Below are 71,758 nucleotides of genomic sequence, written 5' to 3' on the forward strand. Positions count from 1 at the left end.
ACTTATAGGAATTCATGATTTTGGAGACCAGGGTTCAAATCCTGCCTCAGCCATGGAAACCCACTGGGGCGGCACTGGACAAGTCACACTCTCTCAGTCACGTATTGTGTGTCTCCAAGTCATTTTTGACTTACAGGAACCCTAAGATGAACCTATCGTCGAGTTCTCTTGGCAAGATTGGTTCAGAGGAGGTTTGCCGTGGCCTGAGGCTGAGAGTGTGTGACTTGCCAAAGGTCACCCAGTAGGCTTTGTGGCCAAGCTGGGAATCGAACCCTGTTCCCCAGAATCCTAGTCCAACACTTAAATCATGACACAACACTGGCTCTCAAACTTTTGTTGTGTGCCTTCGAGTCGTTTCCGACTTATGGTGACTCTAAGGGTTTTCTTGGCAAGGTCAGTTCGGCAAGAGGAGGTTTGTCATTTCCTTTCCCTTGAGGCTGAGAGAGTGTGACTTGCCCAAGGTCACCCAGCAGGTTTCCTCTGAACAAACCTTGCCAAGAAAAACCCATGAGAGGTTTGCCTTACAATGGCCATAAGTGAGAAAGGACTTGAGGCCACACAGTGACTACAAGATGATGATGATGATGATGATGATGATGATGATATAATTTATATCCCATCTTCCTCCCAATACAGGGACTCAAGGCGGCTTACAAATCTAAAACAACCCAAGTTAAAACACTATAAAACATGCAACATACGAGTTTAACAAATAATTCAACAATTCAAATAATTAAAAACATTACATTATTAAAAGTTTACATTCTATAAAACAAAACAAAACAGATATATACACACAAACACTGAGTCCCAAAGGTCCATAGTTCTGGAAATGGCCTGTGGTTGAAATGCCTAATTTAAGGCACTAGATGGCACTTCAGCACAAAGAGAAGTCTTGCTTGGCTAGGCTTATTGAATCAATGGGGTTTGCCTATGGCAGTGGTTCCCAACCTGTGGGTCGGGACCCTTTTGGGGGCGAATGACCCTTTCACAGGGTCGTCTAAGACCATCGGAAAACACATATTTGCATGTACCAATGAAAATAATTGTATGGTTGGGGGTCGCCGCAGCATGAGGAACTGTATTAAAGGGTCGCGGCATTAAAAAGGTTGGGAACCACTGGCCTATGGGTTTATGCACCATTCTGCAAATGATTCCAGGGTTTATACCCGAATTGGACTCAAAGAACAGGATTCAACCCACTGGCTAACATCACAAAATAGTTGTTTTGCTCTTTTTTTATTTCATGATCACTGAAATGAGATATTTTTCCTTTTTCCTCCTCTGTCAAAATGTAAAAAAGTAATTTATTCATCAGCTAGTTTTGTTCTTATTAAGTAACACATTTCCACTAACAATCATAGTTATTATATCTCTATTCCCCTTGTTGCTATTTCTCCCCCATTTTTCTTTCATATACACCAAAACAATTCCCCAGTAATCCAGTGATTCTTGATTCGAACCTGTTTTCAATTTCATGGTTAACATACGGTAACTAGTTCCAACAAAATTAGCTCCAGCCTGTGTATAAGGTGCATATTGAAACATAAATGAATTTCACATTTAGAGTTGGGTGATGCTGGTGCTGGTGGTGCGCCTTCAAGTCATTTCCAACTTATTGTGACCCTAAGGTGAACCTATCACTGGTTTTTCTTGGCATGTTGTTACGAAGGGTGTTTGCCATTGCCATCCTCTGAGGCTGAGAGAGTGTGACTTTCCCATGGTCATTCCAGTGCTTTTCCATGGATTTCCAGTGTTTCCAGTGCCTGGATGAGAGATAGCACTGAACCTCATGGAGGAAACACAGAGAAATGTGGCTCTCCAAACTGTTGGACTTGCTCATCCAATAGCTCCTCAAGTACAGCCAGGGATTCAGCAGTTGAATTCCTTAATTGAGTTAATTACGCAGTGACTAAAATATGAAAATTAGCAATTTTGTTGGCTTTTCAGGGTGACACGTCCAAGGAGTGGCCATGATGGCATAAAACAAAGTGTATGTTACCCCTAGGGACTGCTAAAGAGTATAATTTAGTGAGATGATCTAATTTTGCAAAGGATGTTGACGAACTGAAGCGTGTCCAAAGGATGGTGACCAAAATGGTGAAGCACCTGGAAACCATGACTTATGAGGATAGACTTAAGGAGCTGGGGATGTTTAGCCTGGAAAAGAGATGGTTAAGAGGTGATATAATAGCCTGGTTTAAGTAGCTGAAGGGGTGTCACACTGAGGATGGAGCAAGCTTGTTTTCTGCTGCTACAGAGAATAGGACTAGGAGCAATGGATTCAAACTGGAGGACAAGAGATTCCATCTCAACATTAGGAAGAAAATCATGACAGTAAGGGCTGTTCAACAGTGGAACACACTCCTTCCTCAGAGTGTGGTAGAGTCTCCTTCTTTGGAGGTCTTTAAACAGAGACTGGATGGCCATCTGTCGGGAGTGTTTTGTGAGTTTCTGCATGGCAGGGGTTGGGCTGGATGGCCCTTGGGGTCTCTTCCAAATCTATGATTCTATGATTCACATTCTCTCATATAATGCAATGAATATACCTGGCACTCTACAAAGCAACCTAAGGAAAATGGACGTCCATCCTCCTTTATCCCGTCCAGAAAGCTTGATTGAACATGATTGCGCAAAAGGCTTTCTCACTACATCACGCTGATCCCATGAACGTCCCATCAATGAAGTGGAACTGTATTACCGGGATCTTCTGATAATACAAAACTAAGGGTAATGAGGGGACAATTCCACTTCATTCATGGGACATTCACAGGATCAACATGATTTAGCGAGAAAGCCTTGCACACGATCAAGTTCAATTGTGCTTTCTGGACGGGACAATGTCCCAATAAGCACAATGTTGTGTGAAAGTCCTTCCTGCGATCGCGTAACAAGCATGGGATAAGGACAGGGACAGGACAATGACATTCCGTGCCGTCCCCCGTGTGATAATGTTCCTGTGTGATAATGTGATAATATGATTTCATTGCAATCCTCCTCCATTGACAGATGCAAGGGGAAAGGAAATTTAACTCACGGGGGTCCTCTTAACTCTGACTGTGGCTTGCTAGCAACTCTCTGGAGGAGAGCAATTACAACTAATTGAATTTTCTCTCCTGCCATAATTTGAGCTCCATAATTTATGAATGAGGCAGAGAACCAGTGTGGTGTAGTAGTTTGAGTGTTGGACTACCACCCCCAGAGACCATGGTTTGAATCCCCTCTCAGCCATGGAAACCCACTAGGTGACCTTGCTCAAGTCACATTCCCTCGGGCTTTATCTGCACTGCATGAATAATCCAGTTTGACACCACTTTAACTGCCACTGCTTTAACTGTGAGGGGGGAATATTCTCAGGCCATGGATAGCTGAATCGGTGGATGCAAAATCCACGGATACAGAGGGCCAACTGTGCTAGCAGCTTGTTGCTTGCAAACTGAGTAAGGAAGATTTTCCTCTTGCCGCCTGACCTGGATTCATGCCATTGCTCCACAGCTTCACTCGGGGAACCAGACCTAAACAGACAACTATTCTTGCATAAGCAGGAAGAAAGAGAAAAAAATCATGGCCTGACTTCAGGAGACAAAAGAGGCCTCTGTCTGCCCTTTTCCTACATGCCTCACCGGTCTGATAGAAATTTGCCTTCCCTTGCCTCCTGTTTTGTGTTGTTAATACAATCTTGACTCATGGCAACATCTCCAAGACTATGTGGCCATGTTCTAGAAGAGAATATTCCTGACATTTCGCCAGCATCTGTGGCTGGCATCTTCAGAGAATGCTGACATGGAAGATAGTGGGATGGGGAGAGATACACACACACACACACACACAGTGTGACCCTAGGTAGAGAGGGTCTGTATACACAGTGTGTATATATATATACATATATATCCCACTTTCTTCCATGCCAGCATTCTTTGAAGATGCCAGCCACAGATGCAGGCAAAACATCAGGAATAAACACTTCTAGAACATGGCCACATGGCCCTAAAAACCCACAAAACAACTATGGATGCCGGTCATGAAAGCCTTTAACTTCACATCTCCAAGACTCCCTGTCTTCCACTACTTTTCTTAGCTCTTGCAGATGCAAACCTGTGACCTCCTTCCTTAATGGAGTCCATTTATCTGGTGTATGCTCTTTCTCCTTCCATCCATCTTTCCTAGCATTATTGTCTTTTATGAATTGTGCCTTCTCATGATGTGGCCAAAGTACAACAGCCTCAGTTTGGTCATCTTGGTTTACTGGGAGATTTCTGCCTTGATCTCTTCTAGGACCCATTTATTTGTTCATTCGGCTGTCCATGGGATCCTCAGCACTCTTCTCCAGCACCACATCTCCAATGAATTGATTTTCTTTTTATCCATTTTCCCAATTGTCCAGCTCTTGCATCCAGACATGGTGATGGGGAATACAATGGCTTACGTGCTTCTAACTTTAGTGCTCAGTTGCATATCTTTATTCTTTAGGATCTTGTCCAGTTCTTTCATAGCTGGCCTTCCCAGTTCTAATCTTCTTCTGATTTCTTAACCACAGTCTCTATCCTGAACAATGTTTGTTCCAAGGTACAGGGGCTCTTTTACTATTTCTGTTTCCTCATTGCCTAGGTTGAACTGATGAATATCTTCCGTGGTCATAATTTTTGTTTTCTCTATGCTCAGCAGTAAACCTGCCTAGTTTCGTTTTGGCAAGTCTTAGCCCTGCTAAGCTCTATGGTGTGGCAAAAAGTCCCAAAGCAGTTTCTTCCACAAACAGAAGGAGAAGGAACAGGGCCTGCCATTGCAGGGGTGTTAAGGGAACACATACCCAAATGAGCTTCTTTCACACCAGCTAAATACAGGGCATTGTCTCCATCTCTGTGTTCAGGTTTCATTCGGCTCCAGGCCCAGTTTTTGCATTGGAAGTGAGGTTAGGTCACAGGGCTCCAGAGCATGCATAGAGTGCATTTCCCTCATTGCTGAGTGACTACAATGATAGAGAAAATGTAGCCCCATAAGACCATACCCTTCAACTGTCCCAATTTGGCAAGGAGAGTCCCGACTAATCCTCTTATCTCATTTTTCAATTCCTTTAAAAATTTCCCAGTTTCTCTCTCTGGCAAACAAATAAATAGGTCTAAGAGCAAACCAAAACTGAACTCTCCTTAGAAGCCAAAATGATTAAACTGAACCTAACATTAAATAGAAAAGACAATAGTGTTTCATAGTTGTGTGCCTTCAACTCGTCTCCGACTTATGGCAACCCTATGGTTGCCATCATGGGGTTTTCTTGGCACGTTTCTACAGAGGTTTGCCCTTGCCATCTTCTGAGGATGAGAGAGTGCGACTTGCCCAAGGTTATCCAGTGGGTTTCCATGGATGAGTGGGGATTCGAACCCTGGTCTCCAGAGTCATTATCCAATGCTCAAGCCACTACACCACACTGCCTCTTCCACAATTTTACTACACCATTGTATGCAATAAGACTTGAGCATCCACAGATTTTTGTATCCGCAGGGGGTCCTGGAACCAAACTTCAGCAGATGCCATAGTCCAAAAATTACTTCTAAACTCTGGGTTTTGGGTTTCATATATTCCGCTTTATCCTTGGCAGAATGTTTCCCGTTAAAAATATTGCTTGCTTGCTTGCTTCATTGCTACTTGCTTGTGAAATCACTTTTGGAAAAGCTGTTGCATGCGACCTTTCCGACAGAGGCAATAAATCAAAGCAAACAACATCACATATGTTACTGGGGCTGAAGTAAAGGCAGTGCAGTGAACTCCCCACTTGGCCTCTTGTCTTCCTCACCAAAACGTAGTAACTGTGGCCTCACATGACAGCATCCAAAGTCCACAGACAGAACCGTTGGCCAAATCTTGCAACCATCGTGACTGAGAAATATACACTGGCACCTGTGCATTTTGGAAGACCACAGGAAATATTGATAGGGGGTCAACTTGAGAGTCGCTATAAGCTGGAAACGACTCGAAGGCACACACAACAAAGAAGACCGTACTTGTAGAGAGATCCTTTAGCACTGTGAAGTCGAAGACTTTCATGGCCGGCATCCATCGTTTCTTGTGGGTTTTTCGGACTATGTGGCCATGTTCTAGAAGAGTTTATTCCTGACGTTTCATTGGCATCTGTGGCTGGCATCTTCAGAGAATGCTAGCATGGAAGTGAGTGGGGTATATATACTGTGTGACCCTTGGTGCTGGCGAAACGTCAGGAACAAACTCTTCTAGAACGTGGCCACATAGTCCAAAAACCCACCAAAAACTATTAAGTCTACTTCCTCAGATGCATTTGGACAAAGCAGACCCTGACCGGAGAACGGTTCTTTGCGGCTTGAGCTGGACTGAAGAGCGTTAAGATGCCTTGTGCAAACTGAAAAGGGAGACCGCTGACTTAGGGGCCACGGCGGCTTTGATCTTCCGAACAAATCGCTGTGCTTGCTTCTCTTTTAAAGCGTTAAAGCAGCTTAACCACCCGATCCTCTTTAAGAGCGAGGGTAAAAATACCCACGCTGGAAAGAAAGCACAGGGTCTGGATGTCCTCTTTTTGGAAAGCGCTCCCAACGCTTGGAGAGGTCTCCAAGACCATGTCCTGGGGGAGAGGATTCTGTAAGGAGGAGAAAAGAAGAGGATTTAGCTAAAATAGCCACATTATCCCACCGGTTGGTTATCTGGACCCCGAGTGACCCATCAGGAATCGCTCTGGATCTAGTCCCATTCAAACAACCAGCAAACATATCCAGAGATGGATGCTTTTTCAGCAACGTCTGAACCAAGACCACAAACATCTTCAAAGTGTAGGGTTGTGACTAACATCATCATCATCATTGCAACAGGCCTGTTGACTAATAAAGGCTTTGTGTCGTATGTAATTTGTAAGCCACTTTGCATCTCAATTTCGGGGGTGAAGCGGGATATGAATATAAGTATAATATCAACAACAGCAGCAGCCATCTGATTAAAGCCTGACCATAATAGACATCAACCCCAATAAATGCAGGTATTAAAACCACACACAAAAATGGGCGTTTCCAGATGAGCAAAGATCATGTTTTCTGTCTCTCTTTGTAGCTTCTGAACAAACAGGTTTTGCCGTCCTGTTTTTTCAAAAGGTGAAAGTAGGAAGGGCAGAGAGGCCTGGTTTCTTCCAAACTTCCCTTCGACTTTGTCGAGCTCAAACAAGGGATTCTTGTGGCGGCAACCTTCAAAGCCAGCAGCTCCTTTTGGCGCAAGAGCCATAAAAAGCTTAATCTTTCAAGGGATCACACAGGGTTGCAAGGATGGAAAAAAACAACTGGCTTTCCAAATGTGGGACTGTCACTCCCATCATCCTTTGTTGTCCAGGGATAATGGGACTTACCATCCAATAAAATCTGCAGGGTCACAGGTTCGCCAAGACGCATTTATTGCAAGAGATGCCCATTTCAGCAAGGGATCCTTGGCTTTAAAGGCGGGGTGCATTCCTTATTAATACATTATCCTTATTAATATTTAATATATAATCATGGCTGGGTGGCATTTATATGGTATGCATGTACTGTATTAGATATCTCAGAAGGCCTATTTCACTCATATATATATATATATATATATATATCACTTTTTGTATATGTTAATGTAATTTTATACATAAGTGGGCCCTTAGTATCCACTGGGTTTTGGTTGCAGGATCCTCCATGGATAACAAAATCCATGGATGCTCAAGTCCCATTATATATATATATACAGTATATATATATATATATATATGTAGGTTCCATTATTATTTTACAGACCCTGAAATCTTCCTCCATTGTGGAAGGGCTTCTGTTACCTTAATAACTCCAGCTCCAAAGACTTTACAGAGAGCATGGAGAGGTCTAAGGTATCTGAAGGACTCTGGGAGATATAGTCCAAAGCTAGACAGGGGATTCTGGGAACTGCAGTGAAAAAGTCTGAAGTAGGGTGGGAAGGAAGGAAAAGAGGAAGAAAAGATGAAGGAGGGCAGGAAGGGGGAAAAGAAAGGGATGAAGGAGGGATGGAGGGAAAGATGAGCAAAGGAGAAAGGGGGGAAAGTCTGAAGGAGGGAGGGAAGGAAAGAAGGAAGGAAGGAAAAGCTGAAGGGAGGGAGGGAAGGAGAAAAGGGGAAAAGTCAGAAGGAGTGTGGGAAGGAAAGGAGGAAAGCAGAGAGGGAAACAGTCGGAAGGAAGGAAGGAAGGAAGGAAGGAAGGAAGGAAGGAAGGAAGGAAGGAAGGTGAAGGAGAACTACAAGAAAGGAAGGATGGAGGGCTGAGTAGGCAAAAGTCTGAAGGAGTGTGGGAAGGAACTGGAAGGAAGGTCGGTCTGAAAGAAGGTGTGGATTGTGGATAGAAGGCCCGAGGCAAGGCCGGGGAGGCGGAGGGGGAGGCGGGCGGGGCGTGTCTGCTGCTGGGCCTCCTCCTTCTGGGCTTAAGGGCCGGGGCAAAGAAGAAGAGGAGGAGGAGGAGCAGCCTGTTGCTGGCTTCCTGGCCGCCTTGCTGTCTGCCTTCTCCCTGCTGGCTCTCCGGATGGAGGCTCCTGCGGGGGTCTCCTCTTGGGGCCCAGCCCTGGCGGCGGCGCTGGTGGGGGGGGGCCTGGCCTGGGTCTGGTGGCTGAGCCCCCTGCTGCGCTTCCGGCTGAAGGTGGGCTTCTACTGCCTGCTCTGCCTGCTCTGCTCCGCCCTCACCGCCCCCGTCTGCCTCCTCTGGAACCACGGACGCACCGTCCGGAACATGACGTGAGTCTGGGAGAGGAGAAGGAAGGAAGGAGAGAGGAAGAAGGAAGGAGGGAAGGGGAAGAGGAAAGGAGGGAGAAGAGGGAGGAAGGAAAAGTTAAGGGGAGAGAAAGAAGGAAGGAGGGAAGGGGAAAAGGAAAGGAGGGAGAAGGAAAAGTTAAGGGGAGAGAAAGAAGGAAGGAGGGAAGAGGAAAGAGGAAGAGAAGAGAAAGAAGAGAAGGAAGGAGGGAAGGGGAAGAGAAAGAAGAGAGAAAGAAGGAAGGAGGGAAGGGGAAGAGGAAAGGAGGGAGAAGAGGGAGGAAGGAAAAGTTAAGGGGAGAGAAAGAAGGAAGGAGGGAAGGGGAAAAGGAAAGGAGGGAGAAGAGGGAGGAAGGAAAAGTTAAGGGGAGAGAAAGAAGGAGAGGAGGAAAGAAAAGGAAAGAAGGAAGGAGAGGAGGGAGGGAGGAGAGAAAGCAGGAAAGAGGAGAAAAAAGGAAACAAGAAGGGAGGAGAGAAAGAAGAGAAGGAGGGAGGAAGAGAGACAGGAAGTTAAGTAGGGAGGAGAGAAGGAAGGGGAGGGAGGATGGGAGGAAGGAAAGAAGGGAAAGAAGGAAATAAGTTATGGAGGAAGGGAGGGGAGAAGGGAGGAAGAGAAGGAAAGAGGAGGGAGGGAGGAAAGAAAGAAAGAAAGGAGGAAGAAAGGGAGGAAGGAGAGAAGGGAGGGAGAGAGGGAGAGAGGGGTGCCATCCTGGCCAGGTTTTCCACAAAGCAAGAAGGGAGAAGGCCAAGGCAGGAGGGAAGGTCAGGAGGCAGCCCTGGCAAAGTTTGCCCTCTAAAGAGCAACAAAGGCATATCTCCAAGGAACATGTTGTGTATTGTGGCTTTCCCTGGCTGTGTTGCTCAGCCTCTGGAAAAACAACTGACTGGTCCTTGGCAAAGCGCATGGTGCGCATGTTTCTGGCTCAGACCATGCCATCACATGGACTGTACAGCAAGGAAGGCATCTGTCTTATCTTCCTAGGAAGTGAGTTGTTGTGTGCCTTCAAGCCATTTCCAACTTATGGCGACCCTAAGGCAGTGAACCTATCATGGGGTTTCTTGCCAAGATACATTCAGGGGAGGTTTGTTATTGCCTTCTCCAGAGGCTGAGAGCATGTGACTTTGTGGATTTTGTGGCAAAGCTGAAAATCAAACCTTGGTCTCCGGAGTCGTAGTCCCACACCCAAAACCTGCGCTGGCTGGGTTTTGTAGTTGCAAAAATCATTGCTAACAGGGTTTTGTAATGTTACGAAACGTGGACTTAGATGTAATTTTCTTGGCCAGTAACAACTGCAAAGCTCAGCCAGCGTTGCAACCGTGGTGTTTGAAGTGAAACCATAATGTTGTGATTGTGTGAAAACACCTCCAAGTCTTAATGGCGGGGAGAAGCGAGATGGGGATGGATGGATGCTGAAACATATAAGACCTTGGAGCAGCTCCGAAGGGCTATTTAGTGCTGTCTCTCTGACCTTTGCCTGGCTGTGAAGTGGGATGCTCCCATTGTGCAACTTTGCCACAAAACCCCCACATGTCTGGCCTTGTCTCAGTAAAGTGTGGTTGTGTACTTGAACACTATTGTGGGTTCTTTCTCCTTGTGTGAGGCTGAGTTTAATTATGATTGTTTCATAATTAATTTTGCACTTTATTTGCATGATTATATGACGATCCAGCTGGGCTGCGCATGGTTTGCAGACTTAAACGAATGCTGATCAAAGAGGAACTAAACCGTCAGCATTCATCTCTTGCTTGTTTTTTAATTGCTTCCAATTGAATTATGTTTTAATATTTGTTTAATGATGTTTTAAATGATGCAGCTTGAATGAGGGATGGGGATCACACAGACCTCAGGATGTTATTGGACTGCAACTCCGGTCGGACCCAGTAAGAAGTAATGTTGGGATTTGGAGTTCAACATCTGGACAACCAGATGAGGCTTACCCTTGTTACATTAGAGTAGACTTATGGAACCAGTGGAACTTACTTAAGTGTTACCATTGATTCCATGGGTCTCCTCTAGTTGGTCCTAACAATAATTTGGAACAGTGGTATGACTGGAGATCAGACTTCGAGCATGAAAACCCACTGTGTCGCTTTGGACAAGTCACATTCTCAGCCTCAGAGGACAGCGACGGCAAACCGTCTCTGGAGAAACCTGCCAAGAAAACCCCATGATAGGGTTAAGGTTGCCATAAACCTATGCCATGATAAGCCTTAGGACTGCAATACCAGTAAGTCAAAAATGAATGGGATGCGCATAACAACAACAAAAGTCTGCCAAAAAATGTTGAACTGCTTTTGTGTCTGAGTTGTAAGAACCAAGCCCTGCTATTTCCATATTATTTCTGCCTCTGACACCAAGTTTTCTATTAAAGAATTAATGCCTAGGGACACCTCTGACGTATACCTTTAATGCGTGCAACATTTTCCTTATGTATAGGACTGCACTGTCAGCTAGGAAGTAAGCCTGATCAGACACAGGATTTACGTCTTGAGTAAAGCTTCATAAGATTGAGCTCTTAATGTCTTCTTAGTTTGGTGGGGCTTATGCAGAAGGAGGGCTTCCAATGTCTTCTAGGAGCATGGCCGGCTTTGTGGTGGTGCCACATTTGCAACATGCAATTTTTGCATCCTCCGTTGCAGAGTAGGTTTGGACTGGATGACCCTTGGGATCTCTTATAGTTCTATGATTCCATAGATACTTTCCGTCCCCAAAATAAAATGTGTGTATGTTTATTTAAAATAAGGTATTGGGCTGAATTGATTCAGCTCCTTGCAGCTTTTGTCTGGTCTCTTGCAGTGCTGTTTCTCTTCTGCCCTTTCATTTGTTTGTTCTCCGGTGGAGATTTGCCCTTCCTTTGTATGCATTCTCTTCCTATTTTAATTTTTCTTCTTTACACAGTCTCTAAATAGCATAAAAAGAGGGAAAGGGAGAGTCGTACGTACCAAGAAATGTAAGTGAAATGTGAACAATTGGTCCTTGTTTGAAGATGTTGCTGTGAAACAGTGGGCCCTTCATATACTGCAACTCCCAGCAGCCCCACCCACCGTAGTAGGGGAATGTGGGGGTTGTAATCCACAACATCTGGAGGCCCAGATGTTCCCCACCCCTGCTGTAAGATTTAATGTATATAATGATAGGATTCCAGTTATCTAAAACGCTGATCCGTCCATGTCAGGACTCTTGTGCTTTTCCTCTTCTCTCTCTCTGTCTCGTTCATTTCATTTATTTTTCTCTTCGTCATTTCTCTTCTCTTTGCTTTTTTGCAATCCCTTTTTCTCCTCTATCATATTTTCATTTTCTCCAGTCTTCAGTGAAGCTATGGAATGCACTCCTCCTATAATGGAGAGAGGAATAGCTTGGGTTCTACCCGTGTTATATAGTTCACATAATTCTGTAAAAGGACAACAAAACGAACAAATGTTTAATTGAGAATATGTTTTTGCCATTTTTCAAAACCCTGGTCTCAGTTTAACAAATGAGAATCACTCCCCATATTTCTAGCATCACAGGGAGTAAGGCATTGAACATTGTTCACACATTGACATCTTTTTGCTGTGCTGACATTCATTTGGTCTGTTCTTCCACACTGCAGAAATAATGCAGTGTGACACCAGTTTAACTTCCATGGCTCAGTGCTATCGAATCCTGGGATTTGTAGTTTGGTGGGATGCCAGAGCTCTTTGACCAGGAAGGCTGAATGGCTCACAAAGCGGCAAATCTCAAAACCCCGTAGCACTGAGCCATGGCAGTTAATGCAATGCCAAACTGCTTTATTTCTGCATTGTGGCAGCAGCCTTAAACAGTATTTTGGAAATGATCAACAGAAGTTCTAAGTTACTGCAATACTAGAAATTTGGAAGCTAGGAAGATTTCATTTTGGGGGCAGCAGAATTATTATATGGGGGCAATAATTCCTTAGAAAGCAGGGAAAGATTAGTTTTCAACCAAATACAAAACACCTTTTGCCTTTCCAATGAATGTAGTGTCCCTGTTTCTCTCCAGGAACCCTGGCATTTTATTGTTGTGTGCCTTCAAGTTGTTTCTGATGTATGGCAACTCTAAGACCTAGTCATGGGTTTTTCTGAGGCTGAGAGTGTGTGACTTACCCAAGGTCACTTAGCGGGTTTCCATGGCTGAACCCTGACATTGCCTTTGTGTTAATCCATGCCCCTTTTCTATGGTGTCTGAAATCTATGGAGTGCAAGCTTTCATTCTGGGTGTGTGGTTTTCCTGGAATGTAGTTTTCACTCCCTTGCATTATTTAAAGAAACAAGTAAGGGCAGGAATGTGGTTTCACTTTGATGATCCCAAGTAGCTTCAGAAGTCTGTTTGCATTGCACTGGCTGGTGTGTGTGTGTGTGTGTGTGAGTCAGTTTGTGCAAGAGGGACACACACACTTTCTTGTGATCATGAGGTCTAGGCACTTCCAAAGTGAGATAGATAAATAAATTTGTTTCGGTGGAAGAGACATTATCCTTGACCATTCCAAATATACATAGCCTTCAACTGTTTCAGTTCGGCAGGGACTGTCCCGATCAATGTTCTCTCCTTCCACTTTCTCAAATGCCCCAGATTCTTTTCCCTCTTCGCCTTCAGCTTCATCCTCAGTTGTTGCAGATTGAGTTTAAAGTGGAAAAGTACAGTTTGAGTCTCCCTTATCCAGAAATGCCAGGGATTTTGGATTGCTGTTGTTGTTACTTTGGATTTTAGAACACCTGTATTTGTATATAGATACACAGCGCGCTATCTTGGAGCTGTCTGGGGCCCAAATCAAAAACACAAAACTCATTGATATTTCATGTACATTTTATGCACACAGCCTAATGGTAATTTTAATGTTGTTGTTGTTGTGTCATTCAGAATTCCAGGTAACATAAGCCACCCATGTGGTTGATGTTGGATGTTGGAATATTTTGGATTTTGGAATACCAGATAAAGGAGACTCAGAGAAGCAGTCTTGCCCTTCCCAGTAGGCTTAGGCAAAAGCAAATTGCTGCAGCATCTCCGAGCTTGTCTTTCCTTTCTCATTAAGGAACATTGCCATTTTTGCCGCGCTCTGATGTTGCTTGGCCGCATGTGTCATATATATATGAAATGTAGGGTGTGTGTATTATATGGACTTGAGCGCTTATAGGACATGAGGCCTCTTTATGGGTTTAAAAATAGGTCCTGAGATATCTTGAAGGTGGCTTCCAGGGTATCTATTTTTAGGGTCCAAGGAGATAATGAGTCCCTGAGATCGCCACCTACTTTGCACCAGGGATGGCCTACCTGTGTTATCCCACGTAAGTGGTTTCTGAAGCTAATCCTCTCCAGCGCACTGACACTTTACTTGCACAGTTGTAAGGGCTTCGGTGACTTGCCCTAGCTCCCTTAAAAAACGTGTTGGAAGAAACTGGCAGGAGAACTTAGGGAGCTCTGGATAGCAAGCAAAGGATTGCACAATTTTGAGTCACAGCAACCTGATTGTTCTGTATGTCAAAAGAACTGGGGGGGGGGGGGGGCTCCCACTTTTCATAAAGTAGGAAAACTTGCTGTGCTCTCACAACAGGTTCTCTAGGAGAGATTATATATGATGATTTTGAGCCTTGTACAAATTGTTGCAGGGAATTATTGTTGCTTTGACTTAGAAGCTTCCAAAAGAGGGAAACAACAGCCATGGAATTGCTGGTGTCAAACTTCCGATCAGAGTAAAATATGTATTCATGTGAATAAAACTCAGCTCTGACACTAAACACATGGATCCCATTGAGCTATTCTGGTTAGCAGCTGAACAGCTGACACCTTCATTAATAATTATTGAAACTTGTTAGTTTCCTCAGTGAAAGCAGATCCAACCTGGGAGAGGGAGAAAGAGAGGGAGGACAAAACACTGTCTGTACTACACCTCCGAAGTCCGAGGTCAGTAGATATAAAGCTTTTCTAGAAATGAATTGGTGCAATAGGAGTAAAAACAATTCTTATCTTCTAGCAATGGGGAAGATAATTTCATCAGTACTAAATGTTTTAACACCAAAAGGCTGAGAGTACTGCAAAGCTTAACAAAAAGCCATCCATCTGCAAGTTGTCATCTTGCCTTCCCTCGACTCACAACTTTAACTTATGGGGGCCCTGTGAATGAGAGACCGAGTCACTCTGTTAGCAAAAACCTTGCTCAGATCTTGCAACCTCAGTGCAGCTATGGTTTCCTTGATCGAGAATCTTACTGCATTAGAAAAGAAAGATGAAAGAGAGCAGGAGAGTAATGGCTTTCTCTGTGCCTCTCCATGTGCTCTACATTGGCCATGCAAATCACATTTTAACCGCCAGGTCTTGGTGTCTCTTCCTGAATAGCACACATGTACATCATTCTCCAGAAGAATTGTCATATTAGGCTGTTGCATCAAATGGGTTGAATATTCAGACTGGAGGACATGTTCCTTAATGCAAGCAACTCTGGTACTACTACTCATAAAATCATAAGCCCATGATGTTAGCTTGATGTAGTGGCTTGAGCATTGGACTACAACTCTTGAGACCAGGGTTCAAATGCCTGCTCAGCCATGGATACGCCCTTGGGCATCACATTCTCTCAGCCTCAGAGGATGGCAGTGGCAGAACCCTCTCTGAACAAATCTTGCCAAGGATACCCCATGATAAGTCCATCATAGTGCCACCATAAGTAGTGCAACCCTCAAACCAGTATACCATGCCAGGGCAGTGAAAGTGAAATAATAGTGCTATGTTGGTTGAAGGCACACAATGACAACAACACACCTGTGTAATGTAAAACTGTTGCAAGACATACTGAAATGTGTCATGAGTATTGAAAAACATGTATGCAAGGCATTTGGCAATGTCCAAGCTACCTGGAGGCATATTTTCAGTCCTCCTAAAATTAAACCCCATTGCACATGGTGACTGTTTTGTTCTAATGTGTCTTGTGAGAAAGCACATTAGCTTGGCTCTCACACTGGGAGAAAGCTGGAATAGATATTATTAGTAACCCCATGGCATTAGGAAAAGGAACGAAATCAGTGATAGCAGAGCTTTGTAAAGCTCTGGATAGAAGCGAACTATAAAAACTTCGGTGCAGAAGCAACATTTAGTTTGGAGGAGTTTCTTGTTCCTACCAGAGCCTCTTTACCACTTCCTCTTGTCCTCCTAGTTCTTTGTACTGGTTTGTCCTGATAATGTGTGTTGTTCAGATAATATGTGTGTATGTTTATTTAAAAACAATTGAACTATGTATAGAGTTAAAACAATTCGAGTCATCCCAGCCTCCCAAGTCTGGGAGCAGCCGCAAAGAAGGCCAAACAAAGAAACCTGGGTAGACAGTGTGACAGAGAGGCTTTGCTCAAAGAGCTTGTACAGTCAACCCTTGGTATGTGCTGGGGTTTGGTTCTTGGTACCAAAACCCATGGATGCTAAATCGAATTAATACAGTGGCATAATAAAATGGTGTCTCTTATATAAAATAGAAAAATCAAAGTTTGCTTTTGGGAATTATTTTTTTAATATTTTCAAACTGTGGCTACTTGAATCCGTGGATAAAGAATCCGTGGATACAGAGGGCTGGCTGCATATATAGGGAGATATGGTTCTTCAGATAATCTATACCTGAGCTATATACAGTGGGAACTTGGTATCCACCGAGATTTGGTCCAAGGACCCTCCATGGATGCTCAGGTTCCATTAAATACAGTGGCACAGTGAAATGGTATCTATTAAATAAAATGCAAAAGTACATGGTTTGCTTTTGGAATTTATGTCATTTTTTAATATTTTCAGGCCATAGATGGCCCCTACGCAGGAATGTGACCATTTGGCTTGGAGGGCATGAGCCTCAGGCACACAGCTGTTTATCTTTTTAAATGGAGTTTTGGTGTCCCACAAGTTTGTTGTCTCTTGGATGAATTTGACCTGGGAAAGTAACCTTGGCTAGATAATGCAGTACTGCTAGGATCCTCTGTGTTCTTCAGAATTTGGAAAAACCTGACACTCCCTTTTTGGACTGCGGCTCCCAGAATCCCCCCAAAGTGGATTCTGCAAATTGTAGGGTTTGTTTGTTTGTTTTTTGCCTTGAAAAAACTTTTTGGAAAGTTGGTGTTTTTTTCCTAGCTTCTGTGCCGATGACATGTGTGGCCCTTTTGAACCTGACACTTGGCACGAAAGCAACTTTGGTGTCATTGCCTTCCATGCTTGAAATATACCCGCCCTAGGATTTTGATAAACCCTGGCAGGAGGTGGGGTTAATCCAGCTGTGCTTTTTAATCCCCGAATTAGCTAATTTTGGATGCCGAGAGCAAGGCTGACGGAGGCGGTGGTTCAGAAGGAGAAAATGTTTTGTGTGTTGGTTTGGCAGTGGCTAGATTATAATGATATTTTTTTTAATTGAATGTTGCACTTATTTATTTGAACTGCAGTAAACCAGCATGAAAGGAAGGCTTCTTCTGTTAAAACAGGAAAGTACTCTGCGTATGTTTGATTGTACTCTGTCCTTTGACATTCGAATTTTATAGCTGGCCATGATTTCTCGTGGCCCAGCGGAGTGCCAGCTTTGGAGCTGACGAAATAATGGTGACCTTTATTTGGGCATGGGGTGATTCTTACCAAGGTGGTCAGACTTCCTTCAGTACTCGGTGAAGGTTCAGTGTGCCATAATTAGAAAATGACTACACAAAAGAACAGTGACTAAACGGGGTCAGAGGGAGTGAGTTGCACAGACGTTCCCCCGCATGTGTGTGCCGCTTGAGGAAGCCAATGTACCAGAATGAGTCACTCAAAGAATTCAGTCTTCTTTTACTTATGACACAGTGTGCCTAATGGTGCATCCGCACTACAGAATTAATGTAGTTTAGCACCGCTTTAACTGCCATGACTCCATCCTACAGAATCCTGGGATTTGGAGTTTAGTGTTTGAATTGATAGTCTGGTGAGGTATACCATATTGTGTTATAAGGTACGTTTTAATTTTGAAACCCCAGTCAGTACATTTTTACCAACTCCATCTCCACTTCCAAATTTAAACTCCACGACTGCTGCCACACTGCAGAATTAATGCAGTTTGAAACTGCTTTAACTGTCATGGCTCCATCCTATGGAATCCTGAGATTTGTAGTTTGTGGTGGCACCAGAGCTCTCTGGTAAGAGAAGTCTAAATAAATCCCAAATCTACAAGTCCTAGAACAAAATAGCATTGAGCCATGGGAGTTAAAGCGGCGTCAAACTGCATTAATTCTGCAGTGCAGATGCAGCCCATGACTCCGATTCCACAGCTCTGGTCTTGCAGATTCAACAGGCTGATAAACAGCTCTGGCTTCCATGATTGGATATACCCACCTGTATGTACTCCCAGCTGTTGTTGTTTGCCTTCAAGTCATTTCCTACTTTGGGCAACCCTAAGGCAAGTCTATCACAGGGTTTTCTCTGGCAAGATTTTTTCAGAGGAGGTTTGAGGCTAAGAGAGTGTGACTTACCAAGTCACCCAATTGGTTTCCATGGCTAAGCAGGGATTCGAACCCTGGTCTCCGGTCCTAGTCTTACATTGTACCACAAAGAACTATACCACATTGGCTATTTATGTACTCCAGTACTCCCATACAATTTAATACATATATTCTTCCTTATCAGCTAACCTTCTCTATTACTTTTTTGTAGTTTTAATATCTGCCAATCATAGCAAGGGAATTTTATTTCAACTGATTTAATATACTACTGTTTATTACATTTACAGATGTAACTATTCAACATCTTTATCAATGACTTGGAGGACAAAATTGGGAGCATACTTTTCAAATTTGCAGATGACACCAAACTAGGGGGAGTAGCTAATACCCCCAGAGGACAGGATCACAATTCAAGATGACCTGAATAGACTAGAAAGCTGGGCCAAAGCTAACAAAATGAAATTCAACACGGAAAAATGTAAGGTACTGCACTTAGGTTGGAAAATGAAATGCACAGATATAGATGGGTGACACCTGGCTGAATGAAACTACATGAGAAAGGGATCTTGGAGTCCAAGTAGACCACAAGCTGAACATGAGTGCGATGCAGCAGCTAAAAAGGCCAATGCAATTTTAGGATGCATCAATAAAAGTATAGTGTCTAGATCAAGGGAAGTAATAGTGCCACTGTATTCTGCTCTGGTCAGGCCCCACCTGGAATATTGTGTCCAGTTCTGGGCGCCACAATTAAAAATGGACATTGAGAAACTGGAGCCATGTGTCCAAAGAAGGGCAACTAAAATGGTGAAGGGTCTGGAAGCCATGCCCTATGAGGAACGACTCAGGGAGCTGGGGATGTTTAGCCTGGAGAAGGTTAAGAGGTGATATGATAGCCCTGTTTAGATATTTGAAGGGATGTCATATTGAGGAGGGAGCAAGCTTGCTTTCTGCTGCTCCAGAGACTAGGACTCGTAGCAATGGATGCAAGCTACAGGAAAAGAGATTCCACATCAACATTAGGAGGACCTTCCTGACAGTAAGGGCTGTCTGACAGTGGAACACACTCCCTTGGAGTGTAGTGGAGTCTCCTTCCTTGGAGGTCTTTAAACAGAGGCTGGATGGCCATCTGTCGGGGATGCTTTGATTGAGAGTTTCTGCATGGCAAGGGATTGGACTGGATGGCCCTTGCGGTCTCTTCCAACTCTATGATTTGATGATTGTGATTGTCATGATGTGTGTGTGGGGTGGTTTTTGGCAGCGCTTTGGCTTGGCTGTCTTGTGCCCGGTTCCCCTTCTCACACCCACTCCTTTTTCATATGAAAATGTTGCGTCAAATACAATGTGCGTTGGTTGGCTTGCTTTTTTTTTTTAAAGGTACCCAACGGCGTTTCGTAAGTCATGGGTTCTCTGCTTACTCCGCTCATGTCAGGAAGCCTTAACCGGTTTTCCCTAATATTTATCTTATTTTATTGGTTCCACTCCTTTCCTCCTTTGTTGCTCTTTTCTGCTTTGATTTAATCTGTACAATCACATCCCTGTGAAATAGTCTAGGCAAAAAAAAAGAGATTGGGAAGGGCCCAAGATCACACAGAGGTCTTTCACGTTACGCAGCCATAGGACTATCTCCTGCAGAATACCTGGGTTTGTAGCTTGGTAAGACTAGTCTATGACTCCCCATCTTAGCCTTTCATGTGTGAACAGAGTAGCAGCTCAGTCCTGCTCTTCTTGCCTTCGACAATCTTGCAGCAAAAGGAATGCTGGGTTTAGTTGCTTGAGTTATTTGCTAGGATATCTTGGACCTCCTCTGCATTCGGAAGTGGACCCTAACCTCTCTCAGGTGAGAACAGAGCGGTTGTTGAGCAGCCAGGTGGTGCATCTGCTGTTCAGGTAATGTGTAACTCGCCTCTCCCTCTGGCATTAGCTTTTCATCTTTCATGCCAACATACAGCGAGGGCACTTGAGGGCATGCCCAACATTACCGGGGGACTTTGCCCTGGCTGATCTCAGCCAACTGGGTCAGAACGTACCTGCACTACAAAGTTATAGCAGTTTGATATCACTTGACTAGGGAGCCAGCATGGCTAAACCTTTTATTAAGGTATAAACCTAACAGCCAGTGAGATGTAATGGTTTGGGTGTTGGACTATGACTCTGGAGACCAGGATTTGATTGTTCAGCCATGAAACCCAGTGGATGACCTTAGGCAGGTCACACTCTCTCAGCCTCAGGGGAAGGCAGTGGCAAACCTTCTTGCCAAGAAAATCTTGCCAAGAAAACCCCATGATAGGTTGTTCTTAGGATTGCCATAAGTCAGAAACGAATTGAAGGCACACAACAATGACTTTAACTGCTGTGGTTCCATCTGAGAGCATCCTAGGTTTTGGAATTGGATCCAAGCTTTTGAATTCCCTGAAAGAGAGCTCTAGTATGAACATCTGAACTACATTCTCCCCTAAAAGTGCCCTGAGAAGAGAGGGACTGAGGTTTCAATGAGGTTTTAAGAAAGGGACTGAAGATTAAAGTGAGGAAGGCTGTGTTCTCATAAATTGAACTTTCTGTTTTCTGACATGTCAGACTTCTGATAGTATTGAATCAGATATGTATGTATGCATGTATGTTTTTTATTTTATTTATTATTTATATCCTATTTATGTCCTACTCTGTATTTTATTTTATTTTATATCCTTCTTTGTATCTTTGGATACAAAGATCCCAGAAGGGCTTTATGATAAAATCATTTTCAAACAGGAACTGCTAGCTGCGATTTCAAAAGACTGGAAATACAGGTTGAGTCTCCCTTATCTGAAATGCTTGGGAACAGAAGTATTGGAGATTTTGGAATTTCCCCCCTGAATTTTGGAGTGTTTGCATATACATAATGACACATCTTGGAAATGAGACCCAAGTCTAAACCTACATTAAATTTATGTTTCATACACATCTAATATCCATAGCCCCAAGTCACACACTCTCAGCCAGCCTCAGGTGGAAATACAGCCTTCAACACCTGATAAGTATTAAACAGGGGTGATCCTGCTTAGGTTAAGATCAGATGGTGCCTTTAGGATGTTTAGGGCCTTCCGTCGGAGGCTATGGAACCTAAAAATCCCAACTAGATTTCCCATATCTATCCACTACCCACCTTGGCTCTCATCATCCTCATTCACATTCTCTCACATCTTGCAGGGAACATCCCTGACACTCTGCAGAGCAACCTAAGGAAAATGGTCTGTGCTTCTAGGATTTTACAATCTTACACTGTTTCGTTGCAATCCTCCTTCTCTGTTGCTGCTCCAAATGTTAACAGATGTAAGGGAAAAAGAAATTGAATCTGATCTCACAGGAGTCCTCTTAACTTCCAACTGACCATGGCTTGCCAGCAACTCTCTGGAGGAGAGCAATTACAACTAATTGAATTTTCTCTTCCGCCACTGTTTGAGCTCTATCATTAATGCATGAAGTAGAGATCCAGCGTGATATAGTAGTTAGAGTAATATAGCATTAGTATTAGTGTTAGTATAGTTAGATTTGAGCTTTGGACAGACTCTGGAGACCAGGGCTCTAACCCCTGCTCAGCCATGGAAATCCAGTGGGTGACCTTGTGCAAGTCACACTCTCTCAGCCTCAGAGGAAAACAAAAAAGAAACCACCTCTAAACAAATTTTGCCAAGAAAACCCCATGATAGGTTTTCCTTACAGTTGGCTTCCTTTGGAACCCTAAAAGAGAGAATATTTCCTAACTGGGGAACCATTGCAGATAAGGAGGGACAGCTGTAAAATAGAAGCCTGTGTGTTCTTTCTCTTTAATAACTTTGACCTTTGCTTGGCCACACGTGTCCCAGTTCTCAAATACCCTTTCAGGGAAATGGCATGGACGAATTGTTGTGCAATTGTGAGATCTATATGCAACATTCAACCCTCTTCAGAAGACCACTTTGCTGACCTCTTTCTCCCTCTCTTCTATCCCTTAGGATCATCAAGAATGTTGTCCGAAGCTTCAAGTATTTCTACGGTGTACGGTTTGAGACCAAAGGCTTGGAGCACTTTGAGATTGAGGGGCCTTGCGTAATTGTCTCGAATCATCAGAGCATCCTGGATATGATGGGTAAGAAGGGGAGGAAAGTAGCCCCAAAGATCTCCAGCCAGTTGGGTCCCAATATTTTATTTTGGGTTCCCCCCACTTGTGTGATACAAGGTGGCTTACAACAATTAAAATGGATAGAGTACAAATTCTGCCAAGAAAACCACATCATACGTTCACCTTAGTGTCGCCATAAGTTGGAAATGACCTGAAGCCACACAACACAACACACAAAAAGACGAAGAGAGAATTATTCCCTATTGCTAGATTAGCAACTCACAAAGCATAGTCACACCTTATCAACCTGCCTGTCTCTCTCCCTCTCCATCCATAGGACTGATGGAGATCCTTCCCGAGCGCTGTGTTCAGATTGGAAAACGGGAACTCTTGTACTTTGGGTCGGTAGGCCTCATCATGTGGCTTGGCGGTGTGATCTTCATCAACCGGAAAAGCACAAGCAATGCTAAGTCCGTGATGGCCGAGGTTGGGCAGGCCATGGTCACGGATAATGTGAGTACAGCGTGTTGGGAGGGCACAATTGTCTGGTTGAGCTTGTGGATACCTTACCCTGAAATTCAAATTATGTATTCATTTATGTCCCTCTCCCCAACCTACAGCCCAGCAAAACTGGGATTCCAGGTGGCTTACAAAATTCAGATATAAACACATACAAAAACACTGGTTGAAAACATTTTAAATATTATTACTGGTTGAGCACCCCTAATCTGAAAATCGAATAACCTCAAAAACCTGAAATTTTTTGCTTCCAGTCGTCCACTTCCACCTTTTGAGACAGCAGCTGCATCACTTTCAGATCTGCAGTCTTTCGCTGGCCTCCCATCTCACACACATCACAAGAAAGATGTAGTATTTTGAAGGGGAGAGAGAATTGCCATGGGACGGTCCCTTATAATTCTGCTCCAGACTGGACAAGGAGTGCTTCTAGTTGAAGAGTGAATCTCCTCTTTCCACAGGTCAAAGTTTGGATCTATCCAGAAGGTACCAGAAATGGCAACGGAGACCTTCTGCCATTCAAGAAAGGAGCTTTCCACCTTGCCATCCAGACACAGGTAAACCTGTGCCATATTACCCAATTGTGTGCTAGGTGGGTGGAAACCATTTTTGCAAAAATAGTCATTCCTATAAGCTCAAAGGAGTTGCAGTTTTGTTGCAAAGCAAGGTTTAGGGGCCTCCTGTCCCTGATTTTGCTCCCCACAAATACTTCCCCCAAGTGAGAAGTGGACGTTTGGTCACTAGTGGTTTGGGAGATTTGTTATTTAGGGGAATGGTATTATTGGTGGCTGATGGCCAAAAAATGTCCTCATCCTGAAACTTGTGGAAAGTGTTGCAAGAGTGAAAACTCCTCTACTTTTCATGGTTGTGTAGAAGAGGGAATTTTAGCAAGTGTTGCTTGTTGCACAGCCAGTGAAAAAGTATAACTGTTAAAGGTAGAGGAGTCCTCTCCATTTTTCACTCCGGGATCCCTACTATTGGAGTTTATCCTCCCTGACGCTGCCTTGAAATAAGCCAACATTGTAGCAGCAATAGCTTCAAGACTTCCTGAGCTGTTTTTCATAGAATCAGATTTGTTCATCTTCCTTGTCTTCTTGTTCCCTAAGGTTCCCGTCATCCCTGTGGTCTACTCTTCCTTTTCTTCATTTTACAACCCAGCAAAGAACCTGTTTACCTCAGGTATTGTAACTGTAAAAATTTCAAAAACTTTTTGCTTCTTTGCCCCATCTGTTGAAAAGACCTGCTAGTCTACAGTAAAAATGGAGTCTGCCTTGGCCTGTCCACCAGCAACCACATCACTGAGCAAAACAGGCTCTTTCTCCTCCTCCGTGCGGCAACCTCCCCCTTCACTTTGTTGGTTCAATAGCAGAATGATGCACCCCTTATGGTGCATGGAATAGCAAAATAAGCTGGAGGGGGACTAAAAGGCAGAGGTTTTAAAAGGAAAGGGAGATGGGGGCTCTCAGGATCAGATACTTCTCCAACTCCCTCCTTCTACCAGCCACAGAAAATCCAAGGCTTGGTGTAGCGACGCTACGATTAAGTCCAAGGAAGGGGACTTTGGTTGGTATGGAGAGGAGTACTAACCTCTGCATCATCAACAACAAAAAAGATATACGCAGGCCTAAGACTGACCCACACCTGTGTATGCTAGCCATCATCTGGTGGAGAGTGTGGTGGTGATGGTGAAGAAGCATCTGGCTAAGACCCCATAGATGCAGAACGATTCCATCATCTACTGAGGTCTCTGGAGGACTTCAGTGGAAGATGTAATCATTTTGTGTCTGGTTATGGAGACATAGCCAGACGATTCTTTGATTCTGCCCCCGCCAACTCTCCACTGTGGGAGGACCACAGCAGCTCAGTGCTAAGTCAGTGGGTGTTAAGTGGCCAGCTGTAATGTCCTTTTACATGCAGAATTGGTATGCTACATAAAGCAATACAAGATAACAGCAATGGTTGGCTGGTCTACAGAGCTTGGTGAAGAGTGTTGACCAGCCAGCCCCAAAGACTAATATGATGTCCTTCAATTTGCTAGGCAAAATCCGGGTTGAAGTCCTGCCACCCATCCCAACCGAAGGCCTGACAAGCTCCGATGTCGACAAACTCACCGACAGATGCTACACCACCATGAGGGAAACATTGTTCCGGCTGTCAGGAAGACCTGGCGAAGTCAACGGAGGGGCACCCCATGTTTCTCAGTGATGCGTATTGGCAAACAAAAAAGTGGCAACCTTTCCACTGCTGAAAGGACCTTTTTTCCCCATCTCCTCTCTCTGTTGCCAAAAACTCTACAATGGCTCTCTTGCTTGAGGTCACGGAGGGGAAGGGGGCAAAATTGCAAATCGTTCCTAAAGTATTGGCACAGGAGTGCACTACTCCATTTCTGTTTGCAAGTATGCACCCGGTGGGTGGGCTGCGGTCTCCCCCATGAAATAATCCTTGTTCTTGCCCTGTTTTCCCCTGCACCAAATGGCCACTACCAAAGATGGGAGCCTCTGTTATTTGCTGCTGTGAGTCTCCAGAGCTCCACCACTTTGGAAAAAGAGGACCACCAGAATCTCTACCGGTTGGCAAGCCAAAACCTAGATGAATGTTCCCTCTCCTTCTTCCCCTCTAAACTTGAAGAGGATTGAATCCCTAATCTCACCTTGTGTTCAGCAGGTGTCACTCCTAGTAGCAAGGTGGGCTGAAATGCACAGTTGTCACTGGTTACGGTCTCCAGTGGTGGAGACGCCATAAACTATGTGCTGTTTCTGGACTGGATGGAAAACTATGCAATAGCATCCATGAAAATCTGGAGGTTGTTTGGTACTGGGTCTTGTTAATTTTTCTTAGAAAAACCATTTTCCTTTTCCTTTAATCGGGGTATATTCCTAACAGGTTTGGGCAGCTACCATGTTGGTTGGATGTGGGGAAGTTCCAAAAAAGTGGGATTCTTCATCAAACCAAGAAAGGACTTTTGTTTGTGTTGGGAGATTCTGGCTTGTTCTTTTCATGTACATTCTTTGTAATGTGGGACACATGCGCACACATGCCCCTGGATGCCACAAGCTATGGTACAAATGGGGAACATCTTTAAGGGACCATCATTCAAGATTCTATATGAGAATCGAAGCAAAAGCAAAAAGATCTATTTTTTTACAGTTCAGAGTTGTATGCTTTAATGGGGAAACTGGCATTCCCTGGGTACATGAAACTAGATGAGAGATATAAGGGTGGCTTTAGCCTTTATGCTGATATTAGAACTACTGACTGGGAATTCTCTGGGTATGCAAATGGTTGGAAAAGCACATCTTGTTAACCTTGGGGAGGATGTTAAGTTGAAAAAGGACTCCTAAAACAGAGTGGCTTTCTTTTATATCTTTCAGGCATGGAATTATGCAGCTCTCCAAATGTTGTTAGGATGGTAGTTCCCCACCTCCCTCCCTCACCAGAGTGGCCCATGCTGAGGATGTTGGGAATTAGAGTTGAGCTGTTGAATGGTTACATGAGTCCCACCCCTTCTGTATTTGGGTAGTCTTCCTGCCCTCTGCTTTTTCAGAAATCAGTGTGACTATCTTGCAGTAGTAGATCGCTATTTCAGAAATCGGGTTGTCTCTTGCTTTGGGGTGCGGGCTAGTTTATTAAGGAGAACCAGTAAAGTGTTAGTAATTTCGATGTTTTTTGTACACAATGAATTAAAATTTGGATGCCCAGAATTAAGCACAATGGATGGTATCGGCCCAAATGCTTTGGGTTTTTTGAAGCATTTAGAAGATTGACCAAGTTACAAATGAACCTTGGGACTGCACAGATCAGAGAACATTGGCTTGCAAGCCACCTTCCTGCTTTGTCCACCAGTTTTACACATGTCCATCAGAGAGCTTGGAAAAGTTACTCTTCTCTTTTTTAAATGATGCACCTCCCAGCAGTCATGCATTTCGGAAGTTGCAATCCAACAAAAGTGTAACTTTTCTTAACCTTTTGGTATTTACCAGCTCATGCCATGTTGAATGTTGACCCTCGGGAGAATTAACTTCCTAAAAGCACTTGCTTTAGGTTGTTCAAACGCCAAAGCTTAGGTTTTAAGGCCTTTTGGGTCTGCAGTTTGATGGCACATCCTGCTTTAACTGTTGTATAGAAAGGCGGATGGATGTGTGTCATTTACTCTCATGAAATTTCCTTGAATCTATGCATAAGTACTTTGAACTAGATGGAGCCTTTGTATTCTCTTGGGTTGGGGAGGGGTATAGACCCTGTTAAATATATTTAGTTTGCTAGCATTCTCTTGTCACTAAGCAGTTTTGGAGCCATTAGCTACCAGGTATGACAGAATGAACCTAGTGCTGATGAAACTGCTATAGCAGTATTGTGTTTTCTTTTATTCATCCCTAATTTAGGGCTATATTTGAGGCTGTCCTGGCTATCCACAGTCCTTGCTTTCTCTTTGTTAAAAGGCTTTGTTATAGGTACTGCTCTAAAGAGCAAGCATTTTTGAGTGCCTGCAACAGGTACGGGTTTGGGAGCGATTGAAGGTGTTTCCCCCAAAGCTATCTGTATATATTTGAATTTGGGGGGTGGATAAGGAAAGAGAAGAAGAATGAACCTCTCAATGGGGTGATGGTCTTCAAAAGCACTCAGGGTTGCTGCTTGAAAACTGGAGGGCCTTTAACGGTTGTGCAAAAGAGGAGATAACAGCAGCTGTTGCTGGTTAACCTGGTTGTGAAAGAAACAACCATCAATTGAAATTCCCCTTTCTGCATCACCACTAAAGGCGCAAGAGTCCTGTCCCTTATTGCACGTGGCAACCCTAATTTCATCCCACATGAAATGGGGTTGCCAGCTTGAAAACTGAAGAGGGCTCCCATTTTGCACATTTTCCTCTGTGAGCCCTTTCATCTGGACCAAACTGCGACTCAAACCAACTGGGCCAGGTTTAAGTATTATTTTTCACGGTTTATAAGAACAGGATGATCCTACCCTTTAATCCTTTGATCAATAGATTGTAGGGGAGGAGGAAATACAGGCTAGCAATCTAGCCGCACAAGAGGGCTACTAGGCCTAAGATGCTTTAGCCTGTCCTCTGGGGCGGGAAGACCTTTTGACTATAGAATCGAGGGAGTTGTTTTGAAATATAGCTGGGGTTAGGGCTAGGGATTAAATGCACATCGCTGTGCAAGCAAGTGCCTTGTTGCAAAATCAGTTGCTACCTACTGTTTGTTTTTTCGATGTGTTCAAAAATGTGCGAGTATGCAGAATTTGATTTTTATAAAGCAAATTTATTTAAAGAGAAGCAGTTTCATGTTGTGGTGTGTTTTATTGCATGGGGAGCTTTGAATTCTGTGTGTGTGTGTGTGTGAAAATATTCATCTGATCCTTTTCTTTTTAAATGTTTCTTTTAGTTGACCATCTCAGCTAAAATTTGCATTCTCAACAGGAGCACTATTAATCCACAGCAATGCCGATTAAAAGCCATCTTTGCAGAGCACTGTTGTAACTCTTCCTCCACGACGAGCCAACAGACCATTTTTTACAGACATAACTTTTATTGAAATGTACTTTTTAAAAAGGGGAAAAAATACCCGATCTCATCACATCTCATACTGGCTCTGAGTCTCAGAAGGGTTACCGAAGAGTGAGTTAATTGTACCATTTAAGTTTGCAAAAATTCCTTTTTAGAGCACCTCTACAGTGGAAGGTGCTGTACCCTGGAAGACTTTAAGCACCCTTGTTTCCCTTTGCCTGCCTCCCCAAAAAAGCTGTAATGCCACTGAATTTCTGCATTAAACTAGAAGGTTGCTTGGCTGGTTTAGAAAATCCATCTGCCAAACTGCATTCACGGTTAGGAAAGCTGAAACATGTAATGTATCTTCATCTCCCCATTAGAGAAAAGTTAATTCCCAGTGGTAAGGGCCAGAAATACTAAAACAAAGCAAAGGTGGGAGAAGCACTTTTAGAAGCAGGTGATGAGTACAGTATAACATCTGCAATAAGGGAAAACACCAGCAAGAGGGTTATTTCCAATACAGCTTGCAAATGGTGCTGGGGTGACTACAACTCCCATAATTCCCAGGCCAGCTGAGACATTTGGGGTGTTGTAGTAATTTGACATGTGCATTCAAGTCTACTCTGACTTAGCAGAGACCTTATCTTCGGTTTTCCTTGCTGAAATTTAGTTCAAGGAGGTTGCCTCTATGATTGACACAGTGTGAGTTTCTGTGGCTGAGCAAGAATTTGAACCCTGATCTCTCATGAGTTCTAATCCAACACTCAAACCACTGCCCTAGGCTATGGTTGTAGTCATACTCTCCAACTTTCTGGATTTTGACAGGGACAGTCCCCATTAATCCCTTGCTGATTTTTTCCCAGCTTTTAAAATGTCCTAGATTCTCTTATCTTTCTTTCCCCCCTTGTCCTGTTTATCCCAATCCCTGCAAACAGGTCCACATTCAAACATAGTTTGGGTTCTTCAAGACAGGAGAGGTGGCAGAATTTATCCCCTCCCAGTAGGCACAGGCAAAAGCAAACTGCTGCAGCCTCTCCTTTGTCTGTTATTCCCCATTGAATTTTCTCATCTTGTCTACGCTGATGCTGCTTGGCCACAATCACCTTCTATACATAATTCTGTGGATAGACTCAAGCTCACAAACCAACCAGAGCCCCTGCCCACCTACCCACCCATCGGAAACCTACAAATGCAAGGACAGCTGTAGTATAAAAATACTCAAGGACAGAGGCCCTCAAGCACTCGTATGAACTGTGCCTTTTTATATGCCATAAATCTCAGCAGGGGTTGATTCTTGCATCCACCCTTTGGCACAAGTTGCAAATGTTTCCCTGATGCATTCCATGATTGCAGTGTCTTAGATTTCAATGGAAGTGTTTGTAAGAGGCTGTCGGATGTCCCTGTTACACCAACCGGCCTTTGGGATCTCTTAATTCCAATGGCTTTGCTGTAATTCCAGGGGAGATTTCAAGTAATGATTCAATTGAGATGTATGTTGCCGAAACGTTGAGTAAGAAAGGAAATCAAAGGTTGGTGCGTTGGAGTTCTTTTCTTTTCTTGCCTTTTCCCTTCTCAGCGTTCATTCTTACAGGAACCTGCGCAGAGATAGAAAGAAAGATACGGTGGATTGCCAAAAGGACAAATGACTGGATCTGAGAACAACTCAAGGTTGAATTATAGAATCATAGCATTGGAAGAGATCTTAAGGCTCATCTAGTCCAACCCCCTGCCATGCAGGAATACACAGTCAAAGCACCCTGACAGATGGTCATCCAGTCTCTGTTTCAAAACCTCCAAAGAAGGAGACTCCACCGCAAGGCACATTCCACTGGTAAAGGAAAGAAAAGACACCCACATAGTTGTTGCTACTTACATGTCTCCAGCTGTTCCTCCAGGAAAGATATTTGCTCACTGAGTGAGTCTATTCTGTCCAGCTGCTGCAAAGACTGGATGAGCAGTCCCAGTGGGTCAGCAGGGGCCGTGCCATCTGTGCCTGGTATCTCCAGTTTAAGGAATGGTGCCAACATCCGCTGGAATTTCTACCGAGAAAGAAGAAAGAAGTCAAGCAGAGTGACTGTGGACCGTGCTTCCCTCAATGCAAAACATGCAAAATTTACTAAGGGCATAACTTTGAGTTACTCATATTTGTGATCCTTTTATTTTCACTAGACAACCAGCATGGTGAAATGACTCTGGAGACTAAGGTTTGATTCCTGACTCAGCCACAGAAACCCACTGGGTGACTTTGGAAAGTCACACTCTCAGCATCAAGGAAAGGCAATGACAAGGACAAATCTTGCCAAGAAGACCCCATGATAGGGTTATCATAAGTCAGAAATGACATGAAGGCATACAAAATAACAAAAATATATTCACTGGTTTAATGAAATATGTTGTTATTGTGCGCCTTCAAGTTGTTTCCAACTTATGGCAACCCTATCACAGGGTTTTCTGGTGCTGGGAGTACATGACTCCCAGGGGTACCCAGTGGGTTTCCATGGCTGAGCGGGGGATTCATTCCTGATCTTCAGAGTCGTGGTCCAACACTCAAAACACTACATCACCTTGATTCTAATAAATATTACAATATTCAAAATATCTAGAGGTTTCTGGGGTCACATTTTTGGTTCCCCAGAGCTTCATGTCACACTTTGCCCACCTCGCTTATAACCCATGGTTCATTTACAGCCGTGAGTTTTAATTTCAAAAGCCTTCTACAAATAGTTGCTTTGGCTACAAGTTTCCCTGCTGGGAGCAATAACTGAGAAGGCCCTCCTTTAACAATCCCTTGTGCCTTCAAGTAATTTCTGACTTATGGCAACCCTAAGGTGAACATATGGTGTTTTCTTAGCAAGGTTTGTTCGGAGGTGGTTTGCCATTGCCTTCCCCTGAGGCTGAGAGCTTGGGACCTGTCCAAGCCAGGAATGGAACCCTGGCCTCCAGAATCGTAATCCAACACTCAAACAACTACACCGCACTTAGTCCCACACAAGTCTTCCATTTATCTCCAGCATCTGGTATTGAAAGGTAGACCATCTTCAGACACACAGGCTCCATTTCACAAAGAGAATGGCTAGATGCTTGCTATGGAGCTAGATTCTTGGTCTTTGATACTGACTGGCATCATCTTTCCCAAACTGCAGGTAGGAGTATCCCTTCCCAGCCCCACCTGGATGGAACCTGGTACTTTCTGCATGCCATGCACCTGCTAACACTGAGTAGGAGGACAAAAGGTATTGCAAAGAGGTAAAGCAATGCCACTTAACATTGACGCCTTTATAGGCTCCCCTGTCATTTAAATCTCTCTAATCTTTTTTCTTTTTAAAAACTCATTTGCTTTTATTGCATTACAACTAGTAACCACTCCCAAATCTATTAGCCAGGGCAAGTTAAAGTTGGAGTTGGAAGCAATTCTGGGTGGTCTCAGAAGGCCACTTACGTCTTCCAGGGCAGCCATTCTGCTTTTCAGCTCCCTCACTTCATCTTGCACCATCAGGTTGGTGGTTCCACCTGCACAAATCCAAAGCAAACAAAAGATGCAATGATAAACTGGGGATTTACGTGAAGCACGAACCAGGTACTTTGGCTGTCCACCTCCTTCGGTGATGCCATTTGGAAAGAAAGCAGGGAACAGAATTCAGTGGCAGTTAGAAAATTCCCAGAATCCGAGCGTGGGATACTATCGGAGCCAAGAGTGGTTCTATCCTCTAATTTATAGCCTTAAGTAATGCCAAGGTATTACATTCATACAGGATTTACAAAATCTTTTTACACCTCCAGTCCCCCTTCCTCTGTCTATCTTGATATTTTTTGGGGCAGATTGGCATTGGGAGGATAGTGAAGCAGAACTGGAAAAACACAGACGTTTAGTGTCAGGTTGCATCGACATGCCTACAGTAAACAATGCAATAAAACTCGCTCCGGGAAAGAATGAGATTCTACTCTAACCAATCTTACTACAGCCAAGTGTGTCTGCTTACAACAGACAAGATGAACAGCAGCTGCGTTCATAAGTAATTGCATGTACAAATACAGTTGGTCCTCCATATCCACAGATTCTTTATCCACCAATACAATCATCCCTGGCTTGAAAATACTTTTAAAAATATATAAATTTCAAAAAGCATACCCTGATGTTGCCTTTTTATATAAGGGACACCATTTTACTATGCCATTGTATTGAATGGGATTTGAACAACTATGGATTTTGGTGTCCAAGGAGGGTCCTGGAACTAAACTCCAGCAGATACCAAGTGCCCACTGCAGCAAACCAGACAAAAAAGGTTTGAAGGTACCTAAGCATGCCTCACAAACTATCCTTATAAAATCAAAACTAAACTCCTATCTTCAGGCACAAAAACCATATGAGAAGTGGAGGCTGATGAAAAAAAAATCAACCCTGGATGCATTTTGGAAGACGTTTTCAAGCAGTTTCCAGAAGGCTCAAAATGTTTTTGTTTAAGGCTTGCCTGACTTGGATGTTTCATATCACATCTGCATATTGGTGTTGTGTGTGTGTATCCTCCAAGTCATTAGATACAATGGTGTAATAAAATGGTGTCCCTTATATGAAATGGCAAAATCAAGGTTTGCTTTTTAGATTTTGCATTTTCTTGATTATTTTCAAGCCTTGGATGGGTGAATCCATGGAAAAAGAATCCGTGGATAAGCAGGGTCAAACTCAGATGGGATATGTAGTCCTTGATGTACATGGAATAGCTGGGAGTATGGACTTCTTTGCCCAGACTCGACCAGTTCCAGGGGGATAGGAGCCTCTGTCCCTAAGCCTACTTTTCAAAGTCTGTCCCATGGTCCTTTCTCAGGCTTTTTATAACCTCTGTTGCAAAAGATCTCACAGATTTGCACTGCTGCCCACTGGTCATCTCATAGAGCCATTGCTATCTTGCCTCCTCTGTAATGCCGAGCCTCCTGAAACGTAGCCTAGTCTCCTGACATCATTTAACCTTTATTACTTAGGAAGAGAGTTCAGATTATGGGAAGATTCACAGCACACTTACAGATTTGCGAAGATGATGCACAACTCTTCCATCGGGTGCGAGTGCCGGCCCGCCACGCATTATTACTCACGGTACGAGTTTGAAGTGGCACAGCGCGTACCAAAAGTAATAATGAGTTGCAGTCAGCGTTGGTGAGCTTCTGCTCTTCTTCCAGGCTTTGAAGATCCACAAAGATAGGGGCAAGCCAAAGGCAGATGGGATAGGCAGGTTTATACTGGAACGGAACTTACATGTGATGCTGCCTTAGTCACACCTGTGATTTATCTACCCAAGAAACGAGCAAATGTCAAGACTTTAGGAAGCCACTCTGGTCCCCAGTGGACCTTGGAGGATTGCATCCCCACTACAATAAGTCAATTTTGTGCCCCCAGATGCCTGCAAAACACCCGCAATAGTCATGTTTCCCACTGTTGGGGGCAGTTTTAACTCCAGGAGATGTCATTTTTGCAAAACAAAGTGACCCAGAAGTCACTTTCAGTCCACTTCTTATTTTTTAAATAGGTTTTTCTGGGCCTAAAATGATCCAAAAGGAGCTCAGTTCTCTCTAGGCATTTTCTAAGTCATCCAGCATGATTCTATGGTATACTTCTGCTGGAGATTGACCATAAATAAATCCTATTATTATTATTATTATTATTATTATTATTATTATTATTATTATTATAGCTGCAATGGAAGACCTAGAAATGCCCAGACAAGTGTTCTCTCTAGGAATCTCTAGGTCCTCCAGAGCAACTCTGTGGTTAATTTCTGGCAGAAGCATCCCACAGAATTGTGCTGGAGGACCTAGAACATGCCTAGCGATAACACCTTGTTGTTAATTTTCTTACCTAAAATTAATAGCATAGTGTTATTGCTAGACATTTTCTAGGTCCTCCAGAATTTTGTGGGATGCTTCTGCCAGAAATTGACCACAGAATCATGCTGGAAGACCTAGAGGTTCCTAGAGAGAACACTTCTCTAGGCATTTCTAGGTCCTCCAGTGCAACTTTATGGTCAACCAAGAGCTTTCCAGATTATATGCAAATTCTGTATTACGCAAAGGTAATATGAAGGTAATACAAACAGATCTCTTATATAATACGGGGCCCAACTACTCCCTGAACCCCAAATCCCAGTATTCCATGGGATAAAACCATGACAATTAAAGTGGAATAATACTGCTATAACTGTGCAGTGTGAATTCACTCCTGGTCAACATTAGTCTTACCTGGACTGGGAGTGGCGGGGGCCTTCGTGGGCACCACCTGAGCCTGGCAGCTTTTCCCGTCTTCCTGGAGTTCGTACCCTGGCTGGCAGGCACAGCGGTAGCTCCCAGCTACGTTGAGGCAAACCTGGCTGCACCCATGTCTTCCTCCAGCACATTCGTCCACATCTGAAAACAACAAAGAGAGGCTAAACTGACCTTTCCATGTAATTCTGGCAGGAGATAAGATTTTGGTTTTCTTCACCAGCCTTTTGCAAACAATTGATTCCATTTATTAAAAGTAGGGTTGCCACAGTGAAAACCGGAAAGGTCTCTTGTACCTTTAATGAGCATACAGAAGAAGGGATTTCAACAGGTATAACTATGGCTCTAGAGACCAGGGTTCAAGTCCCCACTTGGCCATGAAACCCACTGGATGAGTTGGACAATTTGTATGCTCTCAAACTCAGGGGAAGGCAATGGCAAACATCCTCTGAACAAACCTTGCCAAAAAAAACCAAAACCCATTGACAGGGTCGCTATAAGTCAGAAATGACTTGAAGGTACACAACAACAATAAGGCTTGTTATCTGGTTGTACCACAAGCAACAATTCCTGAAATCGCTTCTTTGACACAACTACAAAAACTATAAGAGCCCTCTCCAGTTTTCAATTTGGCCACTCTAATTAAAATATTCATACAGGCTGAGTCTCCTGTATCCGAAATATTTGGGACCAGAAGTGTTCTGGATTTCTGACTTTTTCAGATTTGGGAATATTTGCATATACATAATAGATAGACATCTTTGAGATGGGACCCAAGTCTAAACACAAAATTAACTGATACTTCATACACACATAGCCAGAATTTATGCAACAATTTTGTGCACGAAACAAAGTTTGTATCTACTGAACCACCAGAAAGCAAAGGCGCCACTAACTTAGCCACCCATGAAAAAAGTTTTGGGTTTTGGAATATTTCGGATTTACAGGCAAGTGAGACCCAACATCTGTTCCAGAGAATAGTTTTTTTGTGGGTTTTTCTGGCTATGTGACCAGAAGAGTTTATTTCTGACGTTTCACCAGCATCTGTGGCTGGCATCTTCAGAGAAGGCTGGCAGAGTGAAAACTGCCCAGATTCACTGAAGTTGCCCACTCTCTGCTTCAGATGCAGCAGGAATTTTAGTGGCGCAAAAGTGCTACATAGGAAGGAGCACTTCCATAGCAGGAGAATCTACCTGTCTGGCAACAGCTTCCAATCCATCCAGAGGGGCAGGAGCACTGGTTCGGCAGTGAACATGTTCCCCCGTTTTGGCAAGGTGGTTGGCAGACTGTTGAAAAGATAAGGTCTGAGTTAATTTATTGTTTCATTTTTTAAAAATTGCATTTATATCCTGCCTTTCTTCCAAAGTGGATCCCAAGATACCACATATTTCAATGCACAGTTTTCCTCCTCCTTTAAAAAACATGTCACTCCACAAACATATCTAGCAAGACAACAACCAGAGGCAGCACCAGTCAAATTGGGCACTTTTTCAAACTTGTGATTCCCTATTTAAAGGTTATCTTCCTTAGGCTGTATCTGCATTGCAAAACTAATTCAGTTTGACACCGCTTTAACTGCTACGGCTCAACACTGCGGAATTTGGGGCTTTGTAATTTTATGAGATATTTAGCTTTCTCTGTCAGGGAGCTCTAGTGCCACAACAAGCTACAAATCCCAGGATTCCATAGCATGGAGCCATGATAGTTAAAGTGGGGTCAAACTTCATTATTTCTGCAATGCAGATGCAGACCTAGAAAAAAATACAGAAACGCACAGCAATCTGAGCATGCTAATTGTCAGGACCTTTGGGTTGTAACCCTCCTTTACATTTAAATGAAAGGAGAGATAGAAACCAGGCCTTAAAATATTTACAGGTAGTCCATAAAAATAATTTCCTTTTGAAATATATATATTTATATATCACTTTTATTAAACACACAAAAACCAGACCCGCAAACACACTTTATATATGCATCTAAAACTACCATACATAGTACAAACATAACAAAAACATAACAACAAGCTAACAAAACAACAACCTAACCATAAAAATTTCAAAGGAAAGCTTTAAATGTAGCATTCTGCCCACAAGATCTGTGGCTTGTTGAACTTTCCCATTTAATCTATTTTTTTAGGTCAAATACTTGTGACTGCGGGGGATTTATTTTTGAGCTATTTATACAATACATAAAATCAGTCAACAATGCGTCTTTTTAGGTTTGCACGCTAGATACAAACATAAAATAAGTGCGACTAACAATTTTTATTCGGCACAATTTTTCATGAATTGCAGTCCTAATCACTTGATGCACAGTTGCTTGTTTTTACCGGCAACAGACTAACACAACTCCACTCCCCCGGAAATAAAAGTATATATTTACCTATATTACATCCAAGCTTACGGGTTTTACCTCCCCATCTCCATCCCGAACAGCATGCGTACACTGGCTGAGAAACTTTCCGATACGTTGGGCGCTGAGTAACCCTGTAGATAGTTCTGAAAATAACATGAACAGAAATGGGTTTAATACTCAAGACTCACAGAGCATGAAAAGAAAATTAAATCGAAATGGACAATTTCTCCATTTCTAGGGACAAAAGTCAGCCAAGATGGTCAAAAGGGCTACAGGAGTGATCAAGGAAAATGTTCAAGGAAAAACTCAGGATCAAGGGAAGATAAGACTATTTTGGAGGGTGGTGGATTTTCCTTCTCTGGAGAACTTTGGTCAGAAATTGGATGAGCAACTCTCAGGAGTGCTTTAGTTGTGTATCCCTGCATGCCTTAGATGGCCCTTGAGATCCCTTCCAACTCTAAGGAGTTTATCACACTGGGGCTAATTTCGGCATTAAAGAGCATTGAAAGCGCATTGAAAGCATCCTGCAAATAAAGCAGAAATGGCGAGCAATTGCACGAATGATTATCCCATGATTGTGCAAATAAAGTAATATCAAAAATGCATTGTCGCTGAAATCCCGAAAGTAAAAAGATGCACATTAATGCTTCTTTGTGACCACTTTAATGGCGGGTTTTGTGCGACGTCGTGTGAAATTGTTTCACGTAATTACACGATTTTTCTGGGATATTCACGGGATAAACTCCCACTCTCCTTCGTGTGATAAACTCCTATGATCCTACTCTTCCTTTATATTTAACATGTGGGAACACCATCTGTCCACAAATAGGATCTCGGTTGAAATATTTCATCTTCCCGCGTGTGCCGCACAGCTTGTGAACTAAATTACAAATTCCACGTGCAATTTTCATAAATTACAATTGCTTATTAAAAAAGGAAAGGGTGAACCATCAAGCCCAGGTTTGACCTAAGATCCCCAACTCCAGCTCTGGGCTTACATTTAAGGGGAAGGGGAATTACTCCGAGTCTCTGGAATGAGAATTAATCCATACCTGTATGTGCTGCAGAGTCTGTATCCCTGGCACAAAGTGAGATAGGGCTGGTAAACCGGCTGGGCATGGGATGTGAGGAAGGACACGGTGCGGCTTCTTACTTCCACGGAGCACCCTTTGTGCCTGCAGGTCAGAACAACAGTGAGAAGTCATCTAACAATGCAATAATTTTTGGTTATGTCTACTAGTAAGTTTAGAAGTAGGATTATCGAGTTGGAACTGCAATACTAAAATAATATATTTCGTCTTTCTCTGCTTTTTTTCTTGCTTTCATTGCAGCCTAGATTGGGAGGAGATCAGAGCCCTTTTGTACCTTACTCTGTTAGTGCTTTACTTACATAGTGTTAGGTATTGCAGTGTTTTAGTATTAGTGGTATCCGCATGGGTTTCATTTCAGGACCCCCGTGGATGCAGAAGTGCCATTATATACAATACCGTAATAAAACCGTGCCCCTTATATAAAACAGCAAAATCAAGGTGTATATATATGTGTGTGTGTGTGTGTGTGTGTGTGTGTGTATTAGTATTTTCAAACAGTGGATACTTGAATCTGTGAATAAAGAATCCGCAGATACAGAGTCCCAACTGTATGTCCTAGTTTTAGTTTCATTTCTGGACTTTATCACTGTTGTCCTGCCACAGATGTGTTGGCTTAGGCATGGAAGCATACCGGCTTGGCATCATTTCTTATCACACTTTTCCCCACTATAGAGCTTTGGTGTTGTTTTGGCAATCCATCTGTTTTAGGCACTGCCAAATAGCTTCCAGGAAAAAGGGACTGAATGAATTAGCCTAGCTGCCAACTTTTTCTCGAAACTGGCTGCTGTGTGAATATGTACACAGTAGCTAGCTTTGGGAAGGTTTGGGCAGCTGCAATCACTACGATGGTGGGACAACAAGTGATCGTGGTGGGCAACTACCTCCCCAAGCTGGTTGCTGTGCAAATGTACACATAGCAGCCAATTTCGGAAAACCACTGGCAGCCACGATCACTGTGAGGGGAAAGGAGCAGAATCACAGCCATTCGCGCCATAGGGCTGCCTGAGAAGCGGAACTGCAGGGGAAGGGCCCTATCACACAAAGGCAGTATTGGAATACTAAAGATTGAGAACCTATTGGTGGGTCAGTCCATATCCATATGCATCCAATTGAATATACAGTGGGCCCTTGGTATCCGCTGAGGTTTGGTTCCCAGACTCCCCTGTGGATAACAAAATCCATGGATGCTGAAGTCCCATTAAATACAATGGATAGTAAAATGATGCCCCTTATATAAAATCAAGGTTTGCTTTTTTGGAATTTATGTATTTCAAAAACATTTTCAAGCCGTGGATGCATTAATCCATGCATCAAAAATCCGTGGATAAGAAGGGCTGACTGTATAATTGGTTGTGCTTTTGTTAAACTATATATATTGGGGCTTAACCTAGAAAGAAGTACATAAGCAAAAGACTTACCCTGACCTGGAGAAGCAGTCCACATTGGTCACCATAAGGACTAGGAGATACCCTGCCAGGAGACAGGTGACCCTCCTCATTTCCTATCCTCTCTCTGGCCTCACATGTAAGGAGTGTATGAGAAACTCGCACAGGTTGTTGCAATGAGATGCTGTTCAGGGAGCAAACCTAGAGTCAGAGAGAACAAGTAAAGTGAATAGATGCAAAAAGCAAGAGGAAAAAAAACAACACACAAGTTTTCAAAAGATGGAAATCACTAAAAGGGTACCTCTCTATTGTTGTGTGCCTTTGAGTCTTTTGTGACTTATGGCGACCCTAAGGCAAAGCCATCATGGGATTTTCTTGGCAAGAGCTGTGCAGAGGAGGGTTGCCATTGCCTTTCCCTGAGGCTGAGCGCTTGCAACGTACCCAAAGACATCCAATGGGTTGCATGGACAAACTGGGAATCGAACCCTGTTCTCCGGAGTCATACTCCAACACTCAAACCACTATGCCACACTGTCTCTATATATTATATATATTACAGGTTGAGTCACCATTATCTGGAATTCTGAAATGCAAAATACTCCAAAATTTCCCACATGGGGAGCTGGGATGGTGACACCTCTGCTTTCCATTGGTTCCATGTGCGCAAAGTTTGTTGCACGCACAAAATTATTAAAAACCCTGTGTATAAAAAATAACTTCAGGATTTGTGCATAAGTTGTACCTGTGTGTGAAACATAAATGAATTTCATGTTTACACTTGGCTTTCATCTCCAAGATATTAAATGCAATTAAAACACATAAAACAAACTGTTAATACAAGTATTATAATACCATTAAAGTACACTCATATGAGTCCATTCTTTAAATATATATACATTAAAAAAGTCACAATTCAAAACTGACTGGCAGAAGAGATGTGTCTTTAAAGTTAATATTAATTAATTGATTGATTAATTAATGTTCACGTTAAAGTAGCCAAAGGTCTACTAAAGCTCATGCTAACAACTTCTCTCTTTCGGTTAGTTTCCAAGGTGGTCCAAGAATGAATGAATGAATGAATGAATGAATGAAGAAAGTTAGCTTCCAAATTGGACTCACCTTTTAAAAAGAAAATCTCAATAAAAGTTATTTATTAAGCAGAAAACTGTGTCCAGATGTTAAGGTTTGTATTTATGTATTTAGAAAACACACAGGTCAACTGCTCTGTTTAAACAAGAGTCATCGATCCTCACAAAACACTTGCCCTCTTCAAGAACAATTGCTGCCTTTTTATTCCTCCAAGGGAGTAGGTTTTGACCCTGCAGAAAGGGCACTCAAAACCTCTCCAAAAACATTTTTGGAGAGAGAAGGACTCTCATCTTAAGGGGCTTTTTCCACCGTAAGAGGAGAACAAACATTGGCCTTGCATTGGTTCTGCCAGCCACCAAATCCCAAACTTTCCTGGCAGGTTAAGAATAACCCATCCGGGTTTTATAACCCTGCTTTCCCAGCAATGATATTAGGCTTCATGTTCCCCAACTTCATAAGTAGGAACAAATAATTCTTTGCTATTTTGCCCACTCTGCAAAAATACAAAGGCTTCTGCGTTGTCTTGCAACACTATTCACTCTTTATAAACTCTCCTGAGACATTCTTTTATACAGAAATAAGTTTTTCTGTACAGTTTTCCTATGCCAAACATTACCACTTCCTCCTCAGAAACATAATATTTTCTGCACCAAAATAACGGTTGCACCAGGTTGCAATTTATTTGCATGCTTATCTTACGATCCAGCTGGGCTGCACTCATGTTGTAGAATTAAAGAAATGCTGATAAAAGAGGAATAAAACCACCAGCATTCATCTCTTTGTTTTCTCGGTTTTACTTCTAACGGAAATATGCTTTAGTATTTGTTTAATGATGTTTTAAATGATGCAGCTTAAATTAAGGATGGGAATCATACAGCCCTCCAGATGTTGTTGGATGGCAACTCCTATCAGCCCTAGTCAGCATATCCAATAAGAAGCAATGTTGGGAGTTGGACCTCAACATCTGGAGAGCCCCATGAAACTCATCCTTTTAGACTCCTTTAGACCTTTTAGACCAGTTAGACTCATAGAAATAGTGGAATCTATATAAATGTTGACTGACCAAATTGTCACTGATTCTATGGGTGTCCTCTAGCTGGGCCTAACCATAATTCGGAACAATATAAATTGGCACAAAATTGTTAGCCTGAATTAAAAGTCGACCCATGGAATCAATGTAACCTTGGTCAAACTATAGGTTGCATTTCCTTCATCCCTAATTCTGAAACCCAAAATGCTCCAAAATCCAAAAGTGTCCATGTGCCTGGATGAGATAGCGACCCCTTTGCTTTCTAATGGTTCAGTGTACACAAACTTTGTTTCATGCACAAGTTTATTACAAACATTGTGCTTCAAATTACCTTGAGGCTATGTTCATAAGGTGTATATGCAACATAAATTAATTTCATGTTTAGACTTGGGTCCCATGTCCAAAATCTCTCATTATATATATGCAAATATTTAAAATCTGGGGGGGGGGGAATCCAAAACCTTCCTGGTCCCAAGCATTTCAGATAACAAAGGGTCAACCTGTATAATTTTTATTTTGAAGCTGGAGTTGGTACATTTCGACCGACTCCAGCTCTGTCCCCAACTCCACCTAAAATTGCTTGAAACCCCACAAATCTGACTTCAATTCCATAGCCCTGTTGGAAAGGACTTCCAACTTTTCCTCAGTCCTCACAAAACATGGGCTGCATTTACACTGCAGAATTAATCCAGTTTGACACCACTTTAACCGCCATGACTCAATGTTATGGAAGTCTGAGTTTTGTAGTTTTGTGAGCTATTTAGCCTTCTCTGTCTGAATGCTCTGGTGCCCCAGCAAACCACAAATTCATAGAATGGAGCCATGGCCGTTAAAGCGGTGTCAAACTGCATTAATTCTGCAATGCAGATGCAGCCATGGAAGGGAACACATAGATTAATTTCCGCACTCCACTATATCCCCACTGTTGTAATAGTATTTGGCTTCCACCACAAGTTTTATGCGTTGCATGCCTCCGAAGCATCTCTCCACTGCCATCAAAGAGCTGTTAATAAAGTTATGTTTTGCGGGCAGATTAAGATGTTCCAGAGGTTGGATCCAACGTCTTATTCCCACATTCCACACAATCAGCACCGTCGCCGAAGCGAGAACATGGCTGGCTAATAGGAAACATTCCCACATTTATGGAACGGCAGAATAGCAAGATAGTGGTACATTTCTGGAGCAGCGTTGAGAACATCATACAGGAGATAGATATATCAGGGCTAAACCCACCAGGAAAGAATAATGCTACAGCCAGTATAGTAGTCTGAGTGTTGAAGAGGACAGGGTTTGAATCCCTGTGGAATCCCCACCTTGGGCAAGTCACACTCTCTCAGCCTCAGTGGAAAGCAATGGCAAACCTCCTCCGGACAAATCCTGCCATGAAAACTCCATGATACGGTCAATGTCAGCATGGCATAGTGGTTTGAGTGTTGGACTTTGACTCTGGTGACCAAGGGTCAATGCTCAGCTCAGCCATGAAACCTATTGGATAACCTTAGACAAGTCACACTCTCTCAGCCTAAGAAGATGGCAATGGCACACCTCCTCTGAACCAATCTTGCCAAGAAACTCCTATGATAAGGCCAACGTCAGCATGGCGTAGTGGTTTGAGTGTTGGACTTTGCCTCTGGAGACCAGGGTTCAATGCCCAGCTCAGCCATGAAACCCACCGGGTGACCTTAGACAAACCCTCAGCCTAAGAGGATGGTAACAGCAAACCTTTTCAGGGCAAATTTTGCCAAGAAACCCCCATGATAGGTTTACCCTTAGGGTCAAACCCTGGTCTCCATAGTCTTAGTCCAGTGATGGCGAACCTATGGCACACGTGCCAGAGGTGGCACTCAGAGCCCTCTCTGTGGGCACATGTGCCATCGTCCCAGCACAGAGTTTGCCAGAGTTTGTTACTGGAAAGCCAGAGGGACATGGCACTTTGCAATAAATAAGTATGTTTGGGGTTGCAGTTTGGGCACTCGGCCTCTAAATGGGTCGCCATCACTGTCCTAGTCCAATGCTCAAACACCACATACAAATACATATATTCCAAAATCTAACAACTAGTTTGCACTCAGTTTTGTCCAGTCTTGTCTAAACTCAATATATAAATTCCGGGGCGTCTTTGCTTAAAATAGCAATTTTTGTGTGTTCTTCCTTAATAATACAGTACTTGGTCTCTTGTTGCCTGGCCAAATTCTGGCTGCTGCCACACTGCAAAGAATTAACGCACTTTGACACCACTTTAATTGCCATAGCTCCATCTTATTGACTCTTGGGATCTGTAGTTTGTTGTGGCACCAGAGCTCTCCGACAGAGAAGTCTAAATAGCTCACCAAACTGTAGATCCCTGGATATCGTAGCATTGCACCATGGCAGTTAAAGTAGTGTCAGGGTGCATTAATTCTGCAGTGCAGATGCAGCCTATCATCCCAATTGAACGGCCAATGGTTGCATCCGAGGAGGCCTGAGAAAGCTAAATGTCCCACCAAACTACAACTAAAACCCCCACAATCTCACAGCAGTGATCCATGGCAGTCAAAGCAGCATGAAACTGCATTAGTTCTGCAATGGAGATGCATCCTCTTGCTTAGCCACAGATTTCCATGATGAAATAAGTGATGGAGAGTATAAACTTTTGGGGAAATCTCCTATTGATAAATACTTTGGATAAACCATGAAGCCAATCAAAACACAAAATAAAACCATCATGCCATTTAAAGTACAAAATATAGCAATACAACTTTCTGCTTGGTTCAGGTCTTTTATCATTTTATGGCCACTAGATGGAGAGCTGGTCTTTTTTATTAGTTGCTTAAAAAGGAACTTTACACCTTGAGTGTGTTTGCAATGCTCAATCTTTTGGGGGGGTTTGTTTTAAACCATTAAAGTTAAAACTTTGAACATTTGTCCCTCTATGTCTCCAAAAGGATGCTAGAGACCTTCCCAGGGGAGGAACCGCAATTCCTAATAATAATAATAATAATAATAATAGTAATAATTGCCTTTCTCCTCTTTTTTGCTCCTTCATTGTTTAAGCATTAGATACATTTACGCACTGGGCTTCCATCGGATCCCTTTGCATTTTAAGCAAAATGTTTGCATTTTTACAAAACATTGCAAAAAACTATTTTTTGTTGCAAGCCTTTGCAAACCTCTCCTTCATCTTTACTCCTCCAAATTGGGCTTTTTTTCCTGATTTTTTAATTAATTGCAAAAAAGTAACGTTGCACAAAAGAAAGACAAACAGAACTCTCTCTTTTCTTGCCTTGCATTTGCAAAAGAAATAGCAGACACATGGTGGTTCTCTCTTTCTCCTCCCAAGACATCCACTCTCCCTTCCTGCTTTGCATTTTGCATGAATGCAATCCTGCAAATTAAAAACATCAACCCAATTTTTTCCCCTGCTGCTGGTCCCCTTCTTAAGTTGTTCTTCTTTTTGCAAGCGTTTTCTACTCACTTTTCCTTCCAGGGTTTCATGCAGGAGCCTTCTTTTTTTTTTGCAGGAGGGAGCAAAACTGGGTCCTTCTATCTTCCCTCTCAGGAGGAGAAACCCAACCTTTCCCTTTCCCTTCCCCTTTGCTATCTTCTTCCCTAGTTTCAACCTCCCAGACTTAATAATAACCAGAGATGCTTTAGAAAAAATTAAAATAAACTCTCCATCTCTATATTCCTGGCTTGGCTTTCTCATATAGGAAACAAATGAGACAGATCTCAGCTCCTTGGAGGAGAAAAAGGCAACTGTTATTTTGCAGAGCAATGCTGCATCTGCACTGCAGAAATAATCCACTTTGGCACCACTTGAATTGCCATGACTCCATGCAATAATAATAATATTATAATAATGTATTTTAACTGTATATTGTGTTTTAACTGATGTTGTGAGCCGCCTTGATCCTACGGGAAAGGCGGCATATAAATACATTTATTATTATTATTATTATTATTATTATTATTAGGTAATAAAATTGATAAGGGCTGGGAATGTTGCGCTATTTAAATGTCAAGGGTTTCTATTGTTAACACATTCTGTTTTAATTCATCGCTGTTTTAATTTTGCAAATACTTTGTTTTTAAATTTTATATTTATACATTTTAATGTACTGTTTTTTAAATTGCACTGTTTTAAAATCTGCCATTCGCTGCCTTCAGGCCCTATATTGGGAGAATATAGTAATATATTATATTGCATTATAAGAAAATAATAATAATAATAATAATAATAATAATAATGGTATGGAATCCTGGGAATTGCAGATCTGTGAGGGCGGGTGGGTTTGCGGGAGATTTTATTGCATTGTGTTTATATGTACATTTTGTGTACATTTACAGTGCTTTACAAATAAACTATAATAATAATAATAATAATAATAATAATAATAATGTAAGCCGCCTCGATTGGAAAAGCGGGGTATAAATAATAATAATAATAATAATAATAATAATTATTATTATTATTATTATTTAGCCTTCTCTGTCAGTGAGCTCTGGTGCCCCAATAAGCTACAGTTCCCAAAATCCCAGAGCAATTGAGCCATGCCAGTAAATGCAGTGCAAACTATTATTTATGAAACAATTATTTCTGCAGTGGTAATGCAGCCCTGTGTTTTAGGGTTTTTAAAACCTTTTTTTGGACTATAAGTTCCAGAATCCCCAAACCCAAAGGGTTCACTTTTTAACTTTTATTGCCCCTGCCCATGATGGCGGGTGGATTCCAGTAGTTACACTTTATTGTCGTGTGGCTTTAAGTCACATCCGACATATGGCAATCCTAAAGCGAACCTAAGATGGTCAGTGCATGGAATGCTGGACTATGGGTTCGAATCCCCGCTCAGCCATAGAACCTCACATTGGATGACTTTGGGCAAGTCACACTCTCTCAGCCTCAGGATGGCAATGGCAAAGCCCCTCTGAAGGGGCAATGGAAAAGACCATCTGAAAAAACATGTCAAGAAAACCCTTTAATAGGGTTGAAGGGACATCCATCATGGGGATTTCTGAGGCTGAGAGCATGTGACTTGCCAAAGGTCTCCATGACTAGAGCAAGGAATCGAATCCTGATCTGTAGAGCTGTAGTGCAATGCTCAAACCACACGCAATTTTGAGCAATGGCATGCTATTTTCAGGCAATGGGAAGCAAGTTCGGATGCAATTTGAATTCACGTAAATTCACTGAACTAGTGAATTCATGTGAATGCGTTCTGGCCCCACTTTCTTTTCATTCAAAATTAAGAGAAATTCCTCCCATGTGATAAACTCCTTTAACTGCCGTGGCTCCACGTTATGGGATTTTGGGATTTGTAGGTTGTAGTGGCACCAGAGGTCTCTGACGGAGAAGGTGAAATGTCGCACAAAACTAGAATTCCTGGGTTATTTCTGCAAGTTAACAGCCAAGACATCTCTAGAAGAGCTTTGGAAGACTTTCCCCCTGGAATGTAAGAGTTCCTAGAAAGAGTCAAATGTATAGCATTGCCAAACTGCAGAATATTTCTGCTTTTGGCCTCGGAGAATTAGTTTGAATAAAGAACATTAAAAGCATCATTAGCCAGGAAATTTCCCCAACCTGGCACTTTCCAGAGTGAATTGAATGAGAACTCCCATCACTCTGGATGCAGATGATGGAGACCGTAGTCCAACTCACTGGGAGTGCACCAAGTTGGGGAAGGCTGGCTCTGCAAGATGGCCAGTTTCATTGCGACTTTACTGATAGATTACATGCAGGATCTTAAAAACCATTGCTGAACTCACCGGTTCCACCTTGACGCATCATTCGTCAATAAAATGGAAGAGATTCGGAGCAGAGCTTTCAGGGTCCATTTCCAGTTCCTAATGTAGGAGCAAAGGAAACCACCATTATTTAGAACCAATAGTACAATTGTTTGCAAAATGGTTTGTGAACGTCTGAGAAAAGAGCATCCATTCACAGATGGGTTGCTCATTCCATGCAAGCCTAGGAGGGTGAACATGTTCATCTCCTATGCTTTTCATAGCATCTCAGTCCACATTACTGGATTAAAAACTTAACCTGCTGTTGCTAAAGGCACAAGAGCAAGCCAGGTCAGGTCAGCTGGCAAAATAGTTCAGCTGAAGCACCTTGAAGAAGGATCAAATATTTAACCTGCGGCCGTTAAAAGCACAGGAGCAAGCCCGATCTAGTCATTTGGCAAACTTATAGTTTAGCTGAAGCACTCTGAAGAAGGACCAAATACTTAACTTGCTGCTGTTAAAGGTACAGGAGCAAGCCAGGTCCAGTCAGCTGGCAAACTTAGTTCAGCTGAAGCATCCTGAAGAAGGACCAAAAGCGTAACCTGCTGCTGGTGTTAATGGCACAGGAGCAAGCCAGATCAGGTCAGTTGGCAAACTTAGTTCAGTTGAAGCACCCTAAAGAAGGAGACAGACCCTAAACATCTCATTGCTACTGTTTAAGCCACTGGCTCAAATGGTACATCCTTTTAACAAAGCCATGCTCTAATATTCAGAATTAAGAATTTTCCTCCTCTCCATTTTTCTTAGGGACTGGCAAGTAGAAACCAAAGCTAGGAAGTGGTATAGGGGGTCTATAACTCCCAGTATCCCCAAGTATGAGCTCTATCCAAAACAATAATATGATCAAGTTCTAGTATAACCCCATTGAGAGACACTATCCTGTAAAAGCATGCAAAGAGAAGCAGAGGAAACATGCAATGTGATGTTGGCCACCGAATACTTTCTTTGGGACGACAAAACAACAACAAGAATAACACCACAAAATCATGAAGTGTACAAAGAGAAGCAAATAATGAGACATTTGAGCTCACTTTTTGGTTCCATGTATTCAATCCCTTCCACAAATCTGCCCTCCCAAACCTAGCAGGGCAGCTGTCAGAAATTAAAAAGCCAACAACCACAATATTAATTTCCCCTAATGACCTTTAAAAAAACCAAAGCAGCTAATAGGCAAATAAAAAAAAATACATATTTTGTAACCAGGGAATGACATATCCTAACAACAACAATAAATATGACAACCCACGCTTAAGCAACTGATGAAATGCATTGGACTAAAATGTAGATTCAGTGTGGTCAAGGGAGCCAACAGGTGATCAAACAGCCAAAGACCAACTGTACTCCTCTGGAGTGAGTTGGACTGCAGCTCCCAGCATTCCCCAGTCTTGGCTTATGCTGGCTAGGGATACTGGGAGCTGCAGCACAGCCACACCCAGAGGTCCATACTTGGTCCATCTTGAACATCCGATCTGCGCAAGTCACCTTCCCCAAAGCAACAGCATCTTATTCATGGGCATAACCTCAAACTAGCTGATGTCAGCAAAGGAATTCACTGGGATGAATTGGTCCATCTACCATAAAAACCCCACTGTGCGACGCATCCCTCTGAGATCTAGGTTTCTATCACCCGAGTCTTCGGATCCCACAGACATCCTAGAGTTTCCATTTTGGGATCATCCCAGGCCCAGAGGTACAGAACCTGAAACCTAGGGACAGAGCTTGGGGATGTGGTTAAGCATTATGCATTAAGTACCAACCATGGTTGCTCAGAGCTGTAATTCAAGTATAGTCTGTACCCATGGATTTTTTTTTAATCTAGGGATTCAAGCATCCATGGTTTGAAAATACTAAAAATATATATAAATTACCAAAAGCAAACTGATTTTGCTATTTTTTATAAGGGACACCATTTTACCATGCCACTGTATTTAATAGGACTTGAGCATCCATGGATCTTGGTATCCACAGGGGTGATAGTCTTGGAACCAAACCCCAGTGGATACTGAGGGAAAATATTTTCCTGTTCGGAAACCAAGAGAGAAATCTTAGCTAAAGGGGTTTGTTCCTGGATGAAAGGAGGGGATTACTCTGTCTCACTTACTTCGGACAAAAAGCCTTTAAACTTAGCCTATTGGCTTCTAGACAGAAGGTGGATGCAGAGCAGAGCAGAAGGTGAGCTCTGGCACCACAATGAGTGAGTGGCAAGGAAGAAGCTAAGTAAGCAAATACAAAGGTCCCTGGAGAGTCTTTGCATTTGCAGCAGCACATCATTTGATGTGAGCACATTGATAGCAAGCTGCTGGTCTCTTAGGAGAGCTGCAGACCGGCACACAGTCCTTCCCTCTTGCCTGGAGTGATGCCCTCAAAACTGGAGGGATGTGCATCCTCCTCTCTTGCCTGGAGATGATCTACAAAAGAGCGAAGCCCTGAGATCTGGCCTCCCTACAAGCTCATACGGTACCTGCAGCATCCTTGTCAGCTGTCGGAGCACACCATCTGCAGCTGGCATGGGTGGTGGGCTTCCTCCCCACTGCCCACAGGACTCTCCTGGAGTCTGGTTGCCACCAAATGTGCAATGCTTTGCCCCTTCATGGCTCCAGGCTTCCTCTCTTCCCCCGCTGGGCGGACTCTGGGCTTTCTTCTTTTTCTCTCTCCCAGTCCCACTTGTCAGTGGCAAAGATGCTCAGGTCCCTTTGGACAGGGAAGGGCGGCTTTTTATGCCCTTCTTCCTGTATAAATCAGGACTGGGATGGACAATCCTGGCAGGAAGTCCTGTGTGTGTTGCTGGCTGATAAGGAGTTGTGTGTGTGAAGGGAACAAAACACCCAGGCCCCAACTTGAAAGGGCCCAGGAGGGAATTTTCATATGAAGTCACCATCTTGTGCTCAAAGGACGAAGAGGAGATGAGAAAGTCATAAAGATTTAATAGTGAGGGCCATAGTTTGTCGGGAGACAAACTCACATCTTGCAAGGCCAAGCTTCTAGGTTGACATCTCCAGGTTTCAAAAGGACCAGGAGAGCATCTACACGACACAAGAATAGCAGTTTGGTCCCACTTGAACAGCCATGGCTCCATCCTATAGAAGCCGGGGATTTCATAGGGTTTTCTTCAGCAAGGAATAGTCGGAGCTCTAGGGCTTCTTTCTGAATTGCAATTCCTAAGAAGAATTGAGGACTAAACCAGAGTGCCATAGGAACTGAGGGGAAGGGGAGTTGGTCAGTGGTCCCTAAAAGAGAATTTGAAGTCCCCCAGCAAACTAAAAATCTCAAGATCCTTTAGTATGGAGTCAAAGCAGTTAAAGTGATGCCAGACTTCTGTACCTGTGTAGTGCGGATACTTTCTGAGCAGCTGGTGATGGAGAAGCCTTGGCCCTCTCTCCCCACTTGAGACCCCAAAGACTAGGTAGCTATCAGAACAAAACATATCGGGCTCAAAAGGTGATTGATCTGATTCAGAATAAAACATCTTAGCATGTTCACACAGCAGGGACTTATGTGGAGCAGCCCAGCCAAGGTAGCTTGCCTTTAGTGCCCAGCTTTGGAAAACTTTACTTGTTTGGTCTATTCTGCAGGCCTCCAAATGGGTGGTTTTTACAGCGAAAGAAGTAAGATTTACATATTCTGCTAGTGCCTTCTGTGAAATGTAGATCCTTATACAGTAGTTAATTTATACATTACAAAAGGCATTAGCAGAGCATGAAAATGTCACTTTTTCAGACTACAACCAGCCCTCCATATCCACAGATTGTTTTATCCACTAATTCACTCTTCCACGGCTTGAACATATTTTCAAATATAGATAAATTCCAAAAAGCAAAGTTTGATTTGTCATTTTATATAAGGGACATCAACTTACTATGCCATTATATTTAATGGGACTTGAGCATCCACGGATTTTGGTAGCCACAGGGGAACCAAACCCCAGCAGATACCCAGGACCACTGTACAAAAGGTGTTCTACATCATGATATATCACCATGATTCTTCTTTACTTGCCATGGCTTCACTGGGGTTTGTAGTTTGATGAGGCACTACAGCTCTCTGGCTCAGAATTCTACGTATCCCTCCCTAAACTGCAGTTTCTTGGGATGGAACCATGGCAGTTAAATTAGGATCATAGTGCTATCATTGTGCAGCAATGCTTCCCTCCTCCAGATGCACAAAAATCTTTGAATGTATCTACAGTAGAAAACTATATTAGTATGGCGTTTTGTTGGTCATGGGTCCAAGTTAAGGAATCCTGCGATGTGCAGTTTTTCAGAGTACAGTGTAGTGAAGATAGCCTTGTTGTCTATAGGCATACGTTTCTGTCCACAAACATGCATGCAATGGACGAAAACCACAAACCCTGTCTCATTGCAGAATGGATCATCATTATGCTCTACAGTTCCCATAGCAAGGGATATGTAACTTATTTGTAAGGAAATGATGGTATGGAGAACTTCAAGATGAGCCCATTAGGGAGAGAAACATGAGACAGAATTTTCAGACTATCATGTCATTCATCACAAAATCCACAACATGTACAAAGATGGCTTTCTCCTTTTGCCAGCAAATGTGGGATTGTGGGATTTTCAGTATGAAATCTGAAGCTGGTGTGACATCTTCTACTGCAAAATTCAAGCATTTTATGCACTGCTGAGAGCAGACTCATAGCGATTCTGAAGTGGTGGAAGTGTTTTCAATAGTGTCATCTGGAAGCAAATTCATTTTCAGATGTAGAAAAAGGTGGATTTTGCTAACTCAAGACTAGGCTATAAATAAATCACCACCACCACCACCACCACCATCATCATCATCATCATCAGGGAGAAATGAAGTGTCTTTTGCTTGGAGAAGAGAAGACTGAGGGGTGATAGCTATCTTTAAATATCTGATGGGATGTCATGTAGAAGATGGAACAGATCTGGGAACACGATGAGGTATCACAAAGCTTTGTCAAGCGGCATGAAAGGTCCTGTCCATCCCCATGTTCCAAAGTCTAACTTTCAATGGCAGCATTCCTTCCTGATATTATGAAACCCACTCTCTCAGCCTCAGGGGAAGGCAATGGCAAACCTCTGAACAAACCTTGCCAAGAAAACCCCATGATAAGTTCACTTTAGGATCGCCATATGTCAGAGATGACTTGAAGGTGCACAATACCAACAGTGCCACACTGCAACATTGATGCAGTTTGACACACTTTAATTGTCGTGGCTCCATCCCATGGAATCCTGGGATTTGTAGCTTGTTCTGGCAGCAGAGCCTTGTAAAAGAGAAGGCTAACTATCTCATCAAACTACAAATCCCATAATTTCATTGCATGGAGACATGGCAGTTAAAGCAGCATCAAGCTGCATTCATTCTGCAACATGGCAGCAGCCTTTGTATGATGCATCCCGGTTTATTAAGCTGGGATTCGAACATCTGAATGTGGCCATTGGTCCATTTCTTTCCCCAGTTTATTGGCGATGATAGAGAACTATTTCTTTTATCCGTCTCCTTCCCCGATCTCTGTCTGCCCCTCTCTCTTGCGCACAAACACATGGAAAACAAGGGTACATGCATACAAATCTTGCCTTGAAAAACCACTTCCTGTTATTACACAATTTCAGAGCAGACAGAAATAAAAAATCGCTTAGGTAAGGGAAACGTCTTTCCACATCTCATTATGCAGACAGAATGGAGTTACCTAATGAAATTCTCCCCTCCTTTTTCCCCCTTCATTCAACGCACCATTGATTTATACTGCAAGAATTTCAAAACCTGGACCCCAGAGTCCCTGGTCTCTCCAACTCCATCATGCACAGACGATCACCTGGACTGTGGACTCTGGATTCTGATAGTATTGTATATACTCATGTACAAGTCTAGAAACTTTAGTCAAAAAAACGGACTCAAAAAACCTGGGTCGACTTATCCATGGGTCAATGTAAGTACTATACCTTAACCCTTAAAAAACCAAACCATCCCTGTCTTGGAGTAGAGTGCCAAAAGGAAAAAGGTTCATCCCAGGAAAACCTAAAAGAAGTACCCTCTGCTCCCTGCGGTGCCAATTCTGCCCTTTTTGAATGTCTGGGTGGGAAAATAGCAGTATGTTTTGGCACCATTTTCCTTAGCTTCATCCTTTAGACACTTTGTTACATGCCCCTATGTTTTGACCTCGACTTATACATGGGTTATATAAAAATTCATCATTTTGGCCCTAAACCATATTAATAATTCATGGGTCATCATAAATCAACAGACAGTTATTGGAAGGCACATGCACATACTTGTCTTCTTGGATGCATCTCATAAAAACTAGAGTCAGGGTGCATATGCAATGTAGAAAGAATGCAGTTTGACCCACTTTAACCACCGTGGCTCCCTCCTACAGTATCCAGGGATTTGTAGTTTGGTAAGGCACCAGGATTCTTTGACAAAGAAGGCTCATTGTTGTGTGCCTTCAAGTCATTTCCAACTTATGGCGACCCCTTATGGGGTGCTCTTGGCAAGTTTCTTCAGAGGGGGTTTGCCATTGCCATCCTCCGAGGCTGTGAGAATGTGACTTTCCCAAAGTCACCCAGTGGATTTACATGGCCGAATCAGGATTCAAACCCTGGCCTCCAGAGTCCTGCTCCAATGCTTAAACCAACCACTTTGGCTCTTAGGGAAGGATCACCAAATCCAAGGATTCCTTGGGATGGAGTTATAGAACGTAAAGTGGTACCAGATTGCATTATTTCTCCAATGTAGATGCACCTTCGGGCCTTGAGATCTGCAGATCTGAGACCTACACGACAAAGGTAGTTGCATGAAAGGTCTCATCATCCTTCCCTTTTTTTTGGCTGACTTCTCCTACTGTGAACAAAGAGATCCCAACCTTAAAATACAGCAAATTGCAGAAGTTAGAAAGTGAAGAATGCATTGTAAGAAAGCAACAAGTGCTGACTGGTCTCTTTTTTCCCTCTCTTCTCTTTCTCCAAGATTTTGAGAAGGGTATCATAAGACTGACTGACTTTGGACAAATAACTTATCTCGCCTCGCCATGGAGGCCGGGGTGGAGGAGACCCATTCTTCTCAGGAATGCGCCATTAGTATTTTTAACAATGATTATTTTTGGGAATGAAAATTTCCTGATTTTGCAGATCTGTTTACCCAGAACTCCGTGAGGTCGAGTTTAAGCCCTACTACGTCTCAATAAGATGCAGAAATTAAAATCTGGACCATCTGTTGGTATCCTTACAATGCTTTTGTTTTTTGCAAATCAACTATTTGGATAATCCACGGATTTGATAAATGCAACATGGGCAATCTATGGATCAATGCAACGCAAAGGTTCGGTCTCTTGTCCCCCTTTGCTCCTGCAAAATAAAGCGTTTACGGTTCATGCCACCAGAAATCTCTGTTTCCTGTCTCTGATAGGAAACAGGAAGTGAATGCAAGGGGGAGATTGGGAGTTTGCTTGGAGGAACAATGGAAATCTCATCCGAGAGGAAATGGGAACTGCGTCAGGAAAAAAAACACACTTTGTTGGTAACGGAAGAGCAAATGACCTTTGCATTCGAGAGCCTGGAAGGCTAGTGAAGCCTACACAAATATAGCCTTAAAAGGGTTTTTTCCTGGAATCGGGTTGCTGAGCAACTGGCAACACCATGTTGTGTGATGAGACGCCAGTTGCAATGAGCCACAAGTTGTGAGATGCCTTCTTTGTTTGAGCCCGGAGTCGTGACAACCTGAAATTTGGAAGCACTATGGAGAGCCAGTGTGGCATGTTAGAATCTGAGTCTGGAGATCAGGGTTCAGTTCCCTGTTCAGCTATGGAAACCCACTGGGTGATTTTGAACAAGTCACACTCTCTCAAATCTCCTCTGAGCAAATCTTGCCAAGAAACCCCAGGATAGATTTGCCTTAGCATCACCATAAGTTGGAAATGACTTGAAGGCACACAACAACAAACAACTGAAGGTGATGAAGAGAAGCCTTGCCTTCATCCAACAAAGAGAAGATGCCAAATGGAAAAGACCTGTACCTTTATTCCACCAAGGCATAAGACCTTTAGAGACTTAAACGATATTGGTGGCCCTATATATCTAATTCAGAATCTAAGCAATAATAAACCCTAAAATAAAATTTTATTTTTCGAAACGAACCAAAACCTACAGCAGGATGAAAAATCATATTTATTTTTGTTTGTTGTTGTGTACCTTCAAGTCAATGGCTACCCTAAGGTTAGGTTATCAAGGCAAGGTTTGTTCAGAGGTTTGCTATTGCTTTCCCCTGAGGCTGAGAGAGTGTGACTTGCCCAAAGTCGCCCAGTGGGTTTCATGGCTGAGCCAGGAATTGAACCCTGATCAGGACTCTGGGCACAATACGTCCCCCCCGCTGTCTTTCCTCCAGCAGGCAAAGATCTTTTTTATCTATTGCTTTTGCAGTTGACCGGCTGTAGACAAATGGGCTTCTAACTTATTGGTGCTGTCCTTTCTATCAATGTCTCTTTTTGTGGCTTTTAATACTCAGCATGTTTTCATATTATTATTATTATTATATGACCATCGGTTTCATTGAATATTAACAATCTAGCTTTAGGTTTGTTTGTTTAAGATCCGCAGCTGTTTTTAATTTTGGCAGGAGCTGCTGGGAATTCCCAGTGATGGGAGAAAGGTGGGATGCGTCAAACACAATCAAATGATTCAATTATTGGAAAATGTGTTTATCTTAGCTGCTTGGATTGTCATGCTTTAGAACATGGATGGCATTCATGAGTGTTGGACTAAGATTCTGGATTCGAATCCACACTTAGCTAAGATAACTTACTAGTGGACCTTGGGCTAGATCACACTCTCTCGGCCTCAGAGGAAACCCACTCGCATCAAAACTTTACAAGAAAACCTTATGATGGGGTCACAGTGGTATCAAACTGCTTTATTTCTGCAGTGTGGATACATCCTAAATGGTAAGAAAACACACACACACATATAGAGAGAGTGCATTATTTTTAAGGTCATCCTCTCACCTTAACACCCACTCATAGAAATTTAGAGGTCCCTTGCACACTGATTTTTAATCCTTAGTTGCAATTTCTTTCCAATGCAGATACTATTAGGAGACCACTGCAAAGACACCCTACTTTTAATTCCTCCTGTGAACTTGGCAACTTCATTAGCACTCATCTGAAGTGATGGAGCAGCCTCTGGGGACACCATTTAAAAATCCTCACCACTGAAAATAATCTCTCCCCCCCCCCTTCCCCAGCACTTTCCCTTCCTTCCAAGCATAATATTTCTTCTGATCTTTACAAAATGTTGCTGGGTAACTTCAGCAGCAACTGTTGACAGAACAGGGGATGAACTGGGAACGACGGGATGGATTTTCTGTTGCACTTGAAGACAGAATGCCCCAGACGAGGATTGAACTGGTGGGATGTTTTAACTCTTGTGCCAAAGGGTAATTTGGAATATTTCAAGCTTTACGCTTCGAAAATGTTGATTGTTCCAAAAAAAGGTGAGATCAAACATGGGTCAGATATGGAACAGAGCGATGTAAAACAGGGGTGGGCAATCTGTGACCATTGGGCCACATGCAAACCTCAGGGCCAGTGTATTTGGCCCATGCAGACAGGGCCTGAGATGCGTACCTCTTATATTAAGGGGAGCCAAGTCTTGAGATAAGGTAACCCAAGGCAGTTTGACTTCACCCCAGAATCAGAGGGGTGCTTCCTCATTTGCACTAGACTAGTACTGCTTCAGTCTTTATATCATAACTCAATGTAAATTTCAAAGCTTTTGCCCACATTCTTTCCCATTGCATTTGATTTGGAGAACCCCGTCTCAGTTTTCCAACTGCTGAGAGGTTGAAAAATCTTACAGGTTTGGGACTTATATATGTAAAAGCACATGTGGGTTTGTTGTTGTTGGTGGTGGTTTTACACAGAAAATTGCATTTTCTGCACAGAAGAGAAGGTTGAGAGGTGATATGATAGCCCTGTTTAGTTATTTTGAAGGGATGTCGGATTGAGGATGGAGCAAACTTGTTTTCTGCTGCTCCAGAGAATAGGACATGGAGCAATGGTTGCCAACTACAGATTCCAACTAAACATTAGGAAGAACTTCCTGATAGTAAGAGCTGTTTGACAGTAGAAGACGCTAGAGGCTGAATAGCCATCTGTTGGGAGTGCTTTGATGTTGAGTTCCTGCATGGAAGAGGGTTGGATTGGATGGCCTTTGGGGGTCTCTTCCAACTCTAGGATTCTATGATTCTAATCTGGTGGGGAAGAAAGATGTTTTGGGCTTTGAAAGAAGACTCTTTGTGGGAAAGAACAGGGAGAAAGGATTAGAATGGGAGAGTTTGGCAGCACTGGACCCAGGCTGGAGAGGCGGAGGTCTTTGGTTTATCAAAATGAAAAGAGATGGCTTTCAGGTCCTGAGAGCCAAACAGAAAATCAACTCCCACCCTGCCTCCTTCCATCACCCTTAAATGTTGGTTCTCCTTCCAAGCCTTCATGAGCATCGCTTTGAGCTCAGGGCCCCAGCAAGAGTGTTGGCTCAGCATTTCTAGCAAGGCTAAAGTCCCCAGTCGGTTTCCCTCTGTCTAATTCTCCAAAAAGTAAAAATGAAAACGAACTGTACAAAACGAAGTGTGTGTGTGAGAGAGAGCGAAATGTTACTGGCCCGGAGTAAAACAATTTAAAATATTCCAAAAAATTTAATGTGTTTCTCCAAGGCTGATGTTTGGAGGTATGTTCTAAAGAAGGAATTGCAAAAGCATCTTGCATGGTGATGCCAAGTGCTCCTCATGAGCAGATTTTAGGAATGTATTTAGGAAAGAAAAAGCCAGCATGGAGTAGGGGTTTGTTTGAGTGTTGGACTAACTCTGGTAGTCAGGATTTGATTTCCCGCTTGGCTATGGAAACCCACTGGGTGATCTTAGGTGAGTCACATACTCTCAGCCTCAGAAATAGGGCTGTTTTAGGGCCTTCATAAATTAGAAATGACTTGAAGACACATAACAGCAACATTTAGACAATAATGAATAATTTTATGATTTTTTTTCCTTCCTTGCTGCAATTCGGTTCTTGAACATTGCAATTTTGAAAGAGGATCACTGTAATCAAGTTGTTGAAAATTGTACTTTTCAAAGAGGATTTGCAGCTCAGGACTTATTCTGGGTTAAGAGTGCAGGTGGTTTTTGTCCATAAATAGCATTTTATGGACAGAAACCAGTTTATTGGATAAAGAAACAAAATCACCTGTGCAGAAAATGCAATTTTTGTGCACAAAAACCCACACTTTTTGTGCAGAATAAGTCCCAAAGTATTAAGATTTTCAGTCTCTCGACCATTGAGAAACTGAGATGAAGAGTGGAAAACGGGAACGAATGTTGATACAATATTTAAAATGTCTTTTGACTTATGATGTAAAAGAGATATATTTCATAAATGATGTACAGATGGTATTTGACACAAGACAGGTTATTGAAAACGTATAAGAATAGTTATAACAATGTCGTGTAAACAGAAGATAGGGTCTTCCTTCCATGTGTGCTGGATCTACGATGAAGCAAGAAATATTGGACTCACCTTCATTTAATGTTGGAAGACATTTTTTAAAGCCAAGATATAGTTGAAACCAGAGACCTTTTATTGCTTGGGTTGCTAACTGATCAAATGTAGAAGAAATGTGTGACTTTGGACAAGTTACATTTTCTCAGCCTCAGAGAAAGGCAATAGCAAAACTCCCTTGAACAACCCTTGCCCAGTTTTAGGGTCGCCACGACTTGAAGGCACACAACACCGAACTGAAAGACTTTGCAATGTATGATCACAGCAGCAAGGATAGTATTTGCTCAAAGATGGAAGAATGGATACCTTGATAGAAGAAGACAATCGAACTTGCTGAAGTAGATAAATTGACAATGTTGATATTAAAGAGTACTCTTTGAATGGTTTTAAGAAAGACTGGGGATTGTCTTTCACATGCTTGTAGTCTCATTATGGATATGAACCAGCTTTGCCTTTCATAAAATGTTTGTTGGAGACGTAAAATATAGTATCATATATAAGAAAGTATAGTAACAATGGGATATATCTATTAAGTCAGCAGTGTATAGTCTGGTTTTGTTTAGTAGTTTAGTTAAGTTTCTTTTGTTATTGTTGGGTTTTTTATGTTTATTTTAGATATAAAATTTGCTTGTGGTTGTTTGAGATTCAATAAAAATGTGTTTAAAAACCAAGGGAGAAAGAAAAGCGGGGCGGCAAAAGATTAATTGGGTTTTTTCCCTGCCAAATCCAGACAGCTGGAACCTTTCCTGACTCTCAAGAAACCCATTTTTTGGCCATTTTCAAATATTTTTGCATATTGTTTTCACTCTAATAGGTTCTCCTATGCAGGACACTTGGACTAACCTTAACACATATGTTGTTGTTGTTTGTGTGCTGCAAAGTCATTTCCAACTTATGGTGATCCTAAGGTGCAAGCCTCTCTTTGTGTTGTGTGCCTTCAAGTCGTTTCCAATTTATGGAAACCATGGGGTTTTCTTGGCAAGTTTCTACAGAGGGGGTTCCCATTGCTTTCCCTTGAGGCTGAGAGAGTGTGGCTTGCCCAAAGTCACCCAGTGGGTTTCATGGCCGAGCGGGGAATCGAACCCTGGTCTCCAGAGTCCAACACTCAAACCATTATGCCATGCTTGACTCCCTTAAAACATATACAGGCCAAGATCTGAAATGACGGAGATGTAGTGTAACTTTCAACACCGAGTTACATGACCATTGAACAACTTTAACTCAATAGTGAATTGTGACATCAAACCCTGTAATGTACAACCCAACATCCCAGTCTGTTGCATGTGCAACATGATGGCACACAACCACATCCAGCGCACATGTGCAGATTCACAATGCCGCCGCCTGCGCAACTCCACTTCCAAGACCTTGAACTGAGTGCAAACAATTCCTCAACCTACAAAGATTTGCTTCCATAGAAAAAGTGATGAATGCACACAACACCAACAGGATTTCAGCTGCAGGCTCTTAAGTGGGCTGAGGTGCGTTCTTTGTTTTTGGGGTAAGTGTTTCCTTCCCTCTCCCTCCCGCCCTCCCTGAAATTCCTGCCACAGAAGAGAAAAGCTGTAAAAACAGCCCTTCCAACAATAAACATCCCACACAAATGGAGAGCTGCAAGCCTTGTAACACGAAGCCAGGAAACAAAACCCATTGTGTGTGTGTGTGTGTGTGAGTGAGTGTAGGGGGGATGCAGTGACCTGCTCATTCCTGGCAACTTATGAGAATGAAAGTAGCAAAAACAAAAATCTTCAGAAATAGACATTAGCATGCACTCATTACCAAAGACTCCGGCTGAAATCTGGTTACTCTAAATTAACACTATCCATAGCAATGTGGTACATCAGACCATGGCAAACCTCCTCTGAACAAACCTCGCCAAGAAACCCCATGGTAGGTTCGCCATAAAGTTGCCATAAGTTGGAAATGACTTGAAGGCACACAACAGCAAACAACAAACCAGCACTTATGAATACCCCATGGTTTCTGAATAGGCCTGCTCTGGCTGGGTTGAATTTTAGCAAGGAATAGGAATGATGTGTAATGTTAGCTCCCAGCACACCTTCTAACTATCCTGATTTGGCACAGACAAGTTCCCTGGTGCCTGGTGACTTATGTGCACTATAAAGGTGTTTCTACACTATAGAGATGATATAGTTTAACACCCCTTTAGGTGCTGTAGCTCCCTCCTATGGAATCTTTGGACTGGTAGTTTTACAAGGTCTTTAGCCTTCTCTGCCAAAGAGTGCTGGTGCCTCACCAAACTACAGACCCCAGGCTTCTATAGGATGGAGCCATGGCAGTTAAAATGGTGTCAAACCGCATTATTTCTACAGTGTAGATGCACCCTGCCTTTGAAATTTCAACTAGGAACAGGCTTTGCAAAGAGTCTTCTAATGAAGATGACATTGGCTTTCTAACCAAAAGACTTACAGATTCTGTTCCTATGGAAAATCCTCTAATTCATCCCTATCTGATCTGGGAAAATTAAGCACTTGGACAGGAAACCATCTATGGTGACCAGTTCTGTGGGCTATATTTCAGAAGAAGGAACTGGCAAAACCACCTCTGAGGATTCCTTGCCTAAGAAACCCCTGTTGCCACATGTCACCAAGCAACTTGAAGGCACATTAAAACATACATACAATGCACCTTATACTGAATTGCAGTTGTCCCTATATATCCACAGATTTCTTTCCCCGTGGATTCAACCATCCACAGCTAGAAAATATACATATCCCTTGGAGTGTGGTGGAATCTCCTTCTTTGAAGGGTTTTGAACCAAGGCTGGATGGCCATCTGTTGGGGGTGCTTTGATTGTGAGTTTCTGTATGGCAGGGGCTTGGAGTGGATGGCCCTTATGGTCTCCTCCAACTCTACGATTCTGTGATTCTATATACATTTTGAACAGAGTCTGGATGGCCATATGTTGGGAGTGCTTGGATGGTGTCTTTGTGCAAGGCACAATGGAGTTGGACAGGATGATCCTTGTGTGTCTTCCAACTCTAGAATTCCATGATTCTAACTCAGAAATGGAGAGATGAAGGAGGGAGCTGAATCTTGCCCTTCCCTGGTGGCTCAAGCAAAAGCAAACTACTGCTACCTCTCCTAGTTTGTGTGTTCCTCCTCCTTTCGGCATCTTAATCATCCTCTGATGTTATTTGGCCCTGTATGTTCTGAAATGTGAAATGTTGGAGAGCATGCAATGGAAAAGAAATAAGCAGGAGAGAAAAACGATGGCGTCCCAGTCCTCACAGCGCAAACCTCACCGCGAACGTTACACCAAGGCAGGAAGAGAGTTGAAGCTGGGGGGAGATGAGGTTTTCCTGCCCCTTTTTGGAAGGCAAAAGGCAAAAGATCCTGTCCATGGACAGCTTGGCCAAGTGTGGCTTTGAGATAACTCCAGTGTAATCCCCCATGTCACTTCCGTCCTTTGTTCCCTGGCTTTTTTCAGGCCTTCCTGCCCCACGGGTGTCCAGCAGCATGGAAAGATTTCCATTTCCTACAACTCCCTGTACTGGTCCAAAATGGATTCTTTTCTCCTTTTGTTTGCAGGTCTACAAGAGACTTGTTAAGAGGAGAAGTATCCATTTGTTGATTAAATGACAATTTCAAATGTCCCTATTATGGTATTACTTTAATCAGTCCTACTTAAAAAGCATTATATTTTTCTGAGCAAACTTTCAGAACACACAGGTTTCTTCATCAGGCAAAGATGTGACTTTTTTAAAGAAAAGATCACAAAGGAAAAGGCTGGGTCCATTTTGACCATGAGACAAAATATGGATAAACTTGTCAAGAAAATGGAGATAGAAAGCCAAGATACGGCCGCCATAAGTCGGAAACGACTTCTAGGCACACTATGACAACAACACAACGAATGCTGTAGAAGAGTCCAAGGTATGAAGAATTTTCACTGTCTCACTCTCTGCAGTTCTACAAATTTGGAGAAGAAAGGAAAGAAGGAAATTTTAATCTGGGAAGCAATCTCATTTTGAAAAAAACAACAATGTCAATGTCAACCATTCAGCGCTGGGCAGTATTATTTTTATGAACTACAGCTCCCCTAGCTGGGAGATGCCAGTTACTGTAGTCCAAAAAAGTAACTTTTCCTGGTTTGGTTCACCCGACATTGATGTCAACATAGAGGAAATATTCATTCAGGGGAGGACGATTCTTTGTTGGCGGTGGGCAATGCCCTCCTTTTGCCCTCACCATAGCTACACCACTGGCTCTGGATATGAACTTGTGGCTTGGGGTGGGCAATGCCCTCTTTTTGCCCCTACCATAGCTATACCACTGATTCTGAATCTGAACTCATGACTTAGGAGTGGACAATGATCTTTTTTTGCCCCCACCGTGGCTACAATCTGAACTTGTGGCATGGTGAGCTCTCTAGACAAGGTTGGCACAAAGGATTGTTGGAAAGGAACCTGAGGCACAACCACTGCCTTTCCTCCAGTTGTTGCACAAATGCTGCATATAAATTCCAACCCCCCCCCCGTGCCTATTTTGTATTTTACAACACCATGCGCTTACTATCAACCCACCCACCCACCCCCAAAGACAGAAGGGCAGGATGTCAAAACACCACCACCCCTATCGCACCACCTCCCCACCCCAGTTTGCAGCCATTGAAGGCTCCAGAAGGGAAACTGGTGGGAGAGCGCACCAATCTATGGGACCAGACGTTTCCGCTTGGCATTTCCTAGCCTCACCGTTCACTCAGCTTCTTCCATAAATCACTGATACCTCTCTCTCATGGCCTGCAGCGTGCCCTGGAGAGGAAATCGGAGCTGAGACAGAGGACAGCATGTGAGGCCTCCTTCAATTCAGGGCCATTAAAATATGTTCCTCTTCACACAACACACAGAGAGAAAAAGGTGTATGGTTTTCTGTGTGTTGTGTGCCTTGAAGCCATTTCCGACTTATGGCGACCCTAAGGCCCTATCATGGGGTTTTCTTGGCAAGATTTGTTCAGAGGAGGTTTGCCACGAGACTAAAAGAGGCTGCCCAGTCGGTTTCATGAGCTGGGAATCGAACCCTAGTCTCCAGAGTCTTAGCCCAACACTCAAAGCCACACACTGCCATTAGGTTGAGTGTCCCTTATTATCCAGACTTGTTTGGAATTGCAAGGTTGTTTGTTTGTTTTGGATGTTGGAATATTTGCATATACATAATCGTGGAGATACAGCCCGAGTCTAAATGTGAAATTCATTTATGTTTCCCATACCTTATACACATAGCCTGGAGTTAATTTTATACACATTGTTCTTAACAGTTTTGTGCATGAGACAAAATTTGTGTGCCCTGAACCGTCAGAAAGCAAAGGTGTCACTATCTCAGCCCTCATCTGGATAGCTTTGTACTTTGGAGTATTTCGGATTTTGTAATTTTGGATAAGGAAGAGTCAACCTTGACTCAAGAATCAAGCCACCTCCTCAGAAAGAAGAAGATGTTTGCAAGGCAACCATTTTGAATCCTTGATGGACCGTTTGAAAGCTTCTTCCAAAATGCATCCAGCAATGATTTTTTCTTTCTTTTACTAGCCTCCACTTCTTATGTTTGCTGTTTTGGTGGCCAGACTTACAGATGGATGTTTCTTTAATATGATAGGGGCAGCTGGTGAGGCAGACTTTCCCCTTTTCCATCTGTTTTGATGTCCAACATGCTCCGTGAGCGATTCTGGCGCCAACTTGCTTTTTGCAGATGGGCACACACAGCTATAGTAGGATCAACTAGAGCAGAATCCAACTATTACTTTGCTCAAGATTTTATTGCATTGAGTCACTGCTGCAACTTGACACTAAAAGTCTGTGTTGCTCCAGCTCTCCTTCACTATTCTCTCAGTGCTAATGTTATTAAAAACTGCCAACTAGACAGAGGAGAAGGAAGAAAAGGGGGGTCTATGAGAAAAGACTGTCTAATAAGGAGCTTCTTGGTCAGAGGGTTTGGCCTTACTTGCACTGGCACAGGGCAGATTGGAGTATCCTGGCCCCAGAGCTGCCTTGTTGCAAAGTACTGTACACTGTTCTGATGCCAGGCAGAACTGCCCAGTGCATCCACTACCACCACAGGACACTTTGTCTGAGGTCAGAATGAGATACCCAACTCTGCCCAGAATGCAGTGCCCAGTATTGGACACATGGCTGCGCACCTCATTCTGACCTCAGAGCAACTGACTGGCAGCGGCAACGGATGCGTCATCATGCTAAGAAGGAGGTACATGCAGTCAGCTGTCCTGAGTCAGAATGATCTTTTGGGAAGATTCGGAACAAACAAGGACTTTGTAAAATCTGGGGTAAGAGGGGTAAAACTTGGTTCTGGTGCTGAATGGATTGGTCATTGTCCAGTCTGCTCACATCAGAACTGGGCTTTGGGCCATGCAAGATCCGGTCTCTCCCCTGAAGGAACAGAGAAGGCTGTTGTATTTGGCCCATGGAGACAGGGCCTTTGTCAGCTAAAATACTGAAAGTGAGTCCCTAGGAGGGCAACCAAAACAGTGAAAGGTCTGGAATCCAGGCCCTAAGAGGAGCAACTTAGGGAGCTGGGCATGTTTACCCTGGAGAAGACATGGTTAAGAGGTGATAGGATAACCTGGTTTAAATATTTGAAAGGATGTCATACTGAGGATGGAGCAAGTTTGTTTTCTGCAGCTCCAGATAATAGGACCTAAAGCAATGGGAAAAGAGATTCCACTTCAACATTAGGAAAAATTTCCTGGCAGTTGGAACTGTTCAATAGTGGAAGATGCTGCCTTGGAGGGTTGTGGAGTCTCCATCTTTGGGGTTTTTTAAACAGAGTCTGAATAACTATCTCTTGGGAGTGTTTGATTGTGTATTTCCTACATGGCAAGGTGTTGGACTGGATGGCCATTGGGGCCAACTCTGATTCTATGAAATAGACTTGTAGCACATACATATGCATATTTGTGTGTGTGTTCTTATTCTAGCCATGACACCGCATGCATTCCAAGTGAAAAGAGATCTGTTGTTTTTCATCCAGTCAGCTCAGATTACCATTGTGTACCTTTCGCTGCAGCAGATAGATGCAAATTTCATGCAGCAAAGGGACATGTGTGGGAAATAGATTCCCAGACTATGGGTTAATGCACAACAGGACTTGTGAGACTCGGGGGCTGTTGTTTTTTTTGCTGTCTCCAGAGGTTAATTTATAATGAGTGCTGCAGGATTTTGTGGAAGTTGCCTATGAAGGCTAAACCAAAGTGACATGGAGGGGAAAAGCAAGAAGAATCATGTAATGTACATGATGGAGCGAGCTTGTTTTCTTCTGTTCCAGAGACTAGAACACAAACTAAAGGATTCAGATGACAAGAAAAGAGATCCCATTTGAACATTAGGAAGAAAAAGAGCTGTTTGGCAGCAGAATAGATTCCTCTGTGGGGGCTCTCTATATTTGGAGATGTTGGGAAATCTTGAGTGCTGTGTTTGGCTGCATACGCACTGCAGAAATAACCCAGTTTGATGCTACTTTAACTACCATGGCTTAATGCTGTGGAATTCTGGAAAATGTAGTTTGTTGTGGCACCAGAGGTCTCTGACAGAGAAGGCTAAATGTCTCACCAAGCTACACTTCCCAAAATCCCATATCATTGAGCCATGGGAGTTAAAGTAATGTCAAACTGGATTATTTTGATAGTGTGGATGCAGCCATAGTCTATCCCTGCCAAAAAGACAAACAAATGGGTCCTAAAACAGATCAAGCCTGATTTCTCCCCGGAAACCAAGAGCACTAAAATGAGGCTGTCATACTTTGGACACATCATGAGAAGGCATGACTCCCTAGAAAAGGCAATAATGCTAGGAAAGGTGGAGGGATGTAGAAAGAGAGGAAGACCCCACACCAGATAGATAGATTTAATCAAAGAGATCACAGGCCTGAATTTAGAGGACCTAAGCAAAGCAGCGGAGGACAGGAGGTCTTGAAGATGTCTCATCTACAGGGTCGCCATGAGTCGGGATTGGCAGTTAACAACAACAGCAACAAGGATACGGTTCAATGTATTTTTAAATAAGCATACAAAAAGAAAGTACGGGGTATTCTCTTTGGTAAGATTTTGCTCATTTCTTGCTCTTTACATATATCTGTACTGTAAGATCTTTTTTTTTATTTGACTGTCATGAAGGTGAAATTTTCAGAAAGTTCTGCATTGTTGTTGTAGCGATCGTATTAAGTCATTGGTCTGTGCTGACATTGCAAAATTGAATTAGGCAAAATTGCTCCTGGCTTTGTTGTATGTTTTTAACTGTCTTCAAGTCAACTTCGACCTATGGCGACCCTATGAACTGGAGACCTCCAAGTCACCCTGTCTTCAACTTCCCTGCTCAGATCTTGAAGAGTCATGGCCGTGTCTTCTCCGATTGAATCAATCCATCTGATATGCCGTCCTGTTCCTTCTGAAAGCCATCAGCACAACCAGAGATGCCCACTTGAGGGCATGCTTGACTTCTCTAAGCCATTTTAAATGTAGCGGCAGAACAAGAGGAATCTCTACCCAGCACTTGAAACAAAAAAAGAGCTTCAATATGAGAAAGGAGAGCAATTTATAATTCTTCTATTTAAATGTGGGGGGGACACAAAATCTAAATTTAATCTGTACCTAAGTTAACATCCAGTGTGGCATAGCGATCTGAGTGTTGGACTAGGACCAGGGTTTGAATTCCCGCTTGGCCATGGAAACCTACTGGATGATCTTGGGCCTCTCACACTGTCTCAGCCTCTGAGGAAGGACAGGGCAAACCTCCTATGAACAAATCTTGTGAAGCTCTCCATTGGACACTTCCAATGGGCTCTGGCATTTTCAGATGCACATCAGTGCCCATTGAACCTCAGGTAATGGTACATCAGATACTCCACACTCTGGATACCATTGTGTGATGGATGCTCATACGTTGTAACATCACGTCAGACCCAAGGTGAATATTGACATTACAAAACTACACAAGTTCAATTTTGTGCACCTATAAGGCCATTTACAAAGCTGTAAGTCTTGAGAAGAATTCCAGCACTAGTGTTTCTGGATCTTAAACAGTGCAGGAGGGAACACAGCAATCCATTTGAATAATGCATCCTCACTTGTGAAGATTTCTGGGAGAGGCAATTCATTTTTTTGCAGCCGGACAAAGGGTCCCTGGGAATCTGAAGATCTAAGAAAATGTGAGGAAAGTTGGGGAAGATTCTTGATGCAAATGGAGAACTTTCTCCTCCAAGTCTGGTGTTTGCCACTAGAGGACAGAATTGGACTAAAAGAATAAGGATCAAATTCCATTTCAGGCTGAACAGAGAAAGGACCAAGAGGGTAATTTACTAAACCATGGCAACTCATCCCTTTTCTTTTCTTTTCTTTTCCTTTCTTTCTACTTCACCTTGGCCTTCAATATTTTGTGCACTTCCCAGAGTAAAACACAGAATGCTTATGCTTCTCTCTCTACAATTCATAGCTGGCATCCTGCTGGGAACAAATGTCTTTGTAAACAGCCTTACCGCTGCACAAAATTGAATTGAGTAGTTCCCCAATACCCATATTCATCTAAGTGCTACCCTAACGTTACAATGTAGATTGAGAGAAGTAATGGTACTACTCTATTCTACTTTGGTCAGGCCTCAACTGGAATACTGTGATCAGATCTGGGCACCACAATTCAAAAAGGTTGTGGACAGGCTGGAGCATGACCAGAGGAGGGTGACCAAATTGGTGAACATGGCTATCATGCCATCCCTTAATCTTCTCTTCTCCAGGATAAACAGACCTAGCTCCCTAAGCTCCTCATAGGGCATGCTTTTCATACCTTTCTTTAAACATGCTCCAGTTTGTCAACATCCTTTGTGGTGCCCAAAACTGGACTCCGTATTCCAGGTGAGGTCTGACCAAAGCAGAACAGAGTAGCACTATTACGTACTTCCTTTGATTCTAGACACTATACTTCTATTGATGCAGCCTAGAATTGCATTGGCTTTTTTAGCCACCATGTAAACCCACTGGGTGATCTTGGGCAAGTTCCCCTCTCTCAGCCTCAGAGGAGGGCAATGGCAAACCCCCTCTGAAAGATCATGCCAAGAAAACTCAGTTGAGTTGCCGTTAGTTGGAAATGACTTGAAGGCACACAAAAATAACAACAAATGTTTATGTAGTTATGAAATGTCATGCAGGATCTTGACTGCTGGGATGAAAACTGCAATTCCACCCTCTGAAAATGATCGACATGCCAGAAGGTGTAACAAGTGGCTCTCCTCCTTCCTCTCTGTGGCTCCCTCCCCAACCTGATGCAGTCGACTGGAGCTGTGCATAATGAGAGTGGTTTATCCAGGGACCAGGTGGATTAATGTGGGAAAGCAATTGATGAAGGCAGAGGCGGGAGGGAGGCAGGGCAGATGCTTTTGCAGGAGCCTCCAATCAATGTAGATCTTGGAGGAGCAGGAGGAGGCAAGAACACTTCAAAAGGAGAGGGGGGGCAAGCATCAGAGAACAATTGAATGCTTTTAGAGATCCCAGATGGCAGCCCAGCCTGAAGCGATTATAGAAATGCAGCCCAGCGCATGCTGAACACTCAGACAATGAGTCCTCCCTCCACTGGTTTTGGCATGAACCTTTCACCCTGCATGGGGAGCAAGTGACTCCAGGGATGGAGTGGGCAGGAGGCAAGAAAAAGGTAGAGAAAGAGGACTGCATGGAAGAGAGATCTAAGCTTCTTTCTCGCTTCCAGTAAACATGGCTTGGTGTATTCGGGTAGGCCAGTATTTTCTATCAGCTTTTCGTAAAGTATACCATTGGCCCTCCACACTTGAGCATTTGGTGATTCATGGATTTGATTAATATGTTCTCTCTAGGAATCTCTAGGTCCTCCAGCATGACTCTGTGGTCAACTTCTGCCGAACGTTACACTGGAGGACCTAGAGATTCCTAGAGAGAACACTTCTCCATGCATTTGTAGATCCTCCAGCACAATATTATTGCCAACTGTTAGGACATTTCTAATTAGGGGAATTTCTAGTTAGCTCAAATTGTCAAGAGGGAGGGGTAACAACACTCTCGAGAGACTGTGTCCCTTAGTGTATACCAAAGGACCAAATAATCCCTTAAGAGATGATGCGGAGATAGGCTTCTCCAGTTAAAGTCCAAATATTTATTAAAAGGGGGAACATACATACAGCAATGGGCACATACACACACACATGCACTAGAGACTCAATGGACTCAACCCCAGCGAATATGGAGGGTACACTGAACTTAACTAAATGATCACCAGAATCCTAAATCACCTTTTACTGAACCAGCTTTACATATAACTGGCAAAGTAGCAAGCATGCAGGACATGGGCAACAGGGCCCAATGTGCACCAGGACCAATATGCATCAATGCACAATGCACATCAGTTAACTAAGTAACTGATAGAGAAGATAGTGTCCCAGTCATGGGACATATACGGTTACGTATCTGTAAGTTTGATCTTGAAGGATCCTGAAGCTCTTTTCTGTGGAGTTTGTGCCCACCTCCCCAAAAGCCCTTCTTCATCCAAATCCCATGTGGTGGAATCACATTCAATTCAAATAGAATGAGGATTATTTTAATTGTATAGACAAGACCTAAGGGGGGGCATTTTCTTAGCTTATCACACTGATATCATCTACAGTGGATCTCGGTGGAAGATGTCATTGGTTTGTGCCTGGCTATCTGGAGGCCAGGGTTCGATTCCCAGCTCACTCATTAAACCCACTGGGTGAGCTTGGGCAAGTCGCATCAGTCTCAGGGGATGGCAATAGCAAACCCCCCTGAATAAAATATTGCTCAGAAAACCCCATGATAGGTTCATATTAGAGTTGCCATAAGTTGGAAGGGACTTGAAGATAGACAACAGCAACAATGGAGAGATAGCAGTGGTCCTGCAACCAAATCCCAGCAGATTCCAAGGACCCACTGTATAACCTTCTCAACCTGGGATTCTCCAGATGTCTTACATTGCAGTGCCCACCATTCCTTGCAAGGGATGTTGAGAGTAATAACCCAGCATGTCTGAAGAGCACCGGGCTGGGATGGCTGTCATAATACTAATGTAGGGACCAGTTCCAACTCTGCTTTTTCTCAGCAGACTCCCACGAGACTCTCAAGCCAGCTGACCCAATATATGGGGCCTTTCCCCCCAAGTATACTCACCTGTTATTTGCACATCATTGTCCCACAAGTGTTAGACAAACAACAGGACCTATAATCACAGAAAATAACCCAGCGGCCATAAAGCCCAATGTGTTGTTTCCTTCTACCGTAATGATTTTATAGACGGGACTTTTAAATCACATTTTTTTATTGGCTGTCGGAGCGGCTGGCTTCTCAGGCCACTGCAGCCGGTTCCTATCAGTGCTGTTCTCATAGGAAACCCCCCATAAAACCAGAGGGAATGGAAAGCGAGTGTAAACAGTTCCTTTAGACCATCAAACTGGCCAGCTGTCAGATTAGCACACTTTCTGATATGCTTTGAGCCTTAATTGCCTCCTTTGAAGTAGTGAGCTGGCTACATAGCCACATTTTGCCAGGGCTCCAGAAATACGGGCGCAATGTTATTTGGCCTTCGTTTCTCCCCTCCCATGCTTTTATAAAAACTCTGGTCTTGAGTGCATTTTTCCACAGACTGATAACATGCACAGAATCCAAGACACATGGGAAAAAACCTATCCTCCCCATGCTTGAGCTTTCATCTGTGACCCGTGGGGCTTCGGAACCACGATCAGAGTAGCAGAAATGATGCCTCAGTGAAAACATCCACAGAACATTGTGGCTGCATCCACACTGAAGAAATAATCTGGTTTGACACCACAGAGCTCCGGTGCCAGAATTCCATAGCCTTGAGCCGTGGTGGTTAAAGTGGTATCATACTGGAATATTCCTCCAGTGTGCATGCAGCTTGAGAAAAGCGAAACATACATTTCACTAGTGTTTTGCATGAGGCTTGTTGTTATGTGCCTTCAAGTCATTTCTGATTTATTTATTAGATACAGCCTTCCCTGGAGA

General features: G+C 43.0%; 2 protein-coding genes across 6 annotated transcripts; one reads left to right on the forward strand and one right to left on the reverse strand.

Moving 5' to 3' along the window:
* The first annotated feature begins 8,445 nt into the window (after positions 1-8,445).
* On the forward strand, positions 8,446-28,041 carry LOC149308116 (1-acyl-sn-glycerol-3-phosphate acyltransferase beta-like). Its single transcript, XM_089535109.1, has 6 exons — positions 8,446-8,728; positions 22,144-22,277; positions 22,588-22,763; positions 23,228-23,323; positions 23,873-23,945; positions 24,805-28,041. The coding sequence occupies exons 1-6, from the start codon at positions 8,520-8,522 to the stop codon at positions 24,969-24,971; spliced, it is 855 nt and encodes a 284-aa protein (XP_089391235.1). The 5' UTR covers positions 8,446-8,519; the 3' UTR covers positions 24,972-28,041.
* Positions 28,042-28,274: 233 nt separating this feature from the next.
* Positions 28,275-49,890, reverse strand: LOC149308117 (epidermal growth factor-like protein 7). Of its 5 annotated transcripts, none has more exons than XM_089535114.1 (10): positions 49,675-49,890; positions 47,196-47,273; positions 39,374-39,535; positions 37,911-38,033; positions 36,886-37,001; positions 35,697-35,789; positions 34,483-34,647; positions 31,694-31,764; positions 30,128-30,293; positions 28,275-29,849 (listed from the first exon to the last, which is right to left on the reverse strand). In XM_089535114.1, exons 3-10 carry the CDS (start codon positions 39,445-39,447, stop codon positions 29,827-29,829), a joined length of 831 nt encoding a protein of 276 aa, XP_089391240.1. In that variant the 5' UTR covers positions 39,448-39,535; positions 47,196-47,273; positions 49,675-49,890; the 3' UTR covers positions 28,275-29,826. The 5 variants fall into 5 exon arrangements, with proteins under 5 accessions (XP_089391240.1, XP_089391236.1, XP_089391237.1 ...); XM_089535110.1 differs by having other exon boundaries at positions 39,368-39,535; XM_089535111.1 differs by lacking the exon at positions 47,196-47,273 and having other exon boundaries at positions 39,368-39,535.
* Between the last annotated feature and the right edge of the window lie 21,868 nt (positions 49,891-71,758).

This window comes from Sceloporus occidentalis, unplaced genomic scaffold, assembly GCF_023333645.1.
Source record: "Sceloporus occidentalis isolate IW3139 unplaced genomic scaffold, rSceOcc1.0.p SCAF_8, whole genome shotgun sequence".
NCBI lineage: Eukaryota > Metazoa > Chordata > Lepidosauria > Squamata > Phrynosomatidae > Sceloporus > Sceloporus occidentalis.

What these genes read in the sequence shown, in the direction of transcription:
- LOC149308117 (XM_089535111.1), bottom strand. Translation starts at nt 39,447, where the DNA reads ATGAGGAGGGTCACCTGTCTCCTGGCAGGGTATCTCCTAGTCCTTATG. An exon ending in AGACTCTGCAGCACATACAG is followed by an intron (nt 37,002 to 37,910) that starts GTATGGATTAAT and finishes TGTTATTTTCAG; the next exon opens with AACTATCTACAGGGTTACTC. An exon ending in GGAGGAACAGCTGGAGACAT is followed by an intron (nt 29,850 to 30,127) that starts GTAAGTAGCAAC and finishes ATCTCTGCGCAG; the next exon opens with GTTCCTGTAAGAATGAACGC.
- LOC149308116 (XM_089535109.1), top strand. Translation starts at nt 8,520, where the DNA reads ATGGAGGCTCCTGCGGGGGTCTCCTCTTGGGGCCCAGCCCTGGCGGCG. An exon ending in CGCACCGTCCGGAACATGAC is followed by an intron (nt 8,729 to 22,143) that starts GTGAGTCTGGGA and finishes TCTATCCCTTAG; the next exon opens with GATCATCAAGAATGTTGTCC. An exon ending in GAGCATCCTGGATATGATGG is followed by an intron (nt 22,278 to 22,587) that starts GTAAGAAGGGGA and finishes CTCCATCCATAG; the next exon opens with GACTGATGGAGATCCTTCCC.